This window comes from Ovis canadensis, chromosome 6 (assembly GCF_042477335.2).
Source record: "Ovis canadensis isolate MfBH-ARS-UI-01 breed Bighorn chromosome 6, ARS-UI_OviCan_v2, whole genome shotgun sequence".
NCBI classification, from domain to species: Eukaryota; Metazoa; Chordata; class Mammalia; order Artiodactyla; family Bovidae; genus Ovis; species Ovis canadensis.
In genome coordinates, this window is record NC_091250.1 from 36,137,035 (window position 1) to 36,209,123 (window position 72,089).

Genomic DNA, 72,089 nt, shown 5'->3' on the forward strand with positions numbered 1-72,089 from the left:
AGACTTTAGCAATGTTCATGTAGCCTCAAACATTGAAAATTTTCACTTTATATGTCTTATAATAGTACATGAAAAAATATCATGCTGATCTATGCTAAACAGTCATTTATACATTCTTCATGGAGTTTTGTAGCATAGACTTGGATGTAGGGTAATAAACTCCTTTGCCTTATTTTTAAAGACTTAAGAATTTGGCTACAAGCCAAGTTATCACCTCACAGTCATTAAGTATTGTTGGACTGTGTTTTATATAAAGTAATTAAACCAGACATAAGCCTTAAAGCTCAGGAATTTAAGGGACTTCCCTGGTGGCTCAGGGGTAAAGAGTCCATATGCGAATGCAGGAGACATGGGTTTGATCCCTGATCTGGGAAGATCCCACATGACGCGGAACAGCTAAGCCCATACATAGAAACTACTGCGCTTGTGCTCTAGAGCCTGGGAGCTGCAGCCACTGAGCCCATGTCCCGCAGTGACTGAAGCCTGTGTGCCCCAGAGCCCATGCTCTGCCGCGAGAGAAACCACTGCAATGAGAAGCCTGTGCATCTCTCAACTAGGGAGTAGCCCTTGCTCACAGCAACCAGAGAAAAGCCCAGGCAGCAATACTCAGCATAGCCAAAAATAAATAAATAAAATTTTTAAAAGTCTCAGGAATTTAAAATTGGAGTCAGAATATTAGAGCATTTTAAATCTGTTGAATAGACAGAATAAGCAAATACACACACAATACATCCCTGCAACACAGGCTTGAAAGAGGGGTGTTTTTTCCCCACAAAGAGACTATTAGAGAAAAATTATATAAACTGACCTAAATCTTGATCTTACTCGCTGAAAATTCTAGAAACTCTTACTGAAAGAAAAGATGAGTATTCCAATAAGAGAAATTGTGCCACCATCAAGCTTTAAACACAAATGTGGTGGAACGAGATGAGTGACAGAATAAAGGGGGAGAATAGTATATTCATTCATTTTCTCATTCATTCATTCAGAGATTGTTAAGTGCTATAGTGGACTGTTTTACTTTGTTTTCTGAGATGGCTGCAACAGTATTTGCCACATTAAATGCTCTTTTGCAATATAATCTTCCTACTTATACATCAAGAGGTGGAATCTATTTCTCTTCCCCTTGAATTTTGATTGGCCTATGTCTGCTTTGTTTAACAATATTGATAGAAGTGATGCTGTGTAACTTGCAAGACTGGGCTTTAAAATAACTTCTGCTGCCTAGTCACTTCAGTTGTGTCTGACTCTGTGCGACCCCATAGATGGCAGCCCACCAGGCTCCCCCGCCCCTGGGATTCTCCAGGCAAGAACACTGGAGTGGGTTGCCATTTCCTTCTCCAATGCATGAAAGTGAAAAGTGAAAGGGAAGTCGCTCAGTCATGTCTGACCCTTAGCATGGACTGCAGCCTACCAGATTCCTCCATCCACGGAATTTTCCAGGCAAGAGTACTGGAGTGGGGTGCCATTGCCTTCTCCGTAAAATAACTTCAGTTGCTATTATTCACAGTAGCCAAGGCATGGAAACAACCCAAATATCCATCAAAAGATAAATGGATGAAGAAGATGTGGAGGGTGTGTGTGTGTGTGTGTGTGTGTGTGTGTGTGTATTCTATTGTGAATCTGCATATATATGAATGAAATATTGCCATTTGGAGCAACATGAATAGACCTAAAGATTATCATACTAAGTAAAGTAAATCAGGCAGAGAAAGGCAAATATGATATCACTTCTATGTGGAATCTAAAAACGGAATACAAGTCAACTTATTTACAAAACAGAAACAGACTCACAGACATAGAAAACAAACTTACAGTTACCACAGGGGAAAGGATAGGGGGAGGGATAAATTAAAAGTATCGAATTAACAGATACACAGCACTATATATAAAATAGATAAACAACAAGGATTTACTGTATAGCACAGGGAACTATATTCAGTATCTTATAATAATCTATAATGGAAAAGACTTTGAAGCTGTATACCTAAAATTAATAGAATATTATAAGTCAAGTATAGTTAATAAAATTTTAAAAATATCTCCAGTTGCTGCTTTTGTTGCTTGGAACACAGACAGCATGCTGTGAGGAAGCCCGAGCAGTCCCATGGAGAGGAGAGGTCCATGTGAATGAGAACCAAGAGCTCTGGCTGACAGTCCCAAATGAGTTCCTGGTTGTAAAGTGGCAGCCATGTGAATGAAGCCATTTGGTATTTTTCACTCATCCTTGTGCCCCAGATGACACTACAGGATGCAGAAGAACCAGCCCAGAAAGTTTCTTCAGGGTTCAAAATTCTGGGTTCAAAACCCAGAATAAAGAGAAATTATTAGTCTTGATTGCTTTAAGCCAGTGATTTTGGGGAAGTTTTGCTATGCAACAGTATATAAATGTGGGCTTCCCTGGTTTGCTCAGTCAGTAAGGAATCTGCCTGGAATGCAAGAAACCTGGGTTCAATCCCTGGGTTGGGAAGATCCCCTGGAGAAGGAAATGGCAACCCAATTATACATATTCTTGCCTGGAGAATTCCATAAATGAAGCTGGCAGGCTACAGGCAGTCCATGGGGTCACAAAGAGTTAGACACAACTCAGTGACTAAATCACCACAATATACAAATGTAAGTACTTGCTATGTGCCTATCATTGGGCTAGTTGAAAGCAAAATTCTCTTTCAAGAAACAAATAGAATTAATAATAGTCTAGTGGGAGAGACCTACACATTAGCTCTGCATATAGTATATGTGGAAAATTCAAATACAAAAATACAAATTTCTCTATGTACAGAGAAAACACAGTGATCCACGTGACAAACACATTCTGAATAATTAGGGAGAACTTCCAAGAAAGATAACATTTAGCCAAAGTATTTAAATAAGGCATTTAGGCATTTATACCTGTACAAGTATACAGACACATGACTCAGTATATCAGTTCAGTTCAGTTTAGTCACTCAGTCATGTCCGACTCTTTGTGACTCCATGGACTGCAGCATGCCAGGCCTCGCTGTCCATCACCAACTCCCGGAATTTATTCAAACTCATCTCCGTAGAGTTGGTGATACCATCCAACCGTCTCATCCTCTGTCATCCCCTTCTCCTCCCACCTTCAATCTTTCCCAGCATCAGAGTCTTTTCAAATAAGTCAGCTCTGTGCATCAGGTGGCCAAAGTATTGGAGTTTCAGCTTCAACATCAGTCTTTCCTATGAACACTCAGGACTGACCTCTTTAGGATGGACTGGTTGGATCTCCTTGCAGTCCAAGGGACTCTCAAGAGTCTTCTCCAACACCACAATTCAAAAGCATCGATTCTTCAGTGCTTAGCTTTCTTTAGAGTCCAACTCTCACATCGATACCTGACTACTGGAAAAACCATAGCCTTGACTAGATGGACCTTTGTTGGCAAAGTAATGTCTCTGCTTTTTAATATGCTGTCTAGGTTGTTTGTAGCTTTCCTTCCAAGGAGTAAATGTCTTTTAATTTCATGGCTGCAGTCACCATCTGCAGTGATTTTGGAGCCCCCCAAAATGAATTCAGCCACAGTTTCCATTGTTTCATCTATTTACTGTTTTATTGACTATGCCAAAGCCTTTGTATGGGTCATATAAACTGGAAAATTCTGAAAGAGATGGGAATCCCAGACCACCTGACCTCCCTCTTGAGAGACCTGTATGCAGGTCAGGAAGTAACAGAACTGGACATGGAACAACAGACTGGTTCCAAATAGGAAAGGGAGTACGTCAAGGCTGTATATTGTCACCCTGCTTATTTAACTTCTATGCAGAGTACATCATGAGAAACCCTGGGCTGGAAGAAGCACAATGTGGAATCAAGATTGCCGGAAGAAATATCAGTAACCTCAGATACGCACATGACACCATCCTTATGGCAGAAAGTGAAGAAGAACCAAAGAGCTTCTTGACGAAAGTGAAAGAGGAGGGTGAAAAGTTGGGTTAAAGCTCAACATTCAGAAAACGAAGATCATGGCATCTGGTCCCATCACTTCATGGGAAATAGATGGGGAAACAGTGGAAACAGTGTTAGACCTTATTTCTTGGGGCTTCAAAATCACTGCAGATGGCGACTGCAGCCATGAAATTAAAAGATACTTACTCCTTGGAAGGAAAGCTATAACCAACCTAGACAGCGTATTAAAAAGCAGAGACATTACTTTGCCAACAAAGGTCCGTCTAGTCAAGGCTATGGTTTTTCCAGTGGTCATGTATGGATGTGAGTTGGACTGTGAACAAGGCTGAGCACTGAAGAATTGATGCTTTTGAATTGTGGTGTTGGAGAAGACTCTTGAGAGTCCCTTGGACTGCAAGGCGATCCAACTAGTCCATTCTAAAGGAGATCAGTCCTGGGATTTCTTTGGAAGGAATGATGCTAAAGCTCAAAGTCCAGTACTTTGGCGACATCATGTGAAGAGTTGACTCATTGGAAAAGACTCTGATGCTGGGAGGAATTGGGGGCAGGAGGAGAAGGGGATGAAAGAGGATGAGATTACTGGATGGCATCACTGACTCAATGGATGTGATTTTGAGTGAACTCCGGGAGATGGTGATGGACAGGGAGGCCTGTCGTGCTGCGATTCATGGGGTCGCAAAGAGTCGGACACGGCTGAGTGACTGAACTGATGGGACTGGATGCCATGATCTTAGTTTTCTGAATGTTGAGTTTTAAGCCAACTTTTTCACTCTTCTCTTTCACTTTCATCAAGAGGCTGTTTAGTTCTTCACTTCCTGCCATAAGGGTGGTGTCATCTGCATATCTGAGGTTATTGATATTTCTTCCGGCAATCTTGATTCCACCTTGTGCTTCTTCCAGCCCAGGGTTCCTCATGATGTACTCTGTATATAAGTTAAATAAGCAGAGTGACAATATACAGCCTTGACGTACTCCTTTTCCTATTTGGAACCAGTCTGTTGTTCCACGTCCAGTTCTAACTGTTGCTTCCTGAGCTGCATACAGGTTTCTCAAGAGACAGGTCAGGTGGTCTGGGATTCCCATCTCTTTCAGAATTTTCCACAGTTTATTGTGGTCCACAGTGAAAGGCTTTGGCATAGTCAATAAAGCAGAAATAGATGTTTTTCTGGAACTCTCTTGCTTTTGTGATGAGCTAGCAGATGTTGGCAATTTGATCTCTGGTTCCTCTGCCTTTTCTAAAACCAGCTTGTATTGCTGAAGCCTGGCTTGGAGAATTTTATATCAATTAGGACATATTTAATGGACAAAAGCAAAAAGATCTGAATTGAACTAAGTTAAGCTAAAAATGGAAGGCCCTGGTTCATACACATGAGCAACGCAGAGTAGATCTAACTTGTATTCTGGCAGTGTGTAAGGTCTCAGATGAGGTAGCCAGTATCCAGCTCTTTTTGCTCCATTATTTACTGTGCATCCACTGTGTTGGCTTTATTCCTGTGGCTCTCCCCCACTGTCTACAAGTGGCCTCCATAGATACAGAGCTCATGTAATTCATGGGGTTTACATTTAATAGGAAAGTTTTCTTTCAATAGGAAAGTTTTCTGCTATAGGATTCCTGAAAAAAATAAATCTCATTATGATTCGCTGGCTCTGATCAAGTAGTGACATTCCTGGGACAATAACTGTGGTCCAGTTGTAAGCACTTATTCTCGAAAACAGAGAAATGCTGGTCACCTAGATATAATTTAGAATATGTTTTCCAGAAGGGAGAATGGATAGTAAATGCCTATTACAAGGTATCTGGAAGCTTCAGCTACTTGATATTTCCGGAGAGTGAAAAGTCTGAGGATTAAAAAAATGATAGGAAATCAGACTAGAGAAGTAAGCAGAGAAATACCATCCAGGGTCTTATATACCCAGCTAAGGAACTTAGTCCTTAACCTGTAGGTGATATGAAGCCATTGAAAGATTTAAAGGGCAGAAACATAACCTGCTTTTTAAAAGCCTGTCTTGATATTAGAGAAGGTTTGAAATTAGTAAGGCTCTTCAGGGTAACCGGAGGAGACACAGTTCAAATGATAGATTCAACAGACTCTTGGAAAGTCGAGACAACTGGATGTAGGAATTACTTGAATGAACGGAGGTGAAGAAAGCCTCAAGAAGTATGAGCTGTACTGAAGTTCTGTCAGCCATGGGACTTCCTGTTGTGCTAGAGAAGGCCCTGGGACAGAAGGCAGGAAGATGCTCAGGTGAATCAGTAGTATAAGCTACAATCTGTGTTGTTTCAGTGGTCCTCAGACTGTCATTGATTTTTATCTTCTGCCTCTTCTACTCCTGACACTAGGTTTTTAACCCTTGTGAGAGTTGGACCATAAGGAAAGTTGAGTGCTGAAGAACTGATGTTTCAAACTGTGGTGCTAGAGAAGACTTTTGATAGTCCCATGGACAGCAAGATCAAACCAGTCAATCCTAAAGGAAATCAACCCTGAATAGTCATTGGAAAGACTGATTCTGAAGTTAAAGCTCCAATACTTTGGCCACTGGATGCAAAGAGCTGACTCACTGGAAAAGACCTGGTGCTGGGAAAGATTGAGGGCAGGAGAAGAGGGTGACAGAGGATGAGATGGTTGGATGGCGTCATTGACTCAATGGACATCAGTTTGCACAAACTCTGGGAGATGGTGAAGGACAGGGAAGCCTGGCCTGCTGCAGCCCATGGAGTCACAAAGAGTTGGACACGACTGAGTGAGTGAACAGCAACAGTCCAGCACTGGCTGGTTGAGGTTGCCTGACTGGTTGGATGAAAGGGCCTGAGCCCCTTGTGTGGCGTGATTGCTCCAGTTGCCAATAAGCAGTCATCACCAAGCATGGAAGTACCACAGGAGGCTATGGTGAACACTGCAAGCTGCAGATGCAGCCCTTTTTATCTCTATTTTGTATCAGCTATAACCCCTCAAGAGAATCAGGTTTGAGTGTTCTTCTCAGTAGAGTACTTTCTTCTTTGCCAGTTGGTCCATTGACATGAGGAACTACAGTTTCAAATTCAATGGAATACTTACAATGTTGCCTGGTAGAAGAATTCCCAAATATTACCACCCCTTTCAGAACTAAGACCTCAAATACAAAAAAGTCTAAGACCACAGGATATCAAAGCACAGGTTTTGCAAGCGAATTATTGGCAGTGATAGTGAGGAGTCAATACTACTATTGCTTCTTGGTAATAGTACCAAGAACTCTATTACCTCTGGGTAATAGTAATTCACTGTCTTTATATACCCTTACTCAGGCCAGTTGTCCTTCTACAAATAGTGGGAAACTAAAAATACTGATCAGATTTCCGTCCAACAGCATTTCCCTTTCTCTATACTTTAGGGGCTACATTGTCCATTAATGGAGCTCTGGTGTAGTGCACACCCTTTTGTCTCATGTCAACATATTGAACCGACTGTGAACAGGCCCAATATTTCCCTTTGTTTGTGACAAGGAGGACTCACCATAGACAAATACATAGTTATGTGTTGAAGAAGAGGCCACCAGTCCTGAAAACTGGCCCTCAGTTATCAGGGGTAACTGATACAGTGATCATGGCCTCACATTCACATAATTTCCTTGTATCCTCTAGGCCTGTTGAGACCTGATCCCACCAAGGTGCTGTATCCAGTATGATTGATTGGAGCTGTGCAGTCAACATCCACCTTACAAAATTTGGTGGCTCTCTCAATATCCAGCTCAAATTGGGAAGATCTGATTGTAGACACATGATTAGCCATAGTGAGATATTCAGTCTCTATTGTGGAGGATGTGGCTGCAAACCAGAGAATTCTGTGCTGAGTCCCCATAAAGAATCCTGTACTGTGGTATGTAGCTTTATCACCACTGGGGCTTCTGGGTCTTGTGACCTGAATGGTGGGGAGGCTTGCTTCATAGACTGGACCTATTGCTAAGTCCTCTCTTGCTCTGAGCCCTCTCAGAATTTTCAGTCCTCTTCAGTACTGTGATATGGGTCAGAGTAATAGTCTCAAATGTGGTATATGATGATTCTAAAATTCAAAGCCTACTATTAATTTTTCATTGCATAAATATGCAATGAAAAAAGGGATTTGTGTGCAATGCCAGATGTTTGTTTGGGTGATAAGCAGAGGAAGTCATGGAAAGAGAATGGGAAAATGAAATGAGAAATGAAGGAAGCCAATAAAAGATTTATTTTCTTTTTAAAAAATAGCTTTATTGAGTTGTAATTTATGTACCACAAAATTTACCTATTTAAGTGTATAATTCAAAAGAGGGTTTTTTTGTGTGTGTGTGTAGTTAAAGAGTTGTGTTACATCACTATAAGCTAATTTTAGAACATTTTCTTTATTGCAAGAGACACTCGATCCCCGTCAAAATTCATTTACCATTCCTTGCATTCCTCTTTCCACTGCCTTACACAGTCTTATGCAACGAGTCATTGACATTCTGCCTCTATAGATTTGACCATTATGGGCATTTTATATAAGTGGAATCATGCAATATTTGATCTGATGTTACTGGCTTGCTTTCATTTAGCACAATGTGTTCAAGGGTCATCAAAATTGTATTAACAGCATATATCAGAATTTCATTTCTCTTTTTTTTGCCAAATAATAGTCTATTGTATGCTACATACTGTTTATCCAGTTACTAGTTGATGGACATTTGAATTGTTTGCATTCCTGCCTGGTATGAATGATACTCCAGAAATATTTATGTGGGCATTTATTTTCATTTTATATGGATCCATAGGTAGGAGTGAATTATGTAGTAACTCTATTTTGACGTTAAACAGTTAAATCCCAAATTATTTTCCAAGTAGTTATATCATTTTACATTCCTACAACAATGTATGAGGGTTATGATTTCTCCACATTCTTGCTAATATTTGATATTGTCTTACATCTTGATTTTAGATCCTAGTAAATGTGAAATGATATTTTATTGTGGTTTGGGTTTGCATTTTCCTAATGACTAAAGATAATATGCATCATTTCATGAATGACCATTCATGTGTATTTTATGAAGAAATGTCTATGTAAAAACTTTTATTCATTTAAAAATTTGGTTATTTTTTTCTTTACTACTGAACTGTGTTTTCAAATACATTCTAGATAAAAGTAGTCTCTTATAAGATACATAATATGCAAATTTTTTCTATTCTGTAGGTTATTGTATTAGTCATGGTTCCCCGGAGAACGAATACATATATTGAGAAAAAAATACATAGATAGATGCAGAGAAGATATATTTTAAGGAATTGGTTCACATATTGTGGGGGCAAGTCTGAAATCTGTAGGCAGGTTGGCAGGCTGAAGATTCTGGTAGGAGTTGATGTTGTTGTCTTTCATATGTTGCTGTATGAAGGCAAGTCTGGAGAAAAAATACTTCCTTTTCCAGGGAACTCAGTCTTTTCTCTTAAGGTCTTCAACTGACTGGATAAGACCCATATACATTATGGAGAGTAATGTGTTCAAAGTCTACTGATTTAAATATCAATTACATCTAAAAAATGCTCTCACAGCAACATGTAGATTGGTGTTTGACCAAATAACAGAGCACCATACCCTAGCAAAATTGGAACATAATATTAACAGTCAAAATTGTCTTATCATTTTCTTGATGGTGACATTTGAAAAACAAAAGTTTTAAAAATAAAGTTGAATTTATTATTTTTTTCCTCTTACCACTTGCATGTCATCTCTAAGAAGTTGCCTTACCCAAGGTCATGAAGATCTACTCGTGTTTTTTTAATAAGTGTTTTATAGTTGAGCTCTTTAGATTTATAACCAATTTTGAGTTAATTTTTATGTATGGTGTGAGAAAAGGGTCCAAATCCATTCTTTTATGTGTGGATCATCAGTTGTCCTAGCACTATTGCTGAAAAGATTGCTCTTTCTGTATTGAATTTTCTTGGGACCCTTGGTGAAAATCAACTGAGTATATTGTGATTTTCCAGTGTGGAGGCTGACATCAGTCATCTGCTCACCAGCCCTTGATTTTTTTCTATAGGCAGACAGCCATCTGTGTCATTCCCAGGAACACCATGGTCAAGGTACTCTGATTGCCATTCTGGATTTGATGCCTATTATGGTAATCCATCCTAAAGGAAATCAGTCCTGAATATTCATTAGAAGGACTGATGCTGAAGCTGAAACTCCAATACTTTGGCCACCTCATGTGAAGAGTTGACTCATTGGAAAAGACTCTGATGCTGGGAGGGATTGGGGGCAGGAGGAGAAAGGGACGACAGAGGATGAGATGGCTGGATGACATCTCCAACTCAAAGGACATGAGTTTGAGTAAACTCCAGGAATTGGTGATGGACAGGGAGGCCTGGTGTGCTGCAGTCCATAGGGCCACAAATAGACATGACTGAGCGACTGAACTGAACAGGACTGATCGTAATCACTTCCACCTTGCTTCTGACTATTACCTGCAACAGCTTGCTCTCTGGCTTTTTGGAATTCCTTCCTCCCCATCAGCAAAATGGAAATGCACTACTGTGGCATTAATTTTTGCTGTCTACACAGGCATACAGAGAAGAATTAGCACTGAGATTCTCAAAGATATGAGAGAATCTTACAAAAATTTGATTCTTTGCTATCTTAGTAAAGGGTATATCCCCTGGGCTGTCCTGCAGAACATGGTTAGGGTGTTTTCTTTCCCTCTTTCCTGAGCCTTCTAGATCCTTTTACAGTGCTCTGCCAAGGCAGTTCCATGATCTCAACCCTTATAGGCCATAATTGTGACTAAGCTTCAAGAAGGCATCCCAGTTCTGTGTTGGAACTGGGTTCCTGTGTTCCTGCCAAGATATTAAATCCTGAGTCATGGAAGAGTACTTCAAGTCAACAAATCTCCCTTATTCAGACTAATATACTGCCTCCCCATCTTAACCCTCACAATCCTTTCCCACACATATTCTTGCAAGTCCTCTCAAAACAGATAAGCTAGTACTGTTGTCATTGTTGTTTAGTCACTAAGTTGTGTCTGACTCTCTGCAACTCCGTGGACTATCAGTTCAGTTTAGTTTAGCTGCTCAGTCGTGTCCGACTCTTTGCGACCCCATGAATTGCAGCATGCCAGGCCTCCCTGTCTATTACCAACTCCCAGAGTTCACTCAAACTCACGTCCATCGAGTCGGTGATGCCATCCAGCCATCTCATCCTCGGTCATCCCCTTCTCCTCCTGCCCCCAATCCCTCCCAGCATCAGAGTCCTTTCCAATGAGTCAGCTCTTCACATGAGGTGGCCAAAGTACTGGAATTTCAGCTTTAGCATCATTCCTTCCAAAGAACGCCCAGGGCTGATCTCCTTTAGAATGGGCTGGTTGGATCTCCTTGCAGTCCAAGGGACTCTCAAGAGTCTTCTCCAACACCACAGTTCAAAAGCATCAATTCTTCGGCACTCAGCTTTCTTCACAGTCCAACTCTCACATCCATACATGACCACTGGAAAAACCATAGCCTTGACTAGATGGACCTTAGTTGGAAAAGTAATGTCTCTGCTTTTCAATATGCTATCTAGGTTGGTCATAACTTTCTTTCCAAGGAGTAAGCGTCTTAATTTCATGGCTGCAATCACCATCTGCAGTGATTTTGAAGCGCCAAAAAATAAAGTCTGACACTGTTTCCACTGTTTCCTCATCTATTTCCCATGAAGTGATGGGACCAGATGCCATGATCTTCCTTTTCTGAATGCTGAGCTTTAAGCCAACTTTTTTGCTCTCCTCTTTCATCAAGAGGCTTTTTAGTTCCTCTTCACTTTCTGCCATAAGGGTGGTGTCATTTGCATATCTGAGGTTATTGATATTTCTCCCGGCAATCTTGATTCCAGCTTGTGCTTCTTCCAGCCCAGTGTTTCTCATGATGTACTCTGCATAGAAGTTAAATAAGCAGGGTGACAATGTACAGCCTTGATGTACTCCTTTTCCTATTTGGAACCAGTCTATTGTTCTATGTCCAGTTCTAATTGTTGTTTCCTGACCTGCATACAGGTTTCTCAAGAGACAGGTCAGGTGGTCTGGTATTCCCATCTCTTTCAGAATTTTCCACAGTTTACTGTGATCCACACAGTCAAAGGCGTTGGGATAGTCAATAAAGCAGAAATAGATGTTTTTCTGGAACTCTCTTGCTTTATCGATGATCCAGCAGATGTTGGCAATTTGATCTCTGGTTCCTCTGCCTTTTCTAAAACCAGCTTGAACATCTGGAAGTTCATGGTTCACATATTGCTGAAGCCTGGCTTGGAGAATTTTGAGCATTACTTTACTAGTGTGTGAGATGAGTATGCTGCTGCTGCTAAGTCGCTTCAGTCATGTCCAACTCTGTGGGACCCCATAGACGGCAGCCCAACAGGCTCCCCTGTCCCTGAGATCCTCCAGGTGAGAACACTGGAGTGGGTTGCCGTTTCCTTCTCCAATGAGATGAGTATAGCCATGGCTAAATTTAGACTTAAATTGAAGAAAGTAGGGAAAGCCACTAGACCATTCAGGTATGACCTATTTTGTATCCTTTATGTTTATATAGTGGAAGTAACAAACAGATTCAAGGACTTAGATCTGATAGAGTGCCTGAAGAACTATGGATGGAGGTTCATCACATTGTACAGGAGGGCAGTGATCAAGATCATCTCCAAGAAAAAGAAATGCAAAAAGGCAAAATGGTTGTCTGAGAAGGCCGTAGAAATAGCTGAGAAAAGAAAAGATGCAAAGGAGAAAAGGAAAGATATACCCATCTGAATGCAGAGTTCCAAAGAATAGCAAGGAGAGATAAGAAAACCTTCCTCAGTGATCAGTGCAAAGAAATAGAGGAAAACAATAGAATGGGAAAAATTAGAAATCTCTTCAAGAAAATTAGAGGTACCAAGAGAACATTTCAAGCAAAGATGGGTACAATAAAGGACAGAAACAGTATGGACCCAACAGATGCAGAAGATATTAAGAAGAGGTGGGAACAATACACAGAAGAACTGTATAAGAAAGATCTTCATGACCCAGATAACCACAATGGTGTGATCACTCACCTAGAGCCAGACATCCTGGAATGTGAAGTCAAGTGGGCCTAAGGAAGCATCACTATGAGCAAAGCTAGTGCAGGTGATGGCATTCCAGCTGAGCTATTTCAAGTCCTAAAAGATGCTGCTGTTAAAGTGCTACACTAAATATGCCAGGAAATTTGGAAAACTCAGCAGTGGCCACAGGACTAGAAAAGGTCCATTTTCATTCCAATCCCAAAGAAAGGCAATGCCAAAGAATGTTCAAACTACTGTACAATTGCACTCATCTCACACACTAACAAAGTAATGCTCAAAATTCTCCAAGTGAGGCTTCAACAGTACATGAACTGAGAAATTCCAGATGTACAAGCTGGATTTAGAAATGGCAGAGGAACCAGAGATCAAATTGCCAGATCACAGAAAAAGCAGGAGAATTCCAGAAAAACATCTACTTCTGCTTTATTGATGATGCCAAAGCCTTTGACTATCTGGGTCACAACAAACTGTGGAAAATTCTTAAAGAGATGGAAATACCAGATCACCTTATCTGCCTTCTGAGAAATCTGTATGCAGGTCAAGAAGAAATGGAACCAGACATGGAACAATGGACTGGTTCCAAATTGGGAAAGGAGTATGTCAAGGCTGTATATTTTCACCCTGCTTATCTAACTTCTATGCAGAGTACATCATGCAAAATGCCACGTTGGATGAAGCACAAGTTGGAATTGCCAGGAGAAATATCAATGACCTCAGATATGCAGATGACACCCCCTTATGGCACAGGGCAAAGAGGAACTGAAGGGCCTCTTGATAAAAGTGAAAGAGGAAAGTGAAAAAGCTGGCTTAAAACTCAACATTCAAAAAGCAAAGACAATGGCATCCGGTCCCATCAATTCATGGCAGATAGATGGGGAAACAACGGAAACAGTGACAGACTTTATTTTCCTGGGCTCCAAAATCACTGCAGATGGTGACTGCAGCCATGAAATTTAAAGACGCTGCTCCTTGAAAGAAAATATATGACCAACCTAGTGAAAGTTAAGTTGCTCAGTCTTGTCCGACTCTTTGCGACCCCATGGACTGTAGCCTACCAGGCTCCTCCCTCCATGACCAACCTAGACAGCACATTAAAAAGCAGAGACATTTTAGTTTGTCAACAAAGGTCCATCTAGTCAAAGCTATGGTTTTTCCAGTAGTCATGTATGGATGTGAGAGTTGAACTGTAAAGAAAGCTGAGAGCCAAAGAATTGATGCTTTTGAACTGTGGTGTTGGAGAAGACTCTTGAGAGTCCCTTGGACTGCAAGGAGATCCAACCAGTCCATCCTAAAGGAGATCAGTCCTGTATATTCATTGGAAGGACTGATGCTGAAGCTGAAACTCCATTACTTTGGCCACCTGATGCAAAGAACTGACTCATTTGAAAGGACCCTGATGCTGGGAAAGTTTGAAGGCAGGAGGAGAAGGGGATGACAGAGGATAAGATGGTTGGATGATATCACCGACTCGATGGACATGAGTTTGAGCATGCTCCAGGAGTTGGCGATGGACAGGGAGACCTGGCGTGCTGCAGTCCATGGGGTTGCAAAGAGTCGGGCACCACTGGGTGACTGAGCTGAACTGGACTATAACCTGTCAGGCTCCTCTGTCCGTGGGATTTCCCAGGCAAGAATACTGGAGTGGGTTGCCATTTCCTTCTCTTGGGGATCTTCCTGAACCAGGAATTGAATCTTCATCTCTTGGATTGGCTGGGAGATTCTTAACACTGAGCCACCAAGGAAGCCTTAATAAGCTAGTACTGCAATTTGTTAAAAAAAAGTTATTTTCTTCTGGAGCAGGGACTATATTTCCCTACTCAGTGAATCCTGGGTCATGACCTTAGTTATTCGTTTGTGTATTGTAAGGGGAGACTATGGTAGGTCTTACGGAGGCAATATCATCTTTCTAGGAATCTGCCTCATGTGAGATTTTTACAATATATTCAGGTAAGGGACACTCTTTTTCTCTAGCAGAAGGGAGCAAGCTGCTTCAGGCAGTCTTAAGGCTCCAGTAGAACTTGGTGCTTCAATCTTCTTAAATGAAGCCGCCCAAATGTCTTCATATCAGGTCTTAGGATTCCACTATTTTTCTATTAAGGCTGTGTCTTCAGCTTGGGAGATATCTCAACATTGTACATTCAGTCTTTTCACAGGTTTAGCTCTTTGGCTTGACTTTCAACATAGACTACCATCTGATTGTAAGAGTGAAGTTCTTTTTGGACCTTCATATTAAAAAGCAGAGACATTACTTTGTCAACAAAGGTCTGTCTAGTCAAGGCTATGGTTTTTCCGGTGGTCATGTATGGATAAACTCTGGGAGTTGGTGATGGACAGGGAGGCCTGGCATGCTGTGATTCATGGGGTTGCAAAGAGCTGGACACAACTGAGCGACTGAACTGAGCTGAACCAATGGAAGCTTTCTGATCTTCCAGTGGGCACTGAGTTGATAGCTGATGTGATTCTGCTATTTTATTTTTACTCCTTATTCTATTCTATTCGTTCAAACCTTTAATGACATCTAACAAAAAACTTTCAATTCCACAATACTGGTAATTACCATCAGCCCATATCATTCATGCAGTGCTTTTCCTTTCCCCTATATTTCATCACATTCACTCTGGGTGAGCGTCTCAGTAATTGAATGCTACATCATGCTGGGTTTTATCACTCTCCTGCTTCCACCAGTGATTATATTACCGGTATCATCTAAATGGAGACAGTATGGCCATAGAGTCTCATGTTGAGAATCTGCTTTCCAGGACCATTTTTGGTACCAAATACCTTTGGGTTTCGCTAAAAGCAATGCCTGAGATAAGAACCTGGGTGTGGGTAGTTTATTTGGGTAGTGATCCCACAAAGCATGAGCATCCAGGTAAGAAGAATGGGATGGTGAAGGAGGAAGAGACAATGTCAGGGTACTTTATTCAGATCAGTACTCTGGGCAAAAGGGATTTTTGAGAACAGAGAATGCTTCCAAGAATTAGTCATCTGAAGGATGGAAGTCTGGAGCTTTTGTCTCCTGACACCCCCACTGTGGGCTGCCCAACTCCTGCAGTATTAGAGAAGGTCCTGGGGGCAGAATACAGAAAGACACACAGCAGCAGGCACTTGTGGTGGGAGTCTGGCAGCAGGAGCTGAGTTAGAACTGTTCATAATAATCATGGCTACAGTCAAGATGGAGAGGTGAAGATGTAAGGACTTAGGAAGGAAGTTTAGGCTAGAGATACAGATGTGAGAATTATGTAGAGGTGATGTTGAAAACACAAGAATAAACAAGATAAAGAAGAGGTGGAGAACACAAAAGAGCACCTATTTTTAAGAAGATGGGGGAAGGGGGTTCAGGAAAGAACTCTAAGAATTGATCTAATTTAAAAGTTAGAAAGTGTTTACTTAACTCTATTCTCTACTTGAAGAATATTAAAAATTTTATAACTGCTGCCTTAAAAAAAAAGAATTGTTCTGAGATGTCAGAGAATCAGGAGAGCATGTTATCATGGCAAAGAAAAGAAGAGAAATTTCTCAAAGGAGAGGTTGGTCAGCATCTAGAAATACTGCAGAGAAATCTAAGATAAGGACTTTAAAATATTCACTGTTTGTCAATAAGCAGGTCATTTTGATCATTTTCTTTGTAAGTTTCAGTAAGGTAGTAAGGGCAGATGCCAGATTACAGTGGGTTGATAATTCAGATGAGAGGGACTAGATACCGTAAAATGGCAAAATTTTCAAGGTGATTCACTGAGAAATAAAGGAGAGAGGCACTATTCATGAAGGACAGGAAAGCGAGAGATTCTTTCTCAGGTAGGTGTTCAGTGTTCAAAGCCACAAATTCGCCAGCTCAAAGATTTCTTTTCTTTCTTAAACTAGTTCAGTTGACTAATTTTTGTTGAGGAGTTAGTTCTTTAGCCAGTTAATAGGAGATGCAGCTGCTTTAAGGAAACACCATCCCTTTATTTATCTCACCACTTCCTCTTACAAAAGGAAAGACTTGAGTTACAACTGGGCTGTGTTCTGCTGTAACCACCACAATTCAAGTGAGGGCCGGGGGTTGTCCAGAGCCTGGAAACAGGAGGAAAAAGTGATTAAAATAAACACAAAGCTTGTTTACGTATTCACAGGAAACTTCCCATGACCTATTAAAATGGAAACAAAGAGATCAAATTCGAGAAAGGGACGCAAAATTTCTCTTAGTCCATGGAGGCCAATGTTCTTTACAGTAAAAAAAAAAGCCCTGCAAAAGAAAATTTGCCAAATACACTACTGTTTTCTCTGGCTGCCAGCTTTCCAGCATCCGGTCACATTATTGCCCTGATTTCCCCCCTTATTACAGGCAGGCGGGAGCTTGCAATTCCCTGCTGAAGCAGAGGGCATCCGTGCAGATGCCTGTCCTAGGCGATTGCAGTGTGACTCACACAGTGAGCCTGGGAATCTTGGGAGTTGAACTGAGGACAAAATGGGAGGGATTTCCCTTCGAAGGGCTGGTCTCTGGGTCTCTTTACACACCCTGTGCTTCATGGAAGCTTACTGCTTGGCTGCCGAGTGCCTCCCGGAGAAAGATTATGAGACTTATGGGGAAAGTTAGTGCTTGTCGCTTTTTTTTTCTTCCTTAACCAACTTCCTCGACTTTGTGCTTAACTCTGCTCTTACTGTTGTTTTTTTTCTAAAGTTTCCCAACTTAATATATGAGTTTATGAGAAATTTTATAGCTAAGATTGATGATGATGATATTACTACTTAGAATTTGTAGAGCAATTGCTATCATGAATTTCAAAGAACTATGTGGTTCTTAATCTCTGGAACGCTTGTTAGGAGATATTAGGAGATATTCTTAGAATCGAGACTGATATCCAATTGCAGGAAGACCTGGGAGGCAACTTTACCCCCTTCCTCCTTTCTCTCTTCCTTCCCTTTCTCCCTTTCTGCCCTTCCTTTCTTTTCCATGCTTCCTCTTGTTAATACTACCATGTCTGCCCTAATAGCCTGCTTTTCTCACAGGGCAATCATGAGATGAAACAATGCATAGGAAACTTTTAAATTTCATAATGTCCTATGGTATTGTTTTGTGATTATGATGAGCACTTCTTGCCATTTTTGGAATGAAGATCCAAGATGATGGCACTGATGGGAATATAGTAATTGACACAGGAGTATTTCTTTCTTTTACCCTGTACATGACACTGAAGCAGCCGTAGTAGTAGTGGCTTGTCACATTATTTTTTAACTAATTGTTGGTAATAGTCATATGTTTGTCTCAATTCTACCTACATTAGGCCTTGTGTGTATGTGTATATATCTATATCTGTGTCTATCTATACCTATTACAGATTTTTTTGATTATTAATCATAAATCACATTGGTCTTCTCAAATTATTTGCTGATTTGTTGATGCAACAACTGTTTGTAGAGTGACTGACCTTCCTTCTTGATCTCATCTTTCCCTAACAATTCTCAGCATACTTACAAAAAGATCATTTCCTGTCTTGTGTCTCACAGAATGAATGGGCTGGGTCTATTTCTCTTTGGTCAGAACTATGAGAACAGCCCTGAAGCTTTCCTCAGTTTCTGAGATCATAGTAGCTGCTTTTCACCTATCTCTGAGCATTCAATGAGGAAGGTAATAGTGCTTCAGTACATGATACAATATACTTTCAGGATATCAGGTCCCATCAGCTAATAGATACAAAGCGGATCCAGCTAATTTCTAATAGGGCTTAAGGAATTTTCTGGGATTTCTGTGTGGACATCAGGATATCCATGATAGCTCACATAACAGGATCGTATGGAAGGTTGGCTCCCCTTGTCAGGTGGACATCGACTGTTGGCCTGTTGTTCTTAGTTCCAGGTCTGCCCTAAGCTGAGACACTTGCTTCTTGCTTCCCAGGTATTAGTGAGTTGGCTAAATCTTTAAATGGGAGAGAAAAATAGAAATGAAGCAGAACCTTTTTCTCATGAGGTCTCTTTGCCTCCTCTAGGTAGTTCGGTTTTCCCTAGGTTGGCAGGATGGGATTTTCTTCTAGATCTCCTTTTATGCTCTCCCACCCCACAAGAACGTAATAACACACCAGAAGCATCACATTCCAGATGCCCAATCTTAGCACAAGTGTCTGCAGGATGTCCAGCCTTCTTTGGGGACCAAGCACTACAAGAGCCTGTGGACTCTCCACTGGGGACAGTGCCTGTAGACTGAAGCAGAAAAGATGATCTGCATGACCTCCAGGGCTTTGCAGATTTGTGATTGTCTAATAACAAGACTACTTCTCCTGACTATACCCTCCCACAGCATGACAGACTGTACCTGGAAGTCCTGGTAGATGTCATGGGTGTAACAAGTTAATTTGGTAACTGTGGATGCACTTTGCTCCCCAATAAGTGTGCTCTGGCTCTGCAATCTCACTGGCTATTGAATTTTCTAAGTGGAATATGTTTTCTTTGGGATGGAAATTTAACTCCAATTTCTTTGGAACAGAAGAGTTGCTCCTTGTTGATGTTAGAGAGGAAAAGAGAAAAGAGACTCTTCCCAATTGGAAGAAGTACGTGACACTTCCCATGGGCCTCTATCACCCGCTCTTCCTCTACAGATCAGCTCAAGGTTTTACTGTCGATCACTTTATGCTCAGTGTTGTATAGGTCATAATATCACCTTTAAAAAAGGCTTAAAGCATTTACAGTTGCAAATGCTAGATAATTTTATTAAACTGGAACCTCACCAGGGTCCTCTTGGCTAGCCAACAGAATTTTATTCAAGGGGGTTTAGTTTCATTGCTGAAGTAATGTTACGTGAAGATTATCAACCTTTAAATAATATTCCATTCATGATTTAAATTTAGTTCAAGACCAGTGAGTGTTCAAAATGAGACACAGAGCTATAGTCTTTAATTCTAGAAGAGTTGCTGCAGATGCTAATTTAACTTTATGGAGAAAGACAATGGCCCATGGCAAACTAAGCAGAGCATTTGGGAGGGCATTAGTATTCTGGGCGAACACTTCCTAATTAAGCTGTACACCTCTCTCTCCTCTTCTGAAGCTAAGTGTTGTTATTTATGGCAGAAAACTTACCATTTGTTATTGTGTTCATTTTCCTCCAAGTTTCTGGATTTTTATTTCTGCTAGCAAATTTTGAAATTTATCTAATTTACTGGATAGCTCTTCCCCTAAAGGGGGGCATAAACTTGAATTAAAAATGAACTTTTGCTTCTTGGAAATATAGAAATCTTTTCCTTTTATGGACATATGACAGAAGAAGTTTGCTTTAACTTTCTTTTTGTGCAGTTTCCCGGATATTCTCAGGGATACACCAAGAATTGTGAGGGAGGGAAAGCGGAATGCAAACACAGGCACCATGTTGTTGCCATTTCAAAGCATCAAGAGAACCCTACTAAGATAGTAGAATCTGAACCCTTAGAGAACTCACCCCATCCTAGGTGCCATTCTTAATTTCTTTCTTTACTCTGGCTCTCTTTTCCTTGCCCCACACTTTTCCCTACTTCGTTAGTGCTGGCATATTGCTTTGAACCTGCTCAAGGTCATATTTTATAAATGATTATCTAGATTTAGGAAATCCCTGCTTATTGATGGCTAAGGGGTGTGATCAGAAATGGTTAGTGATTCTCCAGGAGTTAAGTGAAGCATTTGAACTGTTCATAATTCTTTTTGTGGAGAGGGCAAGGATGATGGAGATAGCACAGTGAATGGAAGAATATGCAGCCATCTTTCCTCTGAAGTTCCCGTGGCAGAAGGAAGGTAAGCGATCAGTTCCTAGACTTCCTATTTTCCACAGACCAGTTACACTGCAGTCGAGTCTCCTTTACTTTTTGCAATCTCATGTTTCTCCTTCCTGTTTCTTTACTCAAGTATAGGTTTCCTATTGATGAAAGGACACAGATTAATTCATCAGGAGACCAACAGTGAGTATTCTGTCTTGTAAAAGCCTGGCTTAAGACCAATGAGGTGCTGGAGAGGGCGAGATAAAGATGGCAGAGTAAGAGGACATGAAGCTCACCTCCCTCCATGAACACATCAAAAATACACCTGCACGTGAGACACTTCTCAGAGCAAACGAACTGGAAACTGGCAGAAGGACTCCTGTGCAACCAAGACTGTCAGAAAGATAAACACGTAATAAAGTAGGACAGGAGAAAAAGCATCCGGCTGAGACCTGCAGCCCTGGGAGGGAACAAGAGGAAAAGGGAGATTGCACGGATGGACACTTGCCCTGGGGAGTGAGTGGATCCAGTCACAGACTGGGTGTCAGAGTCTTTGAGTCCTGTGAGTCGGAGACAAACCCCTTTGGCTGCCTGGAGAACTGCTGGGACAGATAGAAAGGCAGGAGAAGACTGGACCCCCGCTTGTGAGGACTGCTCAGGTATGGTGTGTCCCCAGGAAGGCGGAGAGAGGTCTGTTCTAGCTGCTACCTCCTTGCTGCATTCCCCAGTTGGAACTGAGTGAACCCTGGCACTGCTCACTCTGTACCACAGCTTGGCACTAGATCTAGGCATCCAGGACCTGGAAAAAGACCTGATCTAGGAATGCAATGGCAACCTGAGGCCCTGGGGTGTAGCTCAGGCGGAGTGGTGGTGGCCGCTGTTGGTGCTTACTCAGGTTGCGCCCCAGAAGCAACCCAGGGTTCTGACAGCAGTACAGCTGCTGGAATTCCCACCACAGCCTTGCTGTGTGTCCTAACCCAAGATGAGGGGACACTGAGCCCCCGTGCTCTCCACGCTGCAGCCTAGCGCTAGATCTGGGGTGGTCACGGCAACGGCAAGGTGTGACCACGAACTGTGTCTGGTTGCAGCCACAGTTGCCTACACAGACAGAGCACTGGACTTCCGTAAGCACAGGAGCCCCACTTGCTTCAGCACTCCCCTCTGTGAGGGCAAAGGTCCCAGAGCAGGGAGAAGGAAACACACACTCTTAAAGGGAACAGAGCCACCTTGAGCCCAACCCTCAGAACTGATTCAGTGATCTGAGAGCAGAGCCTGCTCCCGACAGGGCAGTGATGACGACTAAGCAGAGAGGAAATCCCATCTCACACTCCAGGTAAGCTCTAGCTCCACCATAATCAGCCATACCCTCTGCTAGCACATCCTGAGGAAAGATGTGACTGGCAAACTCATCAGGTCCAGCTCTCCCACCAAAGGCACTGGGCATATGCAGCCTGCATAAGGATGCTCTCACATATGAACACCTCTTTGTCACCACAGTAGGAAATTGTTTCACCTAAATTCATAGAGGCAGAGCAAGTTAAGTAAAATAAGATGGCAGAGGAACTATTTTCCACTGAAAGAGCAAGAGAGGGGAGAACAAGATGGCAGAGGAGTAGGTGGATGTGGAGTGCATCTCTTTCCACGAATACATCAGGAATACACCTTCAGACACAGAAGTGCATGCAGAAACCAGCTGAGAGTGGACAGGAGTACCTGACCAGCGCAAAACAATATATAGAACCATGTAAAACTCAGTAGGATGAAGGAACTAGGGAGAAAAACAGGAGTGTTAGTAGGACTGCACCTGCCCTCGGCGGGTGGGGGAACTGAAGCAGGGGTCCAATCCCCACATCGGAGCAATGGTCTGAGTCAGAGGAGAAACATTTAAGGCCGAAAGTGAAACAGCTGACCTGTGGCAGCCTAAATGGAATGAGCATCAGACAGTCCTTGCCAAAGCCATACGTACCCCGGACAGGAACGCTGGTCCCCTGGAAGGCACAGTAGCTGGAAGCTGGAGTTTGGGGATGGTGGAGCAGTCCGGGAGTGAGGGCTGCTGTTGACTGCGGAGAGACAAATTGAGAGGATGTGAGGGAGGAGATCATGGTGGGAAATGCCAGTGGAAGAAAGCCGGGCAGCCTTGGAAGCAAGGTGATACTGCTGAGTCATACGTAGTGGGTGGAGCCATCGCCATAGCCTCCCTCTCCCCACGTGCCAGCATGGGCAGCTGAACAATAGAGAAATTCACCCATCAAACGCCTGAGGCACTGAACTACAGAGTGGGACCCCACCCAGGGTGCTCCTTTAAGTGACTGATAAGCCAAACAACAGAGAAGGACCCCAGGCAAGGGAGCCCTCTAAGTGCCTGAACAAGTGGGGCTACAGAGAAAGACTGACCAAAGAGGCCTTCTGATCGTCAGCTACAAGAGGCGGGAGAAAAGACTCTGCTGGGGCCATAACTCCTGCGGTGGAGGCAGTCCGTGTTCCTGCACGCTTGGTGCCAGCAGGGTCCCCGCAAGCCAAGCAGCTGCGCCACCTTCATGCGCAACTCTCACTGGGGCAGAGCTGCCACAGGCAAAAAAGTCTTGCGTCTATGCTCACTGTGTCCCTTTGGTCGCATCTGACTCCGCGACCCTGCGGACCCTGGCTTCCAGGCTTATGTCAGGGAGGGGGTTCTCCAGGCAAGAATACTGGGGCGGATTGGTAATACTGGTTGCCATACCCTTCTAGAGCACCGTGTTTCCTGCAGCCCTAGCCGACAACCCCCTGAGTACCTGGTGCTGCCAGAACCCCTGCGACCCAAGCAGCTGCACCACCTCCACACCTGGCCCTCACAGGGGCAAACCCAAGTCCTCCAGGGCAGCCTCAGGAGCAACCCCCAGGGGACGACCCACATGCAGAGGTGGAGATAAAACTACAATAGAAACCCAGGGGCAGTGTGGCTAAGGAAGAAGACCCAAAACCTTCCCACCAGCTGTACAAGCTGCAGATTAAATCCATATAATAAACAAGGCAGACTCTGTGTCTGTGGAATATATAAAAGGCCATTGAGAGCTCCCACAAAAGAAAATGCACTAATTCTGTTAGCTGTGGACATTGGAGGCAAGAACACATAGGAGTAGGACCAGATGAGAATCTGAGCTGCCCCCACAGCAGGTCCAGAGATCAGCACAGGGTTGGAGGGCATCCTAGGGAGGTGAGGTGAACTGTGACTCCCAGTGAGGGAAAGGACTCTGACAGCAGTGACTTGAGAAAAACATTTATTGTTCTTATTTTATGACTTGTTTTGTAGATTCTTTTGGATTTTTTCCTTTTTTCTCTTTTTCCTTTTTTCCACCTCTGTTGTAGTTGTCAATTTTATTGGCACTAAGAAATCCAGTTAAGCTTTTGAGCTTTTTTTTTTTTCCCTTCAGTCACATTTTTTTATTGTTATAAACCTCTGCTTCTACATTGGGCTTTTGAAGTTCTGTGGAGTTTCCCCCCCTTTTTTTCTTTACTCGTTTTTATTTTTAATTAAAAATTTTTTAAGCCTATTATTATTTTTTCTACATTCATTCCTTTGTTTGCTGTTCCTACTGTTCTTTTCCTCTTGCAGTTAATCTTTAATGTTTATTAATCTTTATCTGCCTCTATTTAACTTTGCATATGTATTCTTTCTTTTCTTTCTCTCCTTTCCTCTCAACGTATTTGTTAGTTTTATTTTCATTGCTTTACTCCCCAATTGGCACCTTGCTTTAGTTTTGTTTTCCAGTTTGTGCTTTAGTTAGTTTTGCTCTGGTAGATATAACTTTTGATTTCCTTTGTTTGCTGGGTCAATCTATTCTATTTTATTCCTGTTGGACTGTTTTGATTTTGCTTATGGGTGTATATGTATATGTGTATATTCAGTCACAGTTTTTATTGTTGTTATAAACCTTTGCTTCTACTTTGGGCTTTTGCAGTTCTGTGGAGTTTTCCTTTTTTCATTCTTCCATTTTTTTTTCTTTTCTCCTTTTTTATAATTTTAATTTTTTAAAACCTATTATATTTTTATACATTTATTCCTTTGTTTGCATTTCCTACTGTTCTTTTCCCCCTGCAGTTAGTCTTTAATGTATATAAATCTTCATTTACCTCTATTTAATTTGAATATCTATTCTTTCTTTCTTTCCTTTCCTCTCAACATACATGTTGGTTTTGTTTTCATTGCATTATTCCCCACTTGGCATCTTGCTCTAGTTTTATTTTCCAGTTTGTACTTTAGTTAGTTTTGTTCTTAACTGGTAAATATAATTTTTGATTTCCTTTGTTTGCCAGGTCAATCTACTGTATTTTTGTAGGACTGTTCTGACTGCTCATGGGTGTATATGTGTATATTCCATTATTTTAATTATTATTTGCCTGATTTTGTAGCTGTCATTTGTCTGGGCTTCATGTTTAATTTCTCATTTTTGGATATTTGTTTTAATCTCACTTAATGCCATAACAAACCAGTGTGGAATCTTCATTCCTGACCAGAGATTAAGCCCCGAGCCTTTGGAGTGGGAGCACTGACTCCAAGACTTTAGACCACCAGAGAAATAACCCGAGGGAGTATCAAATAGTGAAAACTCCCACAAGGAAACCACTTGAATATAAGACCTGGCATCACCCAACCACCACTAGCATCCTGCGTGGGATGCCTCATCTAAACAACAAACAAAACAGAAATACAAACCCAATCATCAGCAGACAGGGTTACCACCTCACTCAGCCTTGCCCATCAGAGGAAAAACAAACAAACAAAAACTCAGCACAAATCTCACACTATAGAAATCTTACACAAACCACTGGACCAACCTTAGGAGGGAAGAAACCAAAAGGAAGAAAGAATTCAATCTTCTTCAAAGAAAGAATTCAACTTTCCTTGAAGCCTGGGAAAAGGAGGTCTCAAACATAATAAGTTTAAAAAAATAATGAAAAGGCATAGAAATACTACACATACGAAGGAACAAACTAGAAGCACAGAAGTCCAAATAAATGAAGAGGAAATAGGCAAACTACCTGAAAAAGAATTCAGAGTAATGATAGTAAAGATGATCAAAAAACCTTGAAAACAAACTGAAGAAAATGCAAGAATCAATTAACAAAGACCTAAAAGAATTAAAGAATAAACATTCAGAGACAAACAAAACAATTATTGAAATTAAAAGTACTCTGCTGCTGCTGCTGCTGCGTCGCTTCAGTCGTGTCTGACTTTGTGCAACCCCATAGACGGCAGCCCACCAGGCTCCCCAATCCCTGGGATTCTCCAGGCAAGAATACTGGAGTGGGTTGCCGTTTCCTTCTGCAATGCATGAAAGTACTCTAGAAGGAATCAATAGGAGAATATCTGAAGCAGAAGAATGAATTAGTGAGCTGGAAGATAAAATGGTGAAAATAAATTCTGAAGAGCTAAAGTAAAAAGAATGAAAAGATCTGAGAATAGTCTCAGAGACCTCTGGGACAATATCAAACGCACCAACATTTGAATTATAGTGGTCCCAGAAGATGAAGAGCAAAAGAAAGGGTATGAGAAAATTTTTGAAGAGATTATAGTTGAAAGTTTGCCCAACGTGGAAAAGGAAATAGTCAATCAAGTTCAAGAGGCACAAAGAGTCCCATACAGGATAAACCCAAGGAGAAACATGCCAAGACACATAGTAATCAAACTAACAAAGACTAAACACAAAGAAAGAATATTAAAAGCAGCGAGGGAGAAGGAACAAGTAACATATAAGGGAAACCCCATATGCTTAACAGCTAATCTTTCAGCAGAAACTCCAGAGGCCAGAAGGGAATGGCAGGATATATTTAAAGTACTGAAAGGGAAAAATCTACAACGTAGATTACTGCAACTGGCAAGGATCTCATTCAAAATTGATGGAGAAATAAAAAAGTTTTTCAGACAAGAAAAAATTAAGAGAATTCAGTACCACCAAACCAGCTTTACAACAAATGTTAAAGGGACTTATATAGTCAAGAAATACAAGAGAAGAAAAAAGATCTATAAAATCAACCCCAAATGATTAAGAAAATGGCAATAGGAACATATATATCAATAATTACTTCAATTGTAAATGAATTAAATGCTCCAACCAAAAGACACAGACTGGCTAAATGAATACAAAAACAAGACGCATACATATGCTGTCTGCAAGAAACCCACTTCAGACCTAAAGACACGTATAGACTAAAGTGAGAGGATGGAAAAATATATTCCATGCCAATGGGAAGCAAAAGAAAGCTGGAGTAGCAATCCTCATATCAGACAAAATAAACCTTAAAATAAAGAATATTACAAGAGATAAGGAAGGATACTACATAATGATCAAGGGATCAATCCAAGAGGAAGACACAACAATTATAAATATCTACGCACCCAACATAGGAGCACCTCAATACGTGACAAACTCCGACAGACATAAAGGAGAAATTGACAGTAACACAATAATAGTAGGAGACTTTGACACCCCACTCACACCAATGGACAGATCATCAAAACAGAAAATCAATAAGGGAACACAAGTCTTAAATCATACATTAGATGGGGTGGATCTCATTTATATCTTCAGGACATTCCATCCAAATGCAGAATACACCTTCTTCTCCAGTGCACATGGAATACTCTCCAGGATAGACCACATCTTGGGTCATAAACCAAACCTCAATAAATTTAAGAAAATTGAAACTGTATTAGGCATCTTCACTGACCACAATGCTATGAGACTAGATAGCAATTACAAGAAAAAAACTGTAAAAAACACAAGCACACAGAGATTAAACAACACATTGTTAAATAAACAGGTTACTGAAGAAATCAAAAGGGAAATAAAAAAATTTCCAGAAACAAATGACAAGGAAAACATGACAACTCAAAACCCGTGGGATGCAGCAAAAGCAGTTCTAAGAGGGAAGTTTATAGCAATACAATCCTACCTCAAGAAACAAGAAAAACATTGAACAGATGAACTAACTTTACATCTAAAACAAGAAGAAAAAGAACAAAAACATCCCAAAATTGTAGAAGGAAAGAAATCATAAAGATCTGAGCAGAAATAAATGAAAAAGAAAGGAAAGAAGCAACAGTAAAGGTTAATAAAACTAAAAGCCGATTCTTTGAGAAGATAAACAAAATTGGCAAAACTTTGGCCAGACTCATCAAGAAAAAAAGAGAAGAATCAACTCAACAAAATTAGAAATGGAAAAGGAGAGGTTACAACAGACAATGCAGAAATACAAAGGATTGTAAGAGACTATTATGAACAACTATATGACAACAAAATAGATAACGTGGAAGAAATGGATAGATTCTTAGAAAAGTTCAGTCTTCCAAGACTGAGCCAGGAAGAAATAGAAATTATGAACCTACCCAATTATAAGCACTGAAATTGAAGCTGTGATTAAAAAATCTGCAAAGCAAAAACAAAAGCCCAGGACCAGATGGCTTCACAGGAGAATTCTATCAAACATTTAGAGAAGAGCTAATACCTATCCTTCTAAAACCCTTTCAAAAAATTGTAGAGGAACACTTCCAAACTCATTCTACAAGGCCACTATTGTCTTGATACCAAAACCAGGCAAAGCACACAAAAAAGAAAACTACAGGGCAATATCACTGATGAACATTGATGCAAAAATCCTCAACAAACTTTTAGAAAACAGAATTCAGCAACACATCAAAAAGCTCATACACCATGATCAAGTTGAGTTTATTCTGGGAAGCAAGGATTCTTCAACATATGCAAATCAATCAGTGTGATACACCATATTGACAAACTGAAAGATAAAAACCATACGATTCAAGCTGGTTATAGAAAACACAGAGGAACCAGAGATCAAATTGCCAATATCCACTGGATCATCAAAAAAGCAAGAGAGTCCCAGAAAAACATCTATTTCTGCTTTATTGACTATGCCAAAGCCTTTGACTGTATGGATCACAATAAACTGTGGAAAATTCTGAAAGAGATGGGAATACCAGACCACCTGACCTGCCTTTTGAGAAATCTGTATGCAGACCAGGAAGCAACAGTTAGAACTGTACATGAAACGAAAGACTGGTTCCAAATAGGAAAAGGAGACTGTCAAGGCTGTATATTGTCACCCTGCTTATTTAACTTCTATGCAGAGTACATCATGAGAAACGCTGGACTGGAAGAAACACAAGCTGGAATCAAGATTGCCTGGAGAAATATCAATAACCTCAGATATGCAGATGACACCACCCTTATGGCAGAAAGTGAAGAGGAACCAAAAAGCCTGTTGATGAAAGTGAAAGAGGAGAGTGAAAAAGTTGGCTTAAAGCTCAACATTCAGAAAACAGTGGAAACAGTGTCAGACTTTATTTTTTGGGGCTCCAGAAACACTGCAGATGGTGACTGCAGCCATGAAATTAAAAGACACTTACTCCTTGGAAGAAAAGTTATGACCAACCTAGATAGCATATTCAAAAGCAGAGAGATTACTTTGCCAACAAAGATCCGTCTAGTCAAGGTTATGGTTTTTCCAGTGGTCATGTATGGATGTGAGAGTTGGACTGTGAAGAAAGCTGAGCGCCGAAGAATTGATGCTTTTGAACTGTGGTATTGGAGAAGACTCTTGAGAGTCCCTTGGACTGCTAGGAGATCCAACCAGTCCATTCTGAAGGAGATCAGTCCTGGGATTTCTTTGGAAGGACTGATGCTAAAGCTGAAACGCCAGTACTTTGGCCACCTCATGTGAAGGGTTGACTCATTGGAAAAGACTTTGATGCTGGGAGGGATTGGGGGCAGGAGAAGGCGACGACAGAGGATGAGATGGCTGGATGGCATCACCGACTTGATGGACGTGAATCTGAGTGAACTCTGGGAGTTGGTGATGGACAGGGAGGCCTGGCGTGCTGCGATTCATGGGGTCACAAAGAGTCAGACATGACTGAGCAACTGAACTGACTAATTGAACTGAATCTCGGTAGATGCAGAAAATATTCTGCAAATATTTTGACAAAATTCAGTACCCATTTACAATTAAAACTCTTTAATGGGCATAAAAGTAATCTACCTCAACATCAGTTCAGTTCAGTTCAGTCACTCAGTCATGTCCGACTCTTTGCGACCGCATGAATCGCAGCACGCCAGACCTCTCTAACTCACATCCATCGAGTCAGTGATGCCATCCAGCCATCTCATCCTCTGCTGTTCCCTTCTCCTCCTGCCCCCAATCCCTCTCAGCATCAGAGTCTTTTCCAATGAGTCAACTCTCCGCATGAGGTGGCCAAAGTACTGGAGTTTCCGCTTTAGCATCATTCCCTCCAAAGAAATCCCAGGGCTGATCTCCTTCAGAATGGACTGGCTGGATCTCCTTGCAGTCCAAGGGACTCTCAAGAGTCTTCTCTAACACCACAGTTCAAAAGCATCAATTCTTCGGCACTCAGCCTTCTTCACAGTCCAACTTTCACATCCATACATGACCACTGGAAAAACCATAGCCTTGACTAGATGGACCTTAGTTGGCAAAGTAATGTCTCTGCTTTCGAATATGCTATCTAGGTTGGTCATAATTTTTCTTCCAAGGAGTAAACATCTCTTAATTTCATGGCTGTAATCACCATCTGCAGTGATTTTGGAGCCCCCCAAAATAAAGTCTGACACTGTTTCCGCTGTTTCCCCATCTATTTCCCATGAAGTGATGGGGATGGATGCCATGATCTTCATTTTCTGAATGTTGAGCTTAAAGCCAACTTTTCCACTCTCCTCTTTCACTTTCATCAAGAGGCTTTTCAGTTCCTCTTCACTTTCTGCCATAAGGGTGGTGTCATCTGCATATCTGAGGTTATTGATGCTTCTCCCGGCAATCTTGATTCCAGTTTGTGTTTCTTCCAGTGCAGCGTTTCAAGGCCATATAAGATAAGACTACAGCAAACATTATTCTCAATGGTGAAAAACTGAATGCATCCCCCTTAAGATCAGGAACAAGACAAGGGTGTCCACTTTTGCCACTATTATTCAACAGAGTTCTGGAGGACTTAGCTACAGCAATCAGACTAGAAAAAGAAATAAAAGGAATCTAGATTGGAAAAGAAGTAAATCTCTCACTCTTTACAGAAGACATGATACTGTACATAGAAAACCCTAAAGATAGTATCAGAAAATTATTAGAGCTAACCAGTGAATTTAGCAAAGTTGCAGGATACAAAATCAATACACAAAAATCACTTTCATTTCTACATACTAACAATGAAAAACCAGAAAGAGAAATGAAGGAATCTATCCCATTCACTGTTGCAATAAAAAGAATTAGATATCTAGGAATAAACTTACCTAAGAAAACAAAGGAACTATACACAGAAAATTATAAGACACTAATGAAAGAATCAAAGATGACATAAACAGATGGAGAGATATTCCATGTTCCTGGATAGGAAGAATCAATATTTTGACAATAACTATACTACCAAATGCAATCGATAGATTTGATGCAATCCCTGTCAAGTTACCAATGGCATTTTTCACAGAACTAGAACAGAAAATTTCACAATTCATATGGAAACACAAAAGACCCTGAATAGCCAAAACAGTCTTGAGAAAAAAGAATGGAGATGGAGGAATCGACCTTCCTGACTTCACATTATACAACAAAGATACAGTCATCAATACAGTATGGTACTGGCACATAAACAGAAATATAGACCAATGGAATAAGGTGGAAAACCCAGAAATAAGCTCATGCACCTATGGATCCCTCATTTTTGACAAAGGAGGCAAAAATATACAATGGGACAAAGACAGCCTCTTCAATAAATGGTGCTGGAAAAACTGGACAGGTACATGTTAGAGAATGAAATTAGAACACAAACTCAGCAGTGGCCAAGGGCTTGGAAAAGGTCAGTCTTCATTCCAATCCCAAAGAAAAGCAATGCCAAAGAATGCTCAAACTACTGCACAATTGCACTCATCTCACACACTAGTAAAGTGATGCTTAAAATTCTCCAAGCCAGGCTTCAGCAATACGTGAACCGTGAACTTCCAGATGTTCAAGCTGGTTTTAGAAAAGGCAGAGGAACCAGAGATCAAATTGCCAACATCCTCTGGATCATGGAAAAATCAAGAGAGTTCCAGAAAAACATCTATTTCTGCTTTATTGACTATGCCAACGCCTTTGACTGTGTGGATCACAATAAACTGTGGAAAATTCTGAAAGAGATGGGAATACCAGACCACCTGACCTGCCTCTTAAGAAACCTGTATGCAGGTCAGGAAGCAACAGTTAGAACTGGACATGGAACAACAGACTGGTTCCAAATAGGAAAAGGAGTACGTCAAGGCTGTACATTGTCACCCTGCTTATTTAACTTCTATGCAGAGTACATCATGAGAAACTCTGGGCTGGAAGAAACACAAGCTGGAATCAAGATTGCCAGGAGAAATATCAATAACCTCAGATATGCAAATGACACCAGCCTTATGGCAGAAAGTGAAGAGGAGCTAAAATGCCTCTTGATGAAGGTGAAAGAGGAGAGTGAAACAGTTGGCTTAAAGCTCAACATGCAGAAAATGAAGATCACGGCATCCAGTCCCATCACTTCATGGGAAATAGATGGGGAAATAGTGGAAACAGTGTCAGACATTATTTTTTTGGGCTCCCTGATCACTGCAGATGGTGACTGCAGCCATGAAATTAAGACATTTGCTCCTTGGAAGGAAAGTTATGACCAACCTAGATAGCGTATTGAAAAGCAGAGATTACTTTGTCAACAAAGATCCGTCTAGTCAAGGCTATGGTTTTTCCAGTGGTCATGTATGGATGTGAGAGTTGGACTATGAAGAAAGCTGAGTGCTGAAGAATTGATGCTTTTGAACTGTGGTGTTGGAGAAGACTCTTGAGAGTCCCTTGGACTGCAAAGAGATCCAACCAGTCCATTCTGAAGGAGATCAGCCCTGGGTGTTCATTGGAAGGACTGATGTTGAAGCTGATACTCCAATACTTTGGCCTCCTGATGAGAAGAACTGACTCATCTGAGAAGACCGTGATGCTGGGAAAGATTGAGGGCAGGAGGAGAGATTACAGAGGATGAGATGATTGGATGGCATCACTGATTCAATGGATATGGGTTTGGGTGGACTCCGGGAGTTGGTGATGGATAGGGAGCTTGGTGTGTTGTGGTTTATGGGGTTGTAAAGAGTTGGCCATGACTGAGAAACTGAACTGAACTGAACACAATACACAAAGATAAACTCGGAATGAATTAAAGACTTTAATGTAAGACCCCAAACCATAAAACTCTTAGAGGATAACATACGCAGAACACTCAAAGACATAAATCAAAGCAAGATCCTCTATGACCCACTTCCTTCAGTTCAGTTCAGTTCAGTTCAGTCGCTCAGTCGTGTCCGACTCTGTGACCCCATGAATCGCAGCACACCAGGCCTCCCTGTCCATCACCAACTCCTGGAGTTCACTAAGACTCACGTCCATCGAGTCAGTGATGCCATCCAGCCATCTCATCCTTTGTCATCCCCTTCCCCTCCTGCCCCCAATCCCTCCCAGCATCAGAGTCTTTTCCAATGAGTCAACTCTTCACATGAGGTGGCCAAAGTACTGGAGTTTCCGCTTTAGCATCAGTCCTTCCAAAGAAATCCCAGGACTGATCTCCTTCAGAATGGACTGGTTGGATCTCCTTGCAGTCCAAGGGACTCTCAAGAGTCTTCTCCAACACCACAGTTCAAAAGCATCAATTCTACAGCGCTTAGCCTTCTTCACAGTCCAACTCTCACATCCATACATGACCACAGGAAAAACCATAGCCTTGACTAGACAGACCTTATTTCGCAAAGTATTGTCTCTGCTTTTGAATATGCTATCTAGGTTGGTCATAACTTTCCTTCCAAGGAGTAAGTGTCTTTTAATTTCATGGCTGCATTCACCATCTGCAGTGGTTTTGGAGCCCAAAAAAATCAAGTCTGACATTGTTTCCAATGTTTCCCCATCTATTTCCCATGAAGTATGGGGATGGATGCCATGATCTTCATTTTCTGAATGTTGAGCTATAAGCCAACTTTTTCACTCTCCTCCTTCACTTTCATCAAGAGGCTTTTTAGTTCTTCTTCACATTCTGCCATAAGGGTGATGTCATCTGCATATCTGAGGTTATTGATATTTCTCCTGGCAATCTTGATTCCAGCTTGTGCTTCTTCCAGTCCAGCGTTTCTCATGATGTACTCTGCATAGAAGTTAAATAAGCAGGGTGACAATATACAGCCTTGACAGATTCCTTTTCCTATTTGGAACTAGTCTGTTGTTCCAAGTCCAGTTCTAACTGTTGCTTCCTGACCTGCATACAGGTTTCTCAAGAGGCAGGTCAGGTGGTTTGGTATTCCCATCTCTCTCAGAATTTTCCACAGTTTATTGTGATCCACACAGTCAAAGGCTTTGGCATAGTCAATAAAGCAGAAATAGATGTTTTTTCTGGAGCCCTGTTGCTTTTTCCATGACCCACCTCCTTAGAGGAACGGAAATAAAAACAATAGTAAACAAGTGGGACCTGTCTAAACTTAAAAGCTTTTGTACAGCAAAGGAAACTAAAAGCAAGGTGAAAAGACAACCCTCAGAATGGGAGAAAACAATATCAAATGAAACAACTGACAAAGGATTAATTTCCAAAATATACAAGCAGTTCATACAACTCAATACCAGAAAAACAAACAACCCAATCAAAACATGGAATAAAGACCTAAACAGACATATCTCCAAAGAATATATACAGATGGGTAACAAACACATTAAAAGATGCTTAATATTGATCATTATTAGATAAATGCATATCAAAACTATGAGATATCACCTCACATCAGTCAGAATGGCCATCATCAAAAAGTCTACAAACAATAAATGCTGGAGAGGCTGTGGAGAAAAGGGAATGCTCTTGCACTGTTGGTGGGAATGTAAATTGATACAGCCACTATGGAAGATGATATGGAGACTCCTTAAAAACCTAGGAATAAAACCACCATATGACCCAACAATCTCACTCTCAGGCATATACCCTGAGGAAACCAAAATTGAAAAAGACACATGTATTCCATTGTTTATTGCAATAATGTTTACAATAGCTAGAACATGGAAGCAACCTAGATGTCCATCGACAGATGAATAAATAAAGAAGTTGTGGTACATATACACAATGGAATATTACTCAGCCATAAAAAGGAATGCATTTGAGTCAGTTCTAATGAGGTATGGATGAACCTAGGACCTATTATACAGAGTGAAGTAAGTCAGAAAGAGAAAGAGAAATATCATATTCTAACACATATATACAGCATCTAGAAAAATGGTACTGAAGAATTAATTTACAGGGCAACGCTGGAGAAACAGACATAGAGAATAGACTTATGCACATGGGGACAGGGGAGGAGAGGGTGAGATGTATAGAAAGAGCAACATGGAAACTTACACTATCCTATGTAAATAGCCAGTGGAAATTTGCTGTATGCCTCAGGAAACTCAAACAGGGCTCTGTATCAGCCTAGAGGGGTGGGTTGGGGAGGAGATAAGAGAGAGGTTCCAAAGGGAGGGGATATGTGTATACCCATGGCTGATTCATGTTGAGGTTTGAGAGAAAACTGCAAAATTCTATAAAGCAATTATCCTTCAATAAAAAATAAATAAAAAATTTAAAAATAGCAAGAGAAAATTCCCAGAAAAAAAATTATGAAATAAAAGCAAGATATTGGTAATAGAAATGCCACCTGAATTAGGGCAGAGAATTGATCTCAACACAAATCATTTTAACAAGTAACTAGAAAATATAAAGATGATCCAATAAAAACCAGATAATTCAATATCTGAGAGAAAAATATGCTAGAAGCAATGAATAACCAAATTCACAGAAAAAAGCGCATAAGTGATCAGGAAGATAGAATGATGGAAATCATCCAATAAAAACAATAGACAGAAAGGCAATTAAAAAAAAGTGCAACATATGTGGTCTCTGGGATAACATTACAAATGTTAAATAAACTGATAAGGGATCAGATAAGCTGTTATAATGTCTCAAGCCAGTACAAAGGTAAAAAGAAAAAAAATTAAAACACTAATAAGTACAATAAACAGTAAAGGAATAAGATGGAAAATGCAAAATATGACATCAAAGACACAAAATGTGGTAGAGGGGAGAAAAAACTGTAGATTATTTAGCATGTATTTGAACTTAAATGACTAAGATCATGGCATCTGGTCCCATCACTTCATGGCAAATAGATGGGGAAACAGTGGAAATAGTGTCAGTCTTTATTTTTTTGGGCTCCAAAATCACTGCAGATGGTGATTGCAGCCATGAAATTAAAAGACGCTTACTCCTTGGAAGAAAAGTTATGACCAACCTAGATAGCATATTCAAAAGCAGAGACATTACTTTGCCAACTAAGGTCCATCTAGTCAAAGCTATGGTTTTTCCATTGGTCATGTATGGATGTGAGAGTTGGACTGTGAAGAAAGCTGAGTGCCAAAGCACTGATGCTTTTGAATATGGAGATGGAGAAGACTCTTGAGAGTCCCTTGGACTGTAAGGAGGTCCAACCAGTCCATTCTAAAGATCAGTGCTGGGTGTTCATTGGAAGGAGTGATGCTAAAGCTGAAACTCCAGTACTTTGGCCACCTCATGTGAAGAGTTGACTCATTGGAAAAGGCCCTGATGCTGGGAGGGATTAGGGGCAGGAGGAGAAGGGGATGACAGAGGATGAGATGGCTGGATGGCATCACCGACTAGATGGACATGAGTTTGGGTAAACTCCAGGAGTTGGTGATGGAGAGGGCGGCCTGGCTTGCTGCGATTCATGGGGTCGCAAAGAGTCAGACACGACTGAGCGACTGAACTGAACTGAAATATAAGGCAAATACCAACAGACATAAAGAGAAAAAGTGACAGTAATATTATAAAATAATAGTAGGGAACTTTAACACCCCACTGACATATTAAATTCTAAACTAATGTGTTTTTTATCAATTATTAATTACTACTGCTATTATTATCCTCTCTCTTCCTGTTCTTTTACAATCCAGTGATATGCTTGAAAACTATTTTTAAAAAGCTTAAAAAAAATGAAAAATTCCTGATCTTCTTCATAGCTAATTTCCATGTAAGTTCTTACACAGTGGGTGATTTCAAAGTACCAAAGACTTAATGCTTAGATTGTGAAATTCCTGACTATTTAATAATCTGTCCTCTCAAGCTGGTAAAAAAGTGTTGCAACACTTAAATGTCTTGAGTTTATTTCCAGGGATGTCTGTATTGATCTCAAGATTTTTTTTAAAAACATTGAAAGGACAAGTTGTAATTGTTAGATTCTGTGTAAGTGATCTTTTTCTCTTTTGAGTAAAAACCTATGGGTATGTGTTTTCTATTTCTTTTCCCCAACTCTTCTATTTGAATAATTTTACCTCTCAGTTTACAAAAAAAATAAAAAGAACAGAATTTTTTATTACCTGACTCATCTGACATTTCTTAGAAAGTCTCATTAACATAGAGATTTGGACTTAGAACTTACGTTTTTAGAAACTGGACTATTGGTCTGTTTTTTAATATTTAGCTTTGTAATTTTGGTCAAATCACTAATCAACAATAATGAGATATATCTCAAAGGACAGCTGTGAGGTATGTGAAAGGAGGTTATAAATTTGAATGTTTAAACATATGTTCTTACTGTCCCAAGAATCAATATAGTAGCTAATTTCATATCCTCTTGTGCATGGGGCTAAGTGGGTGGATGGATGATATGGATTTTTAGGGTCATAGTATTTGAATGAAGGAAGAGATCATTAAGTTTAAGACAGTTTGGAAAGAAGCTGAGACTATGAAAATAGTTTGGGTAGATAGAAAATGGAGAGGGCACCCTAGGTAGAAGAAATACATAAATAAAGTATCAGAAGAAGGGAAAAGTTAGTAGTATTCAGGGGGAACAGTCATTTAGTGACTCACTCCCAGGTCACTATGTGCCTGACACTGTGCTTGGTGCCAGAGCTTTCAGCAATGAAACAAAATTCCTGTATTCATAGGCTCTGATATCAAGAGAAGGAACACTAGATTGGAAAGGATGGGTTGGGAAAAGAGCAAATTAACTTTTGTTGGGTGAATTAAGGTAACTTCATGGAAGCCTGTGAGTTTGTAATTATTAGATACATAAAATAAGTCACTGTAGACCTGTGAGTAACAATTAAAACGGTATTTTGCAGCAATCAATTTAGTGGAGACATGTAAAACAGATCAGGAGGTTGGAGACAGGGAGAGATAAGAGAAAACTGAGATAACTTAGAAATAGAGTCTGAACTGATATTGATAACACTTGCTCACTGATTGTACACGAGAAAGAAGGAACCAGAGGTCTAGAAAGTGAGTTGGCAAATTTTTCCCAAAAAGCCAGATAGTGAATATTTTAAACTTTGCAGGTCACATGGTCTCTGTTGCAGCTACTGAGTTCTGCCCTCGTGGTGTAAAAGCAGCCATAAATGGTACAAAAATAAACAAGCATGACCGTGTTCCAGTATAACCACCAGTGGTGCATTTGTTCACTGGCTATCGTTAATCACCCCCTGGTTTAGAGTATAGAGAAAATGACAATGGTCATTGCCTGGGAGAGAGGACTGTAACTGAGATTTTGGATATGGCAGGTTTAGATGATGAAGAGGAAATCTAGGTGGCAATATGGGCATTTAGGATTGGATTTTGGATGAGAGACCAACCTGGACTCAGATCTGAATTATCCACTGTTAAAGTAAGAAAGGTAACACACATTAGCTTCAAACCAGTAACACAGAAACCAGAAGCAATCTGATGCCAACAATAGGTTTAACAGGTGATGAAGGAGCTAAGGAGACAAGCCAGAGATTAGGAACAGCATGCAGCTAGGACTCTAAGCCATGGTTAGGATGGACGTAGTGGGGTGAAGCATATTGTTACAATAATGGCCCCCGTGAAATAACATTCCCTTGTGTCCAGGCCTTTTGTAATATATTATTTCTGCTCTTTTCATCAAGAAGTAAAGTCTATTTTTTCTAGCCATCAAATAAGGGCTGGCCGTGTAACTTGTGTTGACTGATAGAACACGGTGGATGAGACACTGTGTGAATTCTGGAACCCATACGCCGTAAGAGGTCTTGCAGTTCCAGTCTTGCTCTCTCCAAACCTTCAGACCCCGCTCTGTGAAAAAGCCCAGTCTTGTCTGCTGAGAGGTGAGTTATCGCATGAAGGAGAACCTTGCTAGCAGCCAAAATGAATTGCCAGACATGTGAGTGAAGCCTGCACCACCCAGCTCCAGTGAAGACATCCGAGATGACACCCACGACACAGAGAGGGAGGGAAATACCCTGGCTCCCCCCACGCTTTACCCTCCTGTCTTCCTCAGTGCCTCTGTTGCTGCTTCCATTCTCCCTCATTGCCCCCATTTGGCCTAACCAGATGAAGCCAGCTGACGGGATACCCAGGAAACACAGTCCGAAAAATGAAATAGAACTGGGGGACCAAGACCAGGATCAGTATGTAGATGAATGAAAGGAAAGCAAGTGTGAAGGGTGAGAGAAAAGCAGGGGGCGTAGCCTTGTTGCAGCCATGGAGAAGGAAGAGGAACTGGCAAAGAAGGAGATGAACCATCTAGGTAGGTTGGAGAGACAGTAATACAAGGTTGGTCTTAATTAAAAAGTGACAGGATTATAAGGGAGAAGGAGAGGTCTGATAAATGGTGTAAAATAATGCAGAGACTTCAAAGTGTGACTGGCTAAAGAGAATATTTCTTGATGACGTGCAGTAATTAGCGAGCCATAAGGGGCCTACAAACAGTTAAATTTTATTTCCTAAATTGTGGTTTGAAAATTCTCAGAAGATTGTAAAATAGTCACAAGGGATTCATCATTAAAAATGGTATTGACATCTATTTTGGCTTCTGGTATGTTTAAAAACTGACCTGTTTGGTAAGTTTATAAAAGATTTTTCTCTTTGGTCACACTGTACAGCATAGGAAGGATCTTAGTTCTCCGACCAGGGATCAGACTTGTACCGCCTGAACTGGGAGCACAGAGTCTTAACCACTGGACCACCAAAGTCCCTATAAAAGATTTTTGAATGTAACGGTAGTGGTGGCTTAGTTGCTAAGTCTTGTCCGACTCCTGCAACCCCATGGACTGTAGCCCGCCAGGCTCCTCTGTCCATGCAATTTCCCAGACAAAAATACTGGAGTGAGTTGCCATTTCCTTCTCCAGAGGATTATCCGCACCCAGGAATCGAACCCACATCTCCTGTTTTGTAGGCGGATTCTTTACCATTGAGCCACCAGGGAAGATTTAATGTATTATGTCTCCCTTAGAAAAACAATACAGAGATACATAAAAATTAAGTTAGTGACCTCTAATTTCTGTTTTAAACATACTTAAGTGATGATGTGATTGTTTTTTCTTTCAGAACTGAACCTTTGAGAGTTTGATAGAGTGTGTGGAGTGGCCAGGCATACCAGTCATTGCATATAATTATACTTGTGATTTGGTCACCCAGTTTAGCCATTATGTTGATTTTGATTGTTATAAGGCTAAAACTTAAAAAAAAAATTCTTTGTACCTTTTAAATTTAATTTATATCCATGATCAAACTTTCTATAGACAAAAAGCAAAATGCATATGAAGTTAAATATAATTTAACTAAGAGTATAGAAATAATAGTAATTCTCTAATTTGCCTCAAGACATACTGTACAAAATTCTGATTTCACTAATTTCAACATTTTTTACATAGTACATCAAAATCTCTTTAGTGCTTCTGAAGCCTGCGTAAAAAGAAAAAAGCAGAGTGACAAACACATCTAACTTACCTTTTTTATTTATTACAAAAATGATAATTCATATCTGTAATGTGACATTTGGAAAGAAGTGTTGCCTTAGATAATTTTATCTTGTTATTTAAAAACAAAATGTAAATACTACAGGGCTTCCCCGGTGGTTCTGCGGTAAAGTATCCACCTGTAATGCCGGAGCCGCAGGAGAAGCAGGTCAGCCCTGCTTGAATGTCTCTAAATTTTTCCTCCTTAAATTTCATGCCTTGAGTGCATCACCCTTTTTGAAGACATGATAGAAGATACATTTTTATTCCATCTTTTAATATGCATTTGGTATCAAAACCTAATGTTATGAAATATGTTGCCATAAAATTTTATTTGTCAAATAAACAACAACACAACAGTGTGACTTGTGAGTTCTTTACCCTTGCTGCCTCCTGGGAAGCCCTTGACACCCTCTAGTATCACTTCAGAAAATTTAAAGGGACATTGCTTACATTTTAAACATTGATAATAAATATCACCAAGATAGCAAGAATTGAGTTTTGCTCATTGATACATTAATGATCCCAGGCACCAAGGACAGTCTGACACAAAGTATGAGATTGATAAATTAATTTGTAAATTAATTATTTGCAATCTTTGCAAGTCAGATTCTGGGTTTTTTTTTTTTTTTTTTTTTTTTTTTTGCTGTTTTTGTTGATTCTTGCTAGTGACAACTTGTTTCCTTGGGTGTTTGCAATTTTCCCCCCCTTAACTGAGCTCATGTTTCTTGGAAATATTTTGGGGGAAACTTTGTGTCCTGGATCTAAGGTGCTTTCCTTTGGAAAGTTTCTCTATTTGATTTTCCCATATGCTTCCAAGGCACTAACGATCATGGGTCAATTTAGTCTCCGCTTAGGCTTTTCATGCAGGTAGAGCTCCGGTTTTCTTGCCTGGAGAATCCCAGGGGCGGGGGAGCCTAGTGGGCTGCCGTCTGTGGGGTCGCACAGAGTCGGACACGACTGAAGCGACTTAGCAGCAGCAGCAGCAGAGTGCAGGAGCCCCACACCTACTTGAAGACTAGCTATGATGAAGAATTCTCATGGAAGAACTTCTACTTTCTTCACATAAGACCAAGGCAAGACTTTTTACTATTTTGCCTGAAGGTAGAAATGGAGGCTTAAGAAAATTAAGGTAATATAGCTGAACAAAGGAAAGAGTTATGATGAGTATGTAGATTTAAAGGGCTTTGAAGCCCACGTTTTTTTTCTAATACCGAACATCTTTATATGACTTTAACTGTGTTGATATATGAACCTGACTTGACCCAACTCTCCAGTGGGTAAACGGGGTAGAGCTTGCAGGAAGCCAGTTAAGTCTAGCCACTAGAGTGGAGTCAGAAACAGCACCGAGTGGGAAGTCTGCTTCAAGTTTCTGGTCCTTCGTGGCTAACGCCTCTGTGAATTCACCGCAAAGGGTCTGGCGGTAGCCTGGGGCTGTTATTGGTTAGCAGAGCAGGCAGTCAGGTAGGAAGATGGACATAAATCAAGGAGATCAGGACAACACAAACCTCTCTGTTCCTCTCTGACTTAAGCAACCACTGTCTTCTGAGTATAATGGCTGCTGATTTTCTCGATCTCCCAAATCTCAGGCAAACATCTCCGTGGTGGCACTAACACAGGACTACACAGGGAAGAAGACTCTAGGAAATGTGGTTGTCTAAACAGACACAGTGTACAACCACCAAAGGCAGGGAAAAACTTGGCAACCTGTGTACTGATCACATCTTTCTCCATTTCTGAGCAGAGAATTGTAGTGCTGAGATTCTTCATGTGTGACCATTGGTTGCCTTACCTTCTTAGCACAAAATTTTTCACCCTGAAAGTGAGTGTGGGAAGTTGTATATATAATGCATCTAGTGTTAAACATGTATTTATTTTCTTGGGGTGTTGGTTTCAGAAGCAAAAATACACAGTAGTTTTTGATCCATAATTCCCACAACGTTTTTAGGAGGCTGTTTAAAAATCTGTAGTTCCTGAAGCAATGGATCACTATGAATTTTGGAGCAGAGATACAATAATGAATGCTTGCCACTGACAGGCACCTTTGGGTAAGGCTGTATAAACATGTGGCCAACTGATTTATTGAGAGAGAAATATGACCTTAAAAGTTAATGTGATCCCATACTCCCGTTAGGTGGGCCAAGGTCATTTGAAACCCTGCAAACTCTCTGAAGAATAGGATCCTTAACTAGCCCACCCTTTGCTTTTGAAAAAGGCTCTCAGAAAGATGTGATTTTAATTCAAGGTCTGCAGAATTTCTTTCAAAGAATACATGTTAATGTGACTAGAGTCCACATCAGTCAGAACAGACTCATTTTTTCATATGAGATTAAGAGGCCTCTGTGTCTCCTTTTCCTCCAGAGCGTAACAACATAGTCTGAGGTGTACCATCTACTAATTTCAGCACTTCTGGGCAAGATTTACTATTTTCAATAGTAATAATAATTGTCATTATATTATTTAATAACAAAATTGCTTTTACAATTGTTTTATTGTTACTATTATCATTCCTCTAGCTCCTTTTCTTCCTGATGCTCTTAAGTGTTTTACTGTTTGCAAAGCCCTTCACATTTTTCCATTTCCTATTCACAATTAGGGGAACCTTTGACTATTTCTGCTTTATAGACAAAGAAGTGGAAGCTCAGAGGCATTAAGAGATCTGCCTGGGTTTCACCATCAAAGTCAGAGCTGTGTTCAACTCAAGGTGTTGTTCTGTTCCTTCATTTTTTGTCATTTTTTCCAATTTTTAATAAGGCTGATTATTCTTATTTCTGATGTTTGGTCACTTACAATGTGAGCTTCTTTCCAGTAGGAATTGTGGAAATGCTACCAATTTACTTAACATTACCTGTTTAAACAGGGAACATGTGACAGGGACTTCCTGGACAAATTGGTGAATTTGTGCCATTTGTTCATCCTCCCCTAGAAGCCTGGTTTCAGGATCAATCTTTGAGATAAATTGCATGTTCTCAAGAAACTGATTAAACATGGGAACATTTTGACTTCTTAAAATGTCCAGCCCACAGAGACGGGTAGGGGATTTCTCCCTTTGCCTACATGGAGCAGAAGAAAAAATGATTCGTCATGCACTGATAATTGCAGTACAAAAGAAATGTGACTATTTTTAAAGCGCTATTTTCTCACTAAGACCCAAAGCTTCCCAACCTCTTATAAAAATCCATTCACCTGATATTAAAAGCTCCATTCCCTGCATCCAGCCTCAGTCTCTGACCTGAAACATAATGGCAAGTTCCCAGCAAATGATGCAGCCGCTGCCACAGTCGAAGCCTTTGTTGTTTGCATTTATCCTCACACGCAGACATCTCTGAAAAGAGAGGCAGGTGCTGTTTGATAAAAAACTGGTCCCCACAGTCAATGTGAACAGCAGTCAGAGCACATTTACATTTTCTTATTTTCAGAAGGAAATGTTAGATGAGTTTGGAATCTTGCAATATCCTTCTGTAGTTTAATGCCCACCTCCCTCCATCATTGACCAGTTTCAGTATTTTAAAGCTGTGTTACTTATAAATTCACATAAGTAGTTCAGAGGCAGGCATCCCAGTAGATGACAAAACAATGACAAAGAGAAAAAGAATCATTGTCTATTTTGACGAACTCCTTGGATTTAGAATTAAAGACTCTGCTTACATATTCCCATTTCTTATTATTGAGAAAGATTCTTTGGAGTTGCTCTTTGCAGACACAGCAAATTCACTGACAGGATTAAAAAAATTTTGGAGCTGGATTTTAGATGAAAGTGTCGCTGTCTGCATATCAATGCCAGCTACAAATCAGCACAAACAATTGTTCCGTCATTAGCAAAAGCCTGTGAACAGGAGCAGTCCTAATATTAAGCCTTCTGGCACTGTCATTGGATTTGTTTGACTTGATTGCATCCCGTTACATTTACAATCTGTTTTGTGTTATCGGCACATAGACTGACAGACTTTTAAATTCACATTTAGAAAATTTGAGAGCAGTTTTCCAAAAACAAACACTCCCCGAAAGAGTAATATATCAGCAGCATTGACTTACGCTGCCAATAAATAATATTTAGCCACTGGAAACAGATAGTCTGATCCAATTAAAGAGGAATCCTGCAAGATGAGAGACCTAGATTCTGCTAAGGGTTTGCTTGGTTTTTCTTTGTGCCTGTGGAGTTAGTTTTCTATACTACAGTTCTTTTGAATAAATAGGCCATTGTATGTGCTCCTGCCTTTACTAGTATAAATAAAATGGATAAGAATTTATATTTTCCAGGGTTTTGATTCTTTGAGATGGAGGATGCTGTGGAAACTCAAAGACCTACTAAAATCATGAGTTCCAAGTGTTGTTATCATTTGGCCCAGACAGACGAGGAGATAGTTGCATGCAAGGGAGAAATAAGAATGAGTAGCAATGATTGTTTAATGAGTATTTCTCCTGCTCCGGCCATGTGCTAAACGCTTTACATGTGCTCTTTCTTTTCATTCTCACAATAACACTATTAGTATAGTATTAGTGTGAAACACTCAAGGAAACTGCGGTTAGAAGTTTTCAGCAAATGGTTCAAGGTCACACAGCTTAATGCCACACGCAGGATTCAAACTAAGGCTCGTCTGTCTCTAAGCCTGTGCTCCACAATGCAAACTCAGAAAGCCACTGTCAAAGCCTTATTTTCTGAAGTGACTCCTTCACGATCTGTTCCCCAGCCCCCAGGTGCTCTTCCCTTTCATGCTCCCCATCCTCTCTCCGTGCAGTGGGGAAACCCTCGGGGTGAGTTTCTGGGATGAGGACTTGCTGTTGATTCCCATAGCCCACATCTATCTTTTAGCCAAGGAGAAAACCTAGTTAAACAACTTTGGGTTCTTAACAAATAGAAGAGTTTTAATGCTCTTGAGAAAGTTCTTCCATGTTGATGTAGGTCCCACAGAGTAAAGAGGAGAATGTGTTTTCCTCTCTAATATTCTAATTTGTTATATCAAAATAACTGGAGAATTAGAAGAAAAATTAACTGTGTTGTTTGAGATTTCCTATTTGGCTCAGCATACACAAATTAAGTAGCTGTAATATTTAGGCCTTGTTCTGGGTGGCAGGGATGAGATGAATCAGACATGACAACTGTCCTCAAGGAGGTTAAGTTTAAGTCAGAGAAATAGATCTATGAACAACTATTAGGTTGGTACAAAACTAATTGCAGTTTTGCACTGTTGAAATTTGCTGTTTGTTATTGGAATACATTCTTAAATATGACTGGTACAATCATTTGATGCATATTTTTCACTTTATGATTTTTGCTAATGACTTATGACTTGCTGTGTTCTATACTTACTGTAGATTATGGAAACGATGTTAGACAAAAAGCAAATTCAAGTAATTTTCTTATTTAAGTTCAAAATAGGTTGTATAGCAGTGGAGAAAACTTGAACATCAACAATGCATTTGGCCCAGGAACTGCAAATGAATGTACAGTGTAGTGGTGGTTCAGGAAATTTTGCAAGGGAGTCTTGAAGATGAGGAGTGTAGTGACCAGCAATCAGAAGGTGACAACAACCGATTGAGAGCAATCATCAAAGCTGATCCTCTTATAACCATATGAGAAGTTGCCAAAGAACTCAATGTCGACCATTCTATGGTTGTTTGGCATTTGAAACACACTGGAAAGTGGAGAAAAGCTTGATAAGTGGGTGCCTCATGAGCTGATGCAAATCAAAATAATTGTCATTTTGAAGTGTTGTCTTCTCTTATTCTCCGCAACAAAGAATCATTTCTCAACTGGATTGTGACACGTGATGAACAGCGGATTTTATACAACAACTGTTGATGACTATCTCAGCGGTTGGAGCAAGAAGAAGCTCCAAAGCACTTCCCAAAGCCAAACTTGCACCAGATAAAGGTCGTGGTCACTGTTTGGTCATCTGCTGCCTGTCTGATCCACTACACACAGTGAAACCATTATATCTGAGAAGTACACTCAGCAAGTCAATGAGATGCACCGAAAACTACAATGCCTGAAACTGGTATTGGTCAACAGAATGGGTCCAATTCTTCTCCATGACAATGCCTATCTGTACATCACGCAACCAACACTTCAAAAGTTGAACAATTCGGGCTACAAAAATTTTGCCTCATCTGCCATATTCATCTGACTTCTCGCCAACTAACTACCACTTCTTCAAGCAACTGGACAGCTTTTTGCAGGCAAAATACTTCCACAACCAGCAGGAGATAGAAGTTTCCAAGAGTTCATGGAATCCTAAAGCACAGATTTTTCTTTTCTTTTTTTTTGCTACAGGAATAAACAAACTTATTTCTCATTTGCAAAAATGTGTTGATTGTAATGGTTCCTATTCTGATTAATAAATATGTATTTGAGTCTAGTTATAATGATTTAAAATTCATGGTCCAAAACTGCAATTATGTTTGCACCAACCTACTAACTACTTTAATGTGGTATTAGTTGAGGTAGGGATAAAAATCATGACAGAGTTCATTATATTAAAATATAGCAAAAATTCTTTTTATATTGAAAAGAAAATCATTTAAGCTAAAATATTTTTATAACTCTTACGTAAGTCTCCCTTTATAGATAAAATTTTTAAAAACTGAAATATACAAGGATCTAGAGTCAATGATTAATCATTTTGATAATTAACTGAGTTACTATGAACCAGTGACTTAACCTCTGTAAACCTCAATTTTCATATAAGATATGGACAATAATTCCTACCCCAGAGTGCTATTGTAAGGATGAAGTCAGAAGATGCTCATCAGGGTGTAAAGTAATGCCTGGCATCAACCAGCACACAGTAATTGTTTGCCTTGTTCTACCTCTTGCCGCAAGCCCTATTTTTCCTCTTTCTGCTTAAACAATAGGGGAGATGCATTTTAGTTAATAATAATGGCTGTAAAACAGAATACATTTTGAGGTCGTGTCTGTAAGAGATAAGTGCATCCTGTTTTTTTCCTTGTGCTAAATATAAAGTGCTTAACATTGACTTTGGTGAGAAATAAGGGTTGTTGTAAATGCAGAGAGAGGCAGCCTCCATGGCTACCTATTTACATATGGAATTAAGGGCAATGTATTTCTCTGAAGGACACGCAGGGGCTCTGCCTATTATTCCTGTTTTTTTCTGCATTGAACATATAACTTAACATTGTTAAAGAACCGTTGTTGTTAAAGTATCTTCTCAGCATGGACTCTGAACTAGGCCTTTCCATCTACACCTACTTTTAGTTCTTTTGACAACTTTGTGAGCAGAAGATGCAGAAGTGGGGGAGCTATAGAGTTAGAGATCCTCTGATCCAGGATGACAAACTTTCTCTTTTTACGGAGATAAACCTCATGGTGCTCTGAAAGCTCTCCCCACTACTGCCCCCTCCCCCTTTATCATTCACAGGAGTTTTCCCTAATATCTTACAAGTTTAAATTCTATCTTGATGTCTGCTTCTGGGTTGACCTGCATTGATATAGTTGATACTAAAAATGTTCCGATAAATCAGGTGGTAAGATGGGTTTGGGGATTGGCTCACTTAATGCCCAGCAAGCAAGGAGGGCCCCATCCTGAAAGGAATGTAGGACACAGACATTCCCTGGCACAGAAGGCAGCCCCATAGCTGGACATTTCACCAGTGGGGATGTACAGATGCATCACAATGGAGAACAGCCCTCTGGATGTGATGAAACAGGGATTTGAGGATGTGGGGATGGGGCATGCAAGGACAGCAGAGGTAACTGGTTATAACTGTCCTATACTGATGCCCTGCAGTGGGATATGAGAAACTGAGGGCTGTTCACAAACAAATACTAAGAGTGGTGTTGGAGAGGCTCTTTGGTACCTTATGAAGATGAAGAGCCTCTTATCTCCTCCAGTAGAACAGTGAACAGCCAAGAGCAGACTCAGAACTTGATAGAGTCTGAAAGCTGAAGAGATATTTTGATGCTCAGCCAGAGCAGGTCTCTATGGGCCCTGATTTGGAAAACCTGGGATCTTGAAACATGGGATGGAAACAGCTGGAAAGATGACCCCCAGAGGATTTTGGCTCTGTAGACTGGCCTGAGTGTTTAGAGTTTACAGAGACAGTCTACTCTTCTATAATAAGAGTTGGCGATCCTGGAGTGTGCGGGATGAAATTTCAGGGACCTGCCACTTCAGCGAAGTTTATAGATACCCAGTGATCAGTGATATGGTAGAATATGCTCTCCTATATAAAAGTCAAATTGCTGCATTTTGCATCCCCATCACAAGCAGGGAGACACTGCTCCCAGTGGGACTCTTCTCAGTTCTGGAGGCAGTGCTTTCTAAACTGGAAATGCTGTAGCCCATACACTTGGTAACACAGAAGGCTGTCAGCTGGACTTCCCTGGTGGCTCAGAGACCCGGGTTCAATCCCTGGGTGGGGAAGATCTCCTGGAGAAGAAAATGGTAACCCACTCCAGTTCTTGCCTGGAGAATCCCATGGACCGAGAAACCTGGTAGGCTACAGGCTATGGGGTCGCAAAGAGTTGGACACGACTGAGTGACTTCACTTTCTTTTCACTTTCAGAGAAGGAAAGGACTCTGTAACAGGACTAGCCTGCAGTGGGGGTCTAAGACCTTGGGCTGTGTGATCCATCAGAGTCGATAGAGGTGTCAGTGGTGGGGAAAGATGTTTGGAGCTTCTAGTGATATCCAGGGACAGATACTCAAGGCAGGTCTTTGGGAGTTTGGAGAAAGGCCATGCCATTTGCAGTGGAGAATTACATATTTCTTCAAAAACATCTCCTGAAGTGGTATTGGGTTCAGGTAAAGATGGAACTTTTGCCCATAGGACCCTAGTTGAGCTGCCCATTATGAGCTAATTTCTGTTGGACTGGTCAAGTCATGAATGTGGATGGGCCCAGCAACAGTCTATTTTTAGATAGAAAGGTGTGTCCAGAAATGGCCCAGGCAATGACAGAGAACACAAGTAGCTGCATGGGTAGGTGGCCCAGAACCTCATGTCACTCAGCACAGTCAAACCAGTGATATTCCCTTAGTTTGTACCTGTGCCCGTGGGTGGGTGAGGAGAATACTATCCATTCATCTAAAGGAGAGTGAAAATACCTGTGCTTGGTTTATAGACAAATTGGCCAAGTATGTGAAGATGGAAAGTGACTGTCTTATATTTAGTATAGCTACAATGTATGGATAAAAATTTGACTTTAAAAGTAGATTTTTAAAAAACTGAAATATTTGTCAAAATTATAAATACATACATGTTTTTCTCTTTAGCAGTTTTTTTGTTTCCTGAAAAGATTTTTAAAAAATCAGAAAACTTATAAATTATTTGGGATACAGTTATGTTCTCATGCTTCCTCTGACCACCTCATTTAGGATAATAAGGTTTTTAGTCTTTCGCTTACACATTTCCATCTGCCCAGCAACTGGAGTCCATCTGGAATAATGTATTTTCATCAAATTGTATGGGTAACTCAGATCAGAATTATTCATCTGAAGAGAAAATTGTTGTTATTTCATAGGTTTCACACATGAGCAAATTGATCTATAGCTGTGAAATGAATAATAGCATTATTTGACTACACAGTTAAATGAAAGTCTTGGAAATTATATAGTTGAATATTTTGCATTATTATTGCTATTTTCTCTGGATTTCTCTTTGGGAGTGCCTTTACACTTAGAAATTTTCTTCACTTTTCATCTTTCTATTAAACAACAAAAAGTACTGTTTTGTTAGTCCAAGGTGGGTGAGCAGCTCTGGAATGCATTGTGGATGGGGCTAGAACTGTGACAAGGGTATCACCTCTTAAGGCAGATTCATGAGTTTAAAATCAATGCAGGACCTTCACAATTAGGAATGATTACATCCTTAAATGGAATCATTTCACAATATGGGATTGAGGGTAACTGGATAATCCTAGGTTGCAGATTTATTTCCTCATGCACAGAAGCACGAGACAAGCTCAGTATCTAAGTGACTTGGGTTGGCCTTGGCGTCTTTCAAGCACTGTATCAATGCTGTGATCTGTGGAGTCACTTTGTTTGTGCCTCAGTTTCCTTATCTGTGAGATAAGAGGGTTAGAGTAATTTATTCTCTTTTCTTTAACTCTTAAAAATTTTTTAATTGTTGATTTACAATGTTGTATTAGTTTCAAGTGTACAGCATAGTGATTCGAGTGATTCAGATATACACATACCTATGTTCACTCTTTTTCAGATTATTTTCCCATTTAGGTTATTATAGAATTTGAGTAGAGTTCCCTGTGCTTTACAGTAGGTCCTTGTTGGCTATCCATTTTATATAGAGTACAGTAGTGTGTATATGTCAATCCCAAACTCTAAGTTTATTCTACGTTTCCCCCACATTTTCCCTTTAGATTTATTTTCTTCCAGCTTTAATTTTAAATTTCTAGAAACCAGACTTTTGAATACAATTAAGGCTGGCTAAAATGAACATCCAACTGCCCCAAAAGTGCTTCAGTCTAAAACAGTCTTTTAAATAGTATTTGAAGGTTAAATGGATTAATACATGTATTGGGTTTTAATCTTCATTAGAAGATTAGAACAAGCACTTTTGTCCTAAGTCCTCATTAAGAATTCTTTACTCTCCCTCCAACAAAATGGCATTAAAATGTCCCATTGTGTTCTTCTAAATTCTTTTCAGACAGTGATAGACCTTGAGATATATTGATCATACTTTAAAAAAGAGTTAATTATCTGAATAGATGGCACATGATATCATTTATATAGCATATTTATATAGAAATTCTCAGAAAATAGATAAACACGATTTACTACAGGAGTGTTTCATTCTCTGTCCTTCCCTTACTCTATTGCCAACAGTGGTCCTGCCTGAAAATTTATCCATATCCTTCTAAAGTCCATTTACAGTTTTGAAAGTTATAAAGTAATAAACTCCATAAGCATTCTACATATCAGTGAAGTAGTAATTCTGATATTTGTCTAAAGATTGCCTCATTCATTCATTCCAATATTTGCCTGTGTTCCTCATATCTACTGATTTGAAGATACCTTTTATTCTTTATCCTGGCGGTAAAATCCTTCAGTTTGAGACTTCACCAGAAGAGAATAATATCAAAGGAGGGCCGATGCATTGCAACTTTGAAGAATTATAAGAGAAATCTTGTTGCAAGGGCTCATAAGCAAGAAAGGAGTATACTATGACCTCCACAATCCTGTTTCAGAGTGAGAACTAATAGATATTTGCAAATAAATGAAGGGATTAAATTAGAACAGCAACTTTTTTTTTCCTTTCAGTTCAATGCAGATAGTGATTGTCAGACAAAAAATATTATCTCAAATATTTCCTAGTCAGCACATGTTATCACACCCCTCACCTAATGTTGAAGATTTTATCACACCTAGCAGCAATATTGTGCATTAAGATCTGCAACTGTTTCATGGTTATAAGGTCCTGAAAATAAGATAATGAGAGCATTCTGAATGCTCACTCTTCCTGTTGGAATTATATTAATATTATCATTTCATTTTTTGTTTGTCTGTTCCTCATAACAGCATTCCCATCTTAGCACTTAAGCAGAAAGCTTTACTTGTTATGGTTGTTTCACAGTTGATTCCATCCTTTGATTTCCTGTTTTCACAATTTGCCAACCAATCAAAGAGATGTGTGGTTTGAAAGCATGTGTCAACTGAACAGATAGCAAGAATAAAATGCACATATACATCCCAAAAGACTTGTGTCAAAATCGGTAAGATTGCACAAGGCAGGAACCTTGGGGATAGCGTGCTAACAGAAGAAAATTGTCAGAAATTAGTTCATTCAGTCTAGTATCTGGGCTGTAATAAGCCACGTCTTATCTCCTTTGGCCAGTGGACAGCTTCTAATTGGTAAGGGTCCAAGGTAAGGCGAACAAATGCAGGGAAACCTGTCTGCTTGGCTTTATACATCAGCAAGATAGCCTATCGTACATCAACGGACAGGCTTCAAGTTGACAACAGGAAAAATGTGACTCAGCTTATACAAAAGGGGAAGTCCCGGTTTTGGGCTCAAACAATGGGCCTGTCATTTTACGGCCCTGATGGTCTGTCTTACTGTTTTGGAAGATATGCAGGGCAGAGGACTCAGTATCCTTCCCTGGGTCCTAGACAGGGCACTGAATGTGGACTGAAGGAGAGGTATTATTCAAGGGTGAGAGCAGAGCAGAGGAAGCAATGCAGAACTTGCGGTTAGGCTGGTAAAATGACACCTCAGATTCCAGGAATACTTCATTTGGGTATGGGAACAGGATAGGCCCGGCAGCAAAACAGAAGCAGTGCAAATCCTCCTGAGAATGGTGGGATCTCAGAACGAATGAAACAAAGACAGCAGTCTGTGAGGGCGACACTTATTTTCTGCTCCCATCCCCGTAAGTCTGCAATGCCCCCTGCAGAAGCGCAGTCTTACTTCAAGTCAGCAACTATCTGCTCATCGAAGCAAAAACATGTTTGTGATGTGACGCCAAACACCACGTCCATGTGGTTTACGTGTTTTGTTATTTGAATTTGGGGGGGAATTCTTAAGACCTATACGGCTGAAGAGACCTTTACTTCTCAGACAACTGAGCTCCATATTATATAAATGACATCGCTGGGCAGACCTCACTGTAGAGTCATGGTTTATGAACACGGGACCACCATCACTCTCTATGCTCATAGGTTGTCCATAATCCCTGCCTTAAAGTGTTGCCTAACTTCACTGTGTCCAGCTCTTCTATATTGAATTTTGTGAAGCTTGCATCCTTGTCCTTTCTTGTGGTGTAGTGATAAAATGGTAAACGTGGGCAATACAGGCCTTTTGTTGAAACACGGACTTACTAACAGGAACTGGGAGGAGTGGCTAAATATTGCTGGGGCCTCAGACTTTTATGGGAAAGACAATGGCAGTCATAAAATAGTCATTAGGAAGAACATGAATTTCCTTAAGTTTCAACTCTTTAGATGTCATTGGGAAAAATGTTATTTTTGACTGAATTATTTTTAGAGTATGACAGATAAATTTTGTAGTTTTCTTGTGATTTATGGTCAGATGTCCTGGTCTATGGTACATAACACCCAAAAGGCTATTAAAGATGGCTTCTCACTACTGATAGGATCACATCTTCCTCATCTTTGTGTCCTTGGAATATAGTCAGGATTTGTCAATCATTTAATAAACATATTTAGTTGAATGCATACATTTTCAACTATGTTTTGATTAGCCTGAAAAGTCCCAAGGAAAAGAGAGATATAATGTGATAAGACTGACAGAGAGCAAGGATTAAAACCATAAAACTGAATTCCTTCTCCTGGGCCAGAAATTATAGTTCTGATTGCTTTCCTTTGGATGCCACAGAAATACAGAATGAAGGAAAAAACCCAGTTAAAGAAGTCTTTAGCAGCAGCAAAAAGATCCTGTGAGTTTTCAATGGTAAATTTAGATAATTTAAACTTCCTACAGGGGAGAACATTTAGGAAATAGGAAAAGTTTTGACTTCCTACCACCCACAAGGTTTCCAGAACCTTCCTTGATCTCAGATAAGCATTGAGCTCCCTCTCCTCCTTGCCCCATTCTTGAGTCCTGTGCTTCTCCTTTCTCTGTTCCTGTTCTCAGTCTCCCACGTCACACAGCAGTAACAAAATGACTAAAACCTTACTCACTGAATTTACTGCATGAGCCAAAAGCAAGTGCTCTGGCAGCTCAGCCAACTAACCACATCTTCTGAATCTCAGACAGCACTGACTGAAAGTTCTCCATGGAGCTGGGGGAGGAAAGCGTCATACATCATTTCTCAAATATTCACTTGGCCAACCCCAACATCTCCTTAAGTCTAGTCAAACCTCACCTTCTAAATGAGACACACTCCGACTTTTCTACTTGGTGCTGCAAAAGGCCCCACCTCCAACTCCGATCCCGGCACTCCTGATCTTTCTTACTCTACATTCTTTCTTTCCTGCGGCATTTATACTCTTCTATATTAGCGTGCCTACTTATTATTATTACTACTCTTTTTTTGGCTGTGCTTGGTCTTGGTTGCCGCATGTGGGCTTTACCTAGCTGTGGAGGGCAGGCGCCACTCTCCCGCTCTGATTCGTGGGCTTCCCATTGCAGCTGCTTCTGCTGTGGCAGAGAACAGGCCCTAGGGTAAGCGGGCTTCAGTAGTTGTGGTATATGGGCTGATTGCCTTGTGGCATGAGGGACTTCCTGGGCCAGGGATCTAACCCATGTCCCTTGCATTGGCAGGTGGATTCTTAACCACTGTACCACCAGGGAAGCCCCAGCATGTCTACTTATCATATTAATTTTCTGTTCCCGCTTCCTACTCAAATGTAAGTTCCACAAGGGCAGGGTTCTTAATTTGTTTACCAGTGTATCCCAAGCCCTAAGAACTATGTGTAGCACATAGCAGATGCTCAATAAAGATTTGTAAGAGGAATGATTGAATATAAGTCTACAGCCCCTATTTTAGCTAAGTTTTTGAGTAGGGCTGCTATAATCTCAGTGGAATTTCATTAGGGTACTGGAGAAGAGTTATAACCAAACTCTTATTGTGTACAATAATAGGAAGGCAAGCCACAAGTGAAACATCAAGAGGACTTTCAGTTAAATTCAATACATTAGGCTTTTTTTTTTTTTTGAAACTGAAGTATAGTTGAGTTTCAATCTTTTATAAATTTCTGCTGTACAGCAAAGTGATTCAGGTATACAAATGCATACTTTTTTTTTGAATTCTTTTTTTATATTCTTTTCCATTGTGTTTTATTACAGGGTGTTGAATATAGTTCTCTGTGCTATAAAGTAGGACATTGTTGTACCAAGATTTAAAAAATGCCTATCTGGTCCAGGAACTTTGCTGGGTACTGGAGAGACAGAGATGAATCAGCTGTTGCTTCTGCTCCCAGTTTATCATCTATTAGAGACACAAGTGTATGAACAAAGCCTCACAGTACAGTGTGATTGGTGCTAAAATGGCAATGTAAAGCAAGAGCAATGACATGAGAAGCTCCATTGAGCATCACACAATTCCACCGAATATTTGTCTCTCCTAGTGAGGTAGTCGAAATGGATCATGGGAGAGGGCTGAAGGGAATCAGGGCGCCAAGAAGAGACCTTATGTGAGCTGTCAGCTTCTCTCCTTTCATTGGAATGGAGTCTTGTCATTAGGACATTTTCTTGCCTCTGTTATCGCAAGTTGAGCCAGCAAGTAGAGTTGGAAGAATGAATTGGTTTAACTGAAACTCATCTATTGAGTCTGTTGGCTTCCACATCTCCGGTTAGAGTATAGGCCTCTTTCCTTTTCCCATGGCAGTTCCTGCAGGTTTTAGGTCTCATCATATCTGTATCTGCCCAGACTGTTTAATGAGGTTCTGAATAAATCAGTTTCCTTGTGATAGCTTCTCATACAATTCATCTTTCCTTCTATCATTCTAGAAAAACAGTCTGTTTTGCATTTTCTTGGTATTGCTTTATTCTTGGTTATTTGTATCTTGACTTATCTTTTCTGAATGAGAAGCAGATGGCAGATGACTCATCAGTACAATCATTATGACTTTCTTTGCTGCTCATAACTTCAGATTCCTGGCCTAAATGTTTCTTACCACTTCTGCTTCAGATGAGTCATATGACTTCAGGTGGTGGCTTAGAATCACTGCTTTCTCTGCTCTAACTAGTTCCAAGAATCTGTTTATCGGTGGTCTGATGAAGATTTAGAAGTTATGCTGCTAAACAGACCCCCTATTGAGAAGAATGGGAAGAAGTTCTCCTTTTGTGGTATCTTATTTCTATTGATTAGCAAAAGATTGTCATATTGATCATTTGTGTGTGTGTGTGTGTGTGTGTGTGCACATTTCTGTGTGTCTGTGTGTGGCTCAGTCTTGTCTGACTGTTTGAGACCTCATGGACTATAGCCCACTGTCCATGAAATTTCCCAGGCAAGAATACTGGAGTTGGTTGCCCTTTCCTCCTCCAGGGGATCTTCCCAACCTGGGGGTGGAACCCACATCTCCTGTGTCTCCTGCACTGGCAGGCCAATTCTTTATCACTGCATCAAATATTAATCATTATCATTATTCTAAATATTTAAAAACCATCCAAAGATTTCATGAGTGAAGACTTAAAATCTACCTTAGGCATCTATTTCTATTTATTATGCTCTCTGTGGCTTTGGAAAGTGAGAAACCGAGTTACACCTCATTTTTGTGAAGCTTTTACTGATTTCTTAAGATAGAGGCTGGGAAACACAAGGGAAAGTACCTAACCATCTGCCTACAATGTGCTAGTATAGGCTTCTTTGGGTCAATTCATTTTTGTATACCCAGTTTCTAACATAGAGTTGCACATACAGTAGATACTCAGTAGATGTTCTAAATTAGAGAATAAAAGAAGGCATGAGTTGGCCTGCTTAGTGATGTGAGGAACGACATTGAACCTGGAATCCAATTTATATGTGTGTGGGAAGGTAGAATTATACCAGTCAGTTTTCTGCTAATGAGAGATATTATAGGGCAAATTGAACAGCTGAGACTTTTAATAAAATGTGTTAGCATTACACCTTTTTTCTTAGTTTATAAGGAGGGAAAATTGCCTTAGATATATACTGAGGAAGTACCACCTACAAAGTACAATTTGAGGAGCTGTAACTAAGAATCTTTTGGATGCCTCCCATGAAACAGCTTTCCTTTTATACCTGGTCAGTAATTCCCATCAACAGGGCTGGTCTGCAAAGTCAAGGAATATGATCTTCACAGAGAGCACACATCCATTCAAGTGAAAAGAGAGTGTGAAGAATTTTCTCAAGCCTTCTCCTTTTGTGGGTCTTTTTCATCGTGATTAGCAGATAGGTATAAATCATAGGTAGAATTTCTCAAAGTATATTCTGTGCATTCCTGTACCACCTATACTCCAAGATCAGCTGTCATTGTTTATCTCCAAACTCTGTCTAACTTTTCTTCATGGTGCTTATTACTACCTGAAATCATGTATTATTTTAGTTTTTACTATCTGCTTCCATCACTAATAGTATAAACTCTTAGAGGACAGGGACTTGTTCATGACTTTTTAGACATGAAAACAGTGTTTGGTGTATACTAGATACTCTATAAATATTTGAATAAATGAAGGAGTATCATGATGTGAAAAAAAGACATGTGTGAACAAATTCATTTTGAAATTGTTGGACAAACAAAGATAAACAGGTTTATCTACAGCAGGGTCATTGGATATTTTAGCAAACTAATTATATTATGAATCCCAAGAAGGGCAAAAATATGTTATGCTTCCTTAACTTCTTTTATCACAGAGCTTTTTTTTTTTTAGGGATAATGTTCTAATGTAATGAGTTAAGTGCATTTCAGTGGAGAGACCAAACAGGGGAGATCTCAGAGGATCACTCCTGTACGAGATGATACAAGTTAAATTTTGTTTATCATTGATTTATTGAAACTTCAGTACCAAGAAGTGTAAAAATTGCTTTATATATCCATTCATTCATTAAACAACTATTTGTCAAGCACCTACTAAGTGTATAATACTTTTTAAGCATGTAAGGTACATCAGTGAGATTAAAGATAAATAATAACTATTATCTACCCTCATTTACATTTGATGAAACCAAGATAGAGATCTTTTAACTTGCCCAGGGTCGTTTTTTTTTTAACATTTATTTGTTCGACTACTTCAGGTCTTAGTTGTGGCACATGGGGATTTTGATTTTCATTGCAGCATGTGGGATCTTGAGTTGTGTCATGCAAATGCTTCATTATGGCTTATGGGATCTAGATTCCTGACCAGGGATCTAACCTGGGCCGCCTGTACTGGGAGTGTGGAGTGTTGGCCCCTGGACCACCAAGGAAGTCCCCAGCATCAAGTACTTAATGAGTGATAAAGCCAGAGTTTACACTCATATAGTTCTCTCTGAAGCCCTATAATATTCTATGCAAAGAATATTTACATTTATTTGACCTTTCCCAAGAGTGAAATGGGTTCTAGTGGCTCAGACGGTAAAGCGTCTGTCTACAATGCGGGAGACCTGGGTTCGATCCCTGGGTCAGGAAGATTCCCTGGAGAAGGAAATGGCAACCCACTCCAGTACTCTTGCCTGGAAAATCCCATGGACGGAGGATCTTGGTGCAGGCTACTGTCCATGGGGTCACAAAGAGTCGGGCACGACTGAGCAACTTCATTTTCTTTCAAGACTGAAAACTTGACTATTTATATATTTTGAAAGATCTTGGAAGAATTGTCTATAAAGACTTAAGTTGTTATTAATAAAATAGAAACTGTCTTTTATGAGGAGTTTTTATAGAGAAGTATTCTGTGACGATCACATTAAATACACCTATTTTGCTTTTAAAACCCAAAAAGTGAGATGGGCACAAGTTTCTATGGAGAAGCTGGTTTTGGTTTGCAGCACTCATCCATTGCCTTTTAGGTACCTGAGCCAACTGCTTTTTTCTGGCTCTTGTTTCCCATGATTCTCAAGAGAAAACATGGTCCCTTGTAACCACTGATGGGTGGCATGGTTGCACTTACCTGCTTGACTCTTGATATACTCCCATGGCATAATTTTGGTTTTTGCCTTTCAGTAGCATATACCATGACTGAAGGTAGGAAGCCCAGGTCTCAGAGCCTTCCTACTTTATGACTGGATAGCATTAGGCTCATATTTAAATATTTCAGTTGCTCATTTAGTCAATAATTCAAATTCTTTGCACTTGAGTTCCCTTTGGCTCTCTAGATACACAGAGTAAATTGTTTTATAATCTGGCATTTATTTTCACTTGACTCATTTTTAAAGTCTTCTTCATTTTGTTCCTATTCATTTATAACTCTATTAGCTTAGAGACACCATTCATTTTGTAAGCAGTGCTTTAAACACATTTCATCTATCAGGATTAATTTTGCTGAATGCACCACCAAATAAATACATTAAAAACAACTGTAACACTTCATTAATCAAAATGTCAACTTCTGCAGATGTGAAACGTCCCCCACCTTTAAAATTCTCTTCCTTTGCTTGTGAGTGCTTGTCTGTTTGACTAAAACATAAAAAGTGATTAAAAAAAAACACTGTTATTCTATTAGAATATGCACGCAGGATTTGAAGGTGCAATCCATTATAATTAAGGCTAATTAATTATTATATGGTCAAATGAGCAACAAATGCACATGCAAAATCTAAAAAGTTAATTATTTGAAAACTGGTTAATCAATTGTGCATTCAAATGCACATTTGTTTTAGCATGCAGACACTTTGCACTTTTATAAAGGATTAGTCTAGATAAAAAACCATTAAAGTAAAATAGTTTTGAAATATCTCTGCTCTATGGGAAAAGAAAATACATTAAGATCAAATGGATTGGAGTCTTAAAAACTATAACTATTTTTCTAATAAACAATCTTCAAAAGAAAGAAAAAAAATGTTAGCATGAACACTCATTTAGAATGACAAAAAGAAATCAGTCCCGATTACCTACTTTGTGGGAGGCATTCAACATGAACATAATTAAAAGGAAATCTCCACCATGCTAAGTGGCCTGCCACCTGCATAAAGTCCCCCCAAAGCCAATCTCCAGATGGAATTGCTTATTCAAAAACAAACTAGAACCATGTAAGGATGTACAAATCCCCAGTCAACTAAGCGGCTTCAAGCAAGTTTTTATCATCTTTGAATTTCACAAACCATGAAACTTAAAAAAGGGTGGGGAGGGGAGCACAAGAGACAGTCACAGTGGCAGCAACAACAAAATGCTCACAAACTGCAGGCAAGATTGGGGAAGAATGGTTGCTAACAAATAATCCATAATGCAAGTTACCTGTTTTTTCTTTTTTTCAGATTCATCAGGGAGTCCAATCTATTGGAAGCAGAACAAATGTTTTATTGGCTATTGAATATCAGAAATAAGAGTCTCTTGTTCATTCAAGGTGATTTCCAGAAGTCCTTTATGGGAGAAACAGGAGCAAAATTGGTAAACTGAGAGAGGGAGGGCAGTGCATGGCACAGTAAAAGCTCAGAGGGGAAAATGAAGTTGTCCCACTATAACACATGCTCATTTTGGGGAAACAGACAATTAGCTCAGATACATCAGTGGTATCAGATTAGAGCTGGCTCTGAAAGGTGGTCTCATGAATCTGGACTTTATGTGATGGGTACGGGAGAGTCTTTGAAGTTTTCTGGCTCAGAATCATAACTTCATTTAAGCTAAATTTACAAGAGATTAATCTGTTTTAAAGAGATTGGAGAAAAGGAGCATTTGAAACAGGGTGAATTGTTAGAGGTTATTTAGTTAACTGAGGTACATATATCTGAACTTTGAAAGAGGAGGGAAATTGAAGCAATAGATATTAGAGACATTTTAAGGATCAAATCAGTATGACAGGGACAGTCAGAGATGTCTTGAGTATTTAATGCTCTAACACTGTAAAAGGATGGCACCACTGGAAGAAAGAGGAAAATTGGAATAAATGGTATATTTGGACTTAAGACAATGAGTTTAGTTTTAGAAACTTTGAGCTTGAAATGGCAACAAGGCAATAAGTACAGGTACAAGAATTAGCAGAGCAGTTCTCATTACTTTAAGGAGTCATGTAAATCAGGACGATCTGCTCAGAAGAAAAAGTTTTGAGGAGGGGAACAAAAGGTCTAAATGTGAGCTCTCGGGAGACAGAGAAAAAAGTGTAAGAATAGTAAGAAAAAAAGAGGAATCAGCAAAAGAAGCAGGAAATGTGTTGCTTACTTCCAGACTCCTTGTTTTGTTTTTTTTTTTTTAAGGCAATTATTTTAGCAACTATTTAATCTGTTTTGTTGTTACTTGTAGCCAAATAATTGATAACAAACTGAGATTTTGAGCACTTATGACATTGCCATATTGATGATTTGAGTGGAAAAAGGTTTCTGGAGAAAAGACAGATGAGTTCTCTAGACTGACTATCTTGAGCCTAAAACACTGGGTGAAATATAGAAAAACAGCCTTTAATTGAATTCATTAGAAAATAAAGAGGATTATGAAGGCAAGAGATTGGGGTATACCTGGGTACCTCGATATGTAAATGAACCATACTGAGTAGTTAAGTATTGGTTTTTGTGAGTCTGTAAAATTCAAGGAAAGGAAAAACATTTTGGAAGCCACTTAAAGTGAAAGTCTAATTAAAATTACCTTATACATAAAGCTGGAGTCCCAAAAGACTCTATGCCCAAAGTATGCACTGACTATAAATAAGAGGAACTATAAGAAAAATTGCCAGTCTCAAAACTTCACATTTAGTAGAAAAATTTTAAAAATTATCCTTTGATATTTGTAACTACAATTCAGCTTTGTAACCTAATTCATGCTACCCACTAAGCCAAAAATCTGAATTGTGAATTCAGTTTAAAGTGTTCCAGACACTTGAATGGAACAGACAAATTCTTCTGGAATAACCTACTTTGATACCAGGCATTAACACATTTCCACAGATAAAATTTCAGGGCATATGAGCAGTATATAATAAAAAATATTGCTAAATACAAGGAAATAAGCTATTCTGTGTGAGAAAGGAAGAAGAAACAGATGCTTAAGCTTCATATTTTGGAGTTATAAGACATACAGTATAAAAATATGAAAATATATTTCAATATGGAGAAGGCAATGGCAACCCACTCCAGTACTCTTGCCTGGAAAATCCCATGGGCGGAGGAGCCTATTAGGCTGCAGTCCATGGGGTCGCGAAGAGTCGGACACGACTGAATGACTTTACCTTCAATTTTCACTTTCATGCATTGGAGAAGGAAATGGCAACCCACTCCAGTGTTCTTGCCTGGAGAATCCCAGGGACGGGGGAGCCTGGTGGGCTGCCGTCTATGGGTTGCACAGAGTCGGACATGAGTGTAGCGACTTAGCAGCTGCAGCATATTTCAATAAATAAAAATAAAAAAAGCATAAAACAGAACTTATATCAACAAAAAGTATAATTACTAAAACCTCAGTGAATTGGTTGAATAATAGATTATACACATCTAAGAAAAGAACTATCAAGTCAGAAAAAAATTACTGAAGAAAATCTTAGTAGCTCAGAGAGACAGAGAAATGAGAAATATCAAATACAGGTCAAAATATAGCAAGAATAGACAGAAAGAGTCAGATACATATATGTGTGTGTGTATGTGTGTATATATATATTATATATAAATGCAATATATATATATATATATATATATATAGTTAGAATTTCAGTTTAAAGGAGAGAATGAAACAGGAAATACCTGGCAACATTATGGCTTGAGAACTTTCCAGAAACAATGAAAGATACTAATATCATTCAGCAAATCCGATAAATTCCAAGCAAGGCAACTAAAAAGAATCACTTAGGCACACTGTAGTAAAGCTGAAGAACATCAAAATCATCCAGAGAATCATATGCCTTTTGAAAAGAACTCCTGGCATGCTGCTGGCAATGCTATAAGCACAATGCATAACTGCATGTCTGGACCTGCCAGCATGAGCTAGGATCTGTCTGACTCATTGAGATGAACAGTTGGGTGGGCCCAACAAAATCCACTGTAAAATGGAAATAGTACATCTGGAATTGAGGATGAGCAGAGAGCAAAAGCAAGCTGGTGACTCCCATTTCATCTGCCATTGCTACACCAGCAATCACTTACCTCACAATTTTAGTTATCACTTAGTTACAATACAATTACTTACTACAATTGAAGAAAGTAGGGAAAACCACTAGACCATTCAGGTATGACCTAAATCAAATCCCTTATGATTATACAGTGGAAGTGAGAAATAGATTTAAGGGACTAGATCTGATAGATAGAGTGCCTGATGAACTATGGAATGAGGTTCGTGACATTGTACAGGAGACAGGGATCAAGACCATCCCCCTGGAAAAGAAATGCAAAAAAGCCAAATGGCTGTCTGAGGAGCCCTTACAAATAGCTGTGAAAAGAAGAGAAGTGAAAAGCAAAGGAGAAAAGGAAAGATATAAGCATCTGAATGCAGAGTTCCAAAGAATAGCAAGGAGAGATAAGAAAGCCTTCCTCAGAGATCAATGCAAAGAAGTAGAGGAGAACAACAGAATGGGAAAGACTAGAGAGCTTTTCAAGAAAATTAGAGATGCCAAGGGAACATTTCATGCAAAGATGGGCTTGATAAAAGACAGAAATGGTATGGACCTAACAGAAGCAGAAGATATTAAGAAGAGGTGGCAAGAATACACAGAAGAACTGTACAAAAAAGATCTTCATGACCCAGATAATCACAATGGTGTGATCACTCACCTAGAGCCAGACATCCTGGAATGTGAAGTCAAGTGGGCTTTGGACAGCATCACTACAAACAAAGCTAGTGGAGGTGATGGAATTCCAGTTGAGCTGTTTCAAATCCTGAAAGATGATGCTGTGAAAGTGCTGCACTCAAAATGTCAGCAAATTTGGAAAACTCAGCGGTGGCCACAGGACTGGAAAAGGTCAGATTTCATTCCCATCCCAAAGAAAGGCAGTGCCAAAGAATGCTCAAACTACTGCACAATTGCATTCATCTCACATGCTAGTAAAGTAATGCTCAAAATTCTCCAAGCCAGGCTTCAGCAATACGTGAACCGTGAACTTCCAGATGTTCAAGCTGGTTTTAGAAAAGGCAGAGGAAAGAGAGATCAAATTGCCAACATCCGCTGGATTACTGAAAAATCAAGAGAGTTTCAGAAAAACATCTATTTCTGCTTTATTGACTATGCCAACACCTTTGACTGTGTGGATCACAGCAAACTGTGGAAAATTCTTCAAGAGATGGGAATACCAGACCACCTGACCTGCCTCTTGAGAAACCTATATGCAAGTCAGGAAGCAACAGTTAGAACTGGACATGGAACAATAGACTGGCTCCAAATAGGAAAAGGAGTATGTCAAGGCTGTATATTGTCACCCTGCTTATTTAACTTCTATGCAGAGTACATCATGAGAAACGCTGGACTGGCAGAAGCACAAGCTGGAATCAAGATTGCCGGGAGAAACATCAATAACCTCAGATATGCAGATGACACCACCCTTATGACAGAAAGTGAAGAGGAACTAAAAAGCCTCTTGATGAAAGTGAAAGAGGAGAGTGAACAAGTTGGCTTAAAGCTCAACATTCAGAAAACGAAGATCATGGCATCCGGTCCCATCACTTCATGGGAAATAGATGGGAAACAGTGGAAATAGTGTCAGACTTTATTTTTTGGGGCTCCAAAATCACTGCAGATGGTGATTGCAGCCATGAAATTAAAAGATGATTACTCCTTGGAAGAAAAATTATGACCAACCTAGATAGCATATTGAAAAGCAAAGACATTACTTTGCCAACAAAGGTCCATCTAGTCAAGGTTATGGTTTTTCCAGTGGTCATGTATGGATGTGAGAGTTGGATTGTGAAGAAAGCTGAGCACCAAAGAATTGTTGTTTTGAAATGTGGTGTTGGAGAAGACTCTTGAGAGTCCCTTGGATTGCAAGGAGATCCAACCAATCCATTCTGAAGGAGATCAGCCCTGGGATTTCTTTGGAAGGAATGATGCTAAAGCTGAAACTCCAGTACTTTGGCCACATTATGCGAAGAATTGACTCATTGGGAAAGACTCTGATGCTGGGAGGGATTCGGGGCAGGAGAAGAAGGGGACAACAGAGGATGAGATTGCTGGATGGCGTCACTGACTCGATAGACGTGAGTCTGAGTGAACTCCGGGAGTTGGTGATGGACAGGGAGGCCTGGCGTGCTGCGATTCATGGGGTCACAAAGAGTCGGACATGACTGAGTGGCTGAACTGAACTGAGCTAGTTACAGTAAGATAATTGAGGAAAACAAAGTCCAAGCTTGGTTTATGAATGGGCCAGTTTGGTATGTTGGTGCCTGTCAAAAATGGACAACAAGTTCACTACAGCCACATTCAGTGTCTATGAATGACAGTGGTGAGAGAAAATCTCCATTTAGACAGAACTCTGTGTGATACATCTGGTCATCTACGTCAGATAAAAGAGTATATGAACCTATGGGCAGTCAGCCTGTAAGAAGAATGGATGGTCAGAGACCAAAAGATATGGGGTGGAAGCATATGGATGGGTATATACAAATAGGCACAAAGGTTAAAGATCTTCATATTACTTATTAACTCCTGCCAGAGAGCTGCTAGCACGGAAAAGACACTAAAAACCAAAGCAGATCAAATCACTTGGCTGATTGATGTCAATAGTGTCACCAGCTACCCTTACCCTTTATTAACTTATTATTTAATTTATTTTCTTAATTTTTTTTTTATTGGAGGAAAATTGCTCTACAATGTTGTGTTGGTTTCTGATGTACAACAGCTTGAAGCAGCCATAATGATACGTATATGCTTTCCCTCCTGAGCTTCCTTCCCCTGCTCCATCCCACACCATAGACCATCGCAAAGCCCCAGATTGGGCTCCTTGCGCTGCGTAGCAAGCTCTCTTCTCACCAGCTGTTTTACATATGGCTGTGTATATATGTCAATGCTACTTTCCCCATTCGTCCCACTCTCTCCTTTTCCTACAGAGTGAAGTATGTCAGAAAGAGAAAAACAAATATCATATATGAATGTATATATATGGAATCTAGAAAAATGGTACTGATAAACCTATTTACAGGGATGGACTGGAGATGCAGACGTAGAGAATGGACTTGTTAATGTAATTGTTTTTTTTTCAAATACCTGCTACATCTGTGTTGATTTTCTGAATTCTTCCTATCTTCTTTTTTTCATTTCTACTTAAAAAAATTATGTTCTTTCCACTTTGTTTGGATTTGATATTATTCTTGTTTCTTGAGGTGAAAGCCCCCTTTTAAACCCTCTTCTGATTTAAATTTTAGAAATTTCTTGTTTAGGTACTATAGTAGTTGCATTCCATAAGTTTTATTACATTTTATTTTTATCCAATTCAATTATTTCCTGACTTCCCTATGATTTCTTCTTCAAATTATAAGTTCTTTAAAATGTGATGCTTAATTTCCAAATAGTTACAAATTTTTTACTTCCCTTTTCGTTATTATTTATTAGTAAATTTTCACAGTGATAAGAGAGCATATTCTGCACAATTTCAGGGCATTGAAAATTGTCACTTGCTTTATTTACCAGAATAGAGTCTATTTCAGTAAATGTCTCTTGTGTAGTTAAATACTATATATATTTTTTCAGGTATTGAATGTAGTGTTTTATAAATGCAAATATTCATTAATTGTGTTATATAATTCTTCTATATCCTTACTATTTATTAATTTTGCTTAAGCTATCAATTGCTGAAAGGGTTATATTACAGTCTCCAGCTATCATTGTAGGATTGCCTATTTTCAAAATTCTGATTAATTATTGCTTCATAAGTATGTGATTTCTTTGATATAGTCAATAGTAGAGTTGGGCTAATAATCTATCACATTGGTTAGATTTCTACTTGCCGTCTCACTTCTTAGGAAGTCTTTTGACAGTTCAGGCTTTTTTAAAAAGCTCAAAAAATATGAAATTTTATTTTCCTCTTACATGGGTCTGTAATAAGCAAAAGGAATAAACCTCATCCCATTATCCTTGAAGTTGGATTCAAAATCATTAAATACACCTAAAATGTATTCTGCTCATTGCTGTAGTTCATAGTTACAGCATGATAACATGTAACTCTTGGGAGCATTTGTAATTTTTTTTGGCTACTCTGTATAACTTTTCTTCTTGCGTGAGGGAATTGCCCATTGGGTAGATTGGGAGAATATATAGTTTACTTCTCTTCACCCTGCCTATAAAGGCTCGCATGCTGTAGTCCATCGGGTCGCAGAGTCGGATATGACTGAGCGACTGAACTGAACTGATTACTACTAGCGACAAGCTGAGATGCAGGTTGCTGAACCAGGCTCAGCCATCCAGATGCTTGTACTCAGAATTTGAATGCAGAGGCAGTGAAAATAAGTAAATACATTGTTTTTAAATAAGTCATTTAAAAGTGTTGAGGGTCCAGTGGTGGCAGCACCACAGATTCACAACAGTGATGCCCAGTGAGGACAGAGGCACCTACCAGCGGCAACAAGGTAATTATCCTCGTGGCGTGACGTTAGTCTTGGTTCTGCTGCCCTGAATCCTTTGGTTCCTGTCTGTTTTCTGAGCCTGTTTCTCTATCTAGCCCTCTTCTCGATTCTCTAATTCATCCAATATTTTTATTACTATATTTATTTTCTAACTTAGCTGTAGTTGGTTTTAATGACCTACAAGCAAGGAATGTCACTGATATAGACACCTTCCAAATGCCAGATGTGTACTCTAAATGCTGAGGTCATGGAGAAAAAGGATATGGTTTTTCAATGGCAGAAAAGTACAATATAATGAGGAGCTGGACATACTAAACCAAAATTTCAAAATAGTATGTGTAAATATATAACGATATACACAGAAACTCTCATGGAGGTATGTGTGAAGACCAAAGGAATAGAGAAAGGAGTGCCTGTGTTTGCCCAGGGGTCAGGCACTTTCACGGAGTGGAGACTCTGGAGCGGAGAAGAGGATGCTGGCAGAGGAAAGCAGTCATGCTGGAGAGTGGGGAAGGGATTCTGGACCAAGCGGGTGGCTGGGCTCTAATAGAGAATTATATCAGGGAGTACTGAGAAGTCACTACGGTAATGGAATCGATACCGGGTGGGAAAACGGCAGGAGGGAGGGAAGAGTACATGCGTAGACTGATGCCGCGCTAAAGGATTTAGACTTCAGAGAAGAGACAGTGTGTGCTTGGTCGTTCAGTCGTGTCTGACTCTTCGTGGCCCCATGGACTGTAGCCCAGCTGGCTCCTCTGTCCATGGGATTTCTCAGGCAAGAATACTGGAGTGGGTTGCCATTTCTTGCTCCAGAGCATCTTCCCCACCCAAGGATGGAAACTGAGTCTCTTGCATCCCTTGCACTGGCAGGCAGATTCTTTAGCAGTAGTGCCACCTGGGAAGCCCTAGAGAAGAGATTACAATAATATTAGACAGATTTTTCTAAAATGAAGAGGGTGAATGAGAATGATTCAAGAGGTGAAAATAATCAGTTAAGACAGTGGCGTTTCTTTTGTGTGCACGCTAAGTCACTTCAGTCATGTCCTGACTCTGTGGACTATAGCTCACCAGGCTCCTCTGTCCCTAGGATTCTCCAGGCAAGAATACTGGAGTGGGTTGCCATGCACTTCTCCAGGGGATCTTCCCGACCCAGAGATCGAACCCACGTCCATCTCTTACACTTCCTGACTTGGCAGGAGGGTTCTTTGCCACTAGCACTACCCGGGAAACCCAGTGGTTCTCTTAGTAAATTTCATATTTTAAAGAAAGTAAAAGTGAAGTCACTTAGTCGTGTCTGACTCTTTGTGACCCCATAGACTGTAACCTATCAGGCTCCTCTGACCATGGGATTTTCCAGGCAAGAATGCTGGAGTGGGTTGCCATTTCCTTCTCCAGGGGAATCTTCCCAACCCAGGGATCAAACCCAGGTCTCCTGCATTGCAGGCAGATGCTTTACCATCTGAGCCACCAGGGAAGCTGAAATAACATCTCTCTTCACAACATCTCCTATGTTCCTTTTACAAAGCTGCAAGTATAGTGTCTCAAAAGTAGACTTGACTTTTTGGACTTTTGATTATTAAGAACCAGCATGTAAATCTCTAATGTTTCACAGTCCTAGATAAGTCTGTCACAATCTTCCCATCCTGTCTCACCTCTTCGTGTGTTATGGTAAAGCAATTTAAAAAAACATTACCTCATTAGGAGGTATGTTAGAACTTTGCAGTGTCTTTCAACAAATTGAAGGGTCAGCATCTTGATTGTGTATTTTGCTATTGCATTCCCAAAGGCATGGGTGAAAGCAGAAGTGAGTTGAGGGTAACAATTAGATGCAAATAACTAGAGAGGTAACATGTGCCTAGGGACAAGGAGTTATAAATAATGAGACAGTGATGGTATAACTGAAAGCAACAGGATGTCTCAAAAAATTTAATAGAAGATAATGATCAAAGTGAAGAGGTTCCTGTATGCAGAAGGCAAGACACACAAGCTTAAGTTCTGCAAATGAAAGACCATTTTCCCCCTCTAGTTACTATGTTCCCCTTGTTCTGGGCTAGGCTGTCGCCGGATGATGAGGAACAGTTGTGCTCATGATCTTCTCTTGCTAGAGCCTATAGGAGAAACCATGGTTTACATCATGTTTTACTTCTAGGAGCAATCCTTAAGTTTTGTTTTAACACATATTGTAGGTGAAACATTAAGGAAAGAGAAGGTAGAGTGGGTGTGATAGGAGGGGCAGGAGTGGTGGAAAGGAACAAAAAAAGGAGAGGAAGGGAGTGACGGGGAAGAGGGAGCAGTGAACAGAAAGGAGGAGGAAGGCGGAAGAAGAGTCCCCCAAGGCAGGGAATGAAGACAGATCAACTCAGAAAAAAATAATCAATTGAACTAATTCCAGCGACTTTCTGGCTTAAATGGAAATTGTGGGTCAGCCAGGCATCTAAACACTTTAGAGCGATTGTTCCACCATTGCTTAAATGTTTGTTGAATTTAAACAGCTTAAATAACCGTTTGGATTTTTTTTTCCTGGTTTATTTATTTATTTATTTTAACATTTTAATTTTTTACTTTATAATACTGTATTGGTTTTGCCATACATTGATATGAATCCACCACAGGTGTACATGAGTTCCCAACCCTGAACCCCCCTCTCACCTCCCTCCCCATATAATCTCTCTGGGTCATCCCCGTGCACCAGCCCCAAGCATCCTGTATCCTGTATCGAACCTAGACTAGCGATTCATTTCTTACATGATAGTATACATGTTTCAGTGCCATTCTCCCAAATCATCCCACCCTCTCCCTCTCCCACAGAGTCCAAAAGTCTGTTCTTTACATCTGTGTCTCTTTTGCTGTCTCACATACAGGGTTATCATTACCATCTTTCTAAATTCCATATATATATGTGTTAGTATAGTGTATTGGTGTTTTTCTTTCTGGCTTACTTCACTCTGTATAATCGGCTCCAGTTTCATCCACCTCAGTAGAACTGATTCAAATGAATTTTTTTTAATGGCTGAATAATACTCCATTGTGTATATGTACCACAGCTTTCTTATCCATTCATCTGCTGATGGACATCTAGGTTGCTTCCATGTCCTGGCTATTATAAACAGAGCTGCGATGAACATTGGGGTACACGTGTCTCTTTCAATTCTGGTTTCCTCGGTGTGTATGCGCAGCAGTGGGATTGCTGGGTCATAAGGCAGTTCTATTTGTAGTTTTTTAAGGAATCTCCACACTGTTCTCTATAGTGGCTATACTAGTTTGCATTCCCACCGACAGTGTAAGAGGGTTCCCTTTTCTCCACACCCTCTCCAGCATTTATTGCTTGTGGACTTTTAGATCACAGCCATTCTGACTGGTGTGAAATGGCACCTCATTGTGGTTTTGATTTGCATTTCTCTGATAATGAGTGATGCTGAGCATCTTTTCATGTGTTTGTTAGCCATCCGTATGTCTTCTTTGGAGAAACCCACACACCTATGGACACCTTATCTTCGACAAAGGAGGCAAGAATATACAATGGATTAAAGACAATCTCTTTAACAACAAATGGGATCTAATTAAAATTAAGAGCTTCTGCACAACAAAGGAAACTATAAGTAAGGTGAAAAGACAGCCTTCTGAATGGGAGAAAATAATAGCAAATGAAGCAACTGACAAGTAATCTCAAAAATATACAAGAACTTATGCAGCTCAATTTCAGAAAAATAAATGACCCAATCAAAAAATGGGCCAAAGAACCGTTTGGATTTTAAAGAGAAAGGGGAAGGCTGTGGAGAAAGAAAAAGAACTGGGGAAGAAAAGGTGATGGAAATTATGAAACATTGGTCTAAAATAGGAAACAAATCATTTATAATACGTGAGGTGAGAATCAGGAAGTTTGGGAGAAAATGGTTAAGGCTCAGAGAAGCTTCATTGCCTCTGTTGTCTGTGACATTTAATATGTTGCAAGGGAAGTGTAGAAATTAAACTCCTCTGTAGAAGGCAGAGCTGCACAATGGCTCTGGGGATTTCAGTTTTTTGGGAAACTGTAGACTTGGGAAGTAACATTTTGGTGCTGTTTACTTTGTATATTATTATGAGATTTAAAAACTAATATTTAACTGCATCTTGGTTTAATAAAAGAAGAGCTGGTCATGGCTTTAAAATATACACAGACACATTCCTCAAAGGATGCATACTGATTGTTAATAGTGCCAACTTTGGGGAATGGGAGTGGGGTTGGGGCTGAGTGATGCTTTCACCTTTTACTTGACATATTTTTGTGATTTATGATTTAAAAAGTTAATTTTTAAAGTGAACATTTTAAGCAATTTTTTTTTTACCACCCAACCATACTTTAAAATTTTTTCTTGAGATTACAAAATGGATACATGCTTGTTGTAAAAATTTGTGATGATTTATCTAATCAGTGCCTATGGACAAATTTTTAGGTTGCTTCTTTTCTTTTTTTTTGCTGTGACAACCACTGTTAAAGTGATCATGCATGTATGCTTCTTATGTTCCTGTATTTCTGTAGGATAAATTCATAGAATTCCTGAGTCAAAGCGATTGTGCATGTTAATTTTGAGGAATACGCTAAGTAGCTTGTTAAAAT

At 39.9% G+C, this 72,089-nt stretch overlaps 1 long non-coding RNA gene across 2 annotated transcripts; it reads left to right on the forward strand.

Annotated features, from left to right (window-relative positions):
* Window positions 1-17,456: 17,456 nt before the first annotated feature.
* On the forward strand, window positions 17,457-28,259 carry LOC138442349 (uncharacterized). Of its 2 annotated transcripts, none has more exons than XR_011257657.1 (3): window positions 17,457-17,537; window positions 20,621-20,700; window positions 20,812-28,259. It is a non-coding gene; the product is annotated as an uncharacterized lncRNA (long non-coding RNA). The 2 variants fall into 2 exon arrangements; XR_011257658.1 differs by having other exon boundaries at window positions 20,817-28,259.
* Window positions 28,260-72,089: the final 43,830 nt, after the last annotated feature.